Source organism: Pelophylax lessonae (assembly GCF_965119305.1).
Source record: "Pelophylax lessonae genome assembly, chromosome: 2".
NCBI lineage: Eukaryota > Metazoa > Chordata > Amphibia > Anura > Ranidae > Pelophylax > Pelophylax lessonae.
Genome location: NC_138769.1, coordinates 543,304,986 through 543,377,074, shown reverse-complemented (window position 1 = coordinate 543,377,074; position 72,089 = coordinate 543,304,986). Strand labels below are relative to the sequence as shown.

At 42.4% G+C, this 72,089-nt stretch overlaps 1 protein-coding gene across 1 annotated transcript; it reads right to left on the bottom strand.

The window, feature by feature from the left end:
* Window positions 1-16,369: 16,369 nt before the first annotated feature.
* Window positions 16,370-50,892, bottom strand: LACC1 (laccase domain containing 1). Its single transcript, XM_082248551.1, has 6 exons — window positions 50,768-50,892; window positions 34,036-34,634; window positions 27,129-27,310; window positions 26,102-26,267; window positions 21,374-21,599; window positions 16,370-16,648 (listed from the first exon to the last, which is right to left on the bottom strand). The coding sequence occupies exons 2-6, from the start codon at window positions 34,625-34,627 to the stop codon at window positions 16,474-16,476; spliced, it is 1,341 nt and encodes a 446-aa protein (XP_082104677.1). The 5' UTR covers window positions 34,628-34,634; window positions 50,768-50,892; the 3' UTR covers window positions 16,370-16,473.
* Between the last annotated feature and the right edge of the window lie 21,197 nt (window positions 50,893-72,089).

Below are 72,089 nucleotides of genomic sequence, written 5' to 3'. Positions count from 1 at the left end.
CTCCTTGCAACAGGAGCTCTACCAGCAGCACCACGACCCAGGCCACGGCCCTTATTTGACGGTCTCCTCATATTTCTGTAATTTAAGATCTTGCCCTAGAAAGGTTTTTATTGAATAGCGGAATAGGAAATATGATCCAAAAAAGTGTATGTATCTCGCACGTACAAAACCAGCATTGGGCCCCAATTACTATTGTTTCTACCCCTAAAAGGATGGATGAGGAGTAGGAGGAGTATGGAACAGACAGCACCCTCAAATCTTCAGAAGTATGAGATGAACCCCAAAAACTTGGAAAGGTGGATCTCACACGTACCGACACAGACTATCCCGCAATTCAATTGATCCTCAAAGGTTTTTATTGAATAGCGGAATAGGAAATATGATCAAAAAAAGTGTATGTATCTCGCACGTACACAACCACACTAGGCCCCAATTACTATTGTTTGTACCCCTAAAAGGATGGATGAGGAGTAGGAGGAGGAGTATGGAACAGGCAGCACCCTCAAATCTTCAGAAGTATGAGATGAACCCCAAAAACTTGGAAAGGTGGATCTCACACGTACCGACACAGACTATCCCGCAATTCAATTGATCGTCAAAGGTTTTTATTGAATAGCGGAATAGGAAATATGATCAAAAAAAGTGTATGTATCTCGCACGTACACAACCACACTAGGCCCCAATTACTATTGTTTGTACCCCTAAAAGGATGGATGAGGAGTAGGAGGAGGAGTATGGAACAGGCAGCACCCTCAAATCTTCAGAAGTATGAGATGAACCCCAAAAACTTGGAAAGGTGGATCTCACACGTACCGACACAGACTATCCCGCAATTCAATTGATCCTCAAAGGTTTTTATTGAATAGCGGAATAGGAAATATGATCAAAAAAAGTGTATGTATCTCGCACGTACACAACCACACTAGGCCCCAATTACTATTGTTTGTACCCCTAAAAGGATGGTTGAGCAGTAGGAGCAGGAGTATGGAACAGGCAGCACCCTCAAATCTTCAGAAGTATGAGATGAACCCCAACAACTTGGAAAGGTGGATCTCACACGTACCGACACAGACTATCTCGCAATTGAATTGATCCCCAAAGGTTTTAATTGAATAGCGGAATAGAAAATATGATCAAAAAGAAAGTGTATGTATCTCGCACGTACACCACCACACTAGGCCCCAACTACTATTGTTTGTACCCCTAAAAGGATGGTTGAGCAGTAGGAGGAGGAGTATGGAACAGGCAGCACCCTCAAATCTTCAGAAGTATGAGATGAACCCCAAAAACTTGGAAAGGTGGATCTCTCTCACACGTACCAACAAAGACTATCCCCCAATTTAACTGATCCCCAAAGGTTTTTGATTAAATAGCGGAATAGAAAATATGATCCAAAAAAAGTGTATGTATATCACACGTACACAACCACACTAGGCCCCAATTACTATTGTTTGTACCCCTAAAAGGCTAGATGAGGAGTAGGGGGGGTATGGAACAGGCAGCACCCTCAAATCTTCAGAAGTATGAGATGAACCCCAAAAACTTGGAAAGGTGGATCTCTCTCACACGTACCAACACAGACTATCCCCCAATTTAACTGATCCCCAAAGGTTTTTGATTAAATAGCGGAATAGAAAATATGATCCAAAAAAAGTGTATGTATATCACACGTACACAACCACACTAGGCCCCAATTACTATTGTTTGTACCCCTAAAAGGCTAGATGAGGAGTAGGGGGGGTATGGAACAGGCAGCACCCTCAAATCTTCAGAAGTATGAGATGAACCCCAAAAACTTGGAAAGGTGGATCTCTCTCACACGTACCAACACAGACTATCCCCCAATTTAACTGATCCCCAAAGGTTTTTGATTAAATAGCGGAATAGAAAATATGATCCAAAAAAAGTGTATGTATATCACAAGTACACAACCACACTAGGCCCCAATTACTATTGTTTGTACCCCTAAAAGGCTAGATGAGGAGTAGGGGGGGTATGGAACAGGCAGCACCCTCAAACCTTCAGAAGTATGAGATGAACCCCAACAACTTGGAAAGGTGGATCTCTCTCACACGTACCAACACAGACTATCCCCCAATTTAACTGATCCCCAAAGGTTTTTGATTAAATAGTGGAATAGAAAATATGATCCAAAAAAAGTGTATGTATATCACACGTACACAACCACACTGGGCCCCAATTACTATTGTTTGTACCCCTAAAAGGCTAGATGAGGAGTAGGGGGAGTATGGAACAGGCAGCACCCTCAAACCTTCAGAAGTATGAGATGAACCCCAACAACTTGGAAAGGTGGATCTCTCTCACACGTACCAACACAGACTATCCCCCAATTTAACTGATCCCCAAAGGTTTTTGATTAAATAGCGGAATAGAAAATATGATCCAAAAAAAGTGTATGTATATCACACGTACACAACCACACTAGGCCCCAATTACTATTGTTTGTACCCCTAAAAGGCTAGGAGTAGGGGGGGTATGGAACAGGCAGCACCCTCAAACCTTCAGAAGTATGAGATGAACCCCAACAACTTGGAAAGGTGGATCTCTCTCACACGTACCAACACAGACTATCCCCCAATTTAACTGATCCCCAAAGGTTTTTGATTAAATAGCGGAATAGAAAATATGATCCAAAAAAAGTGTATGTATATCACACGTACACAACCACACTAGGCCCCAATTACTATTGTTTGTACCCCTAAAAGGCTAGGAGTAGGGGGAGTATGGAACAGGCAGCACCCTCAAACCTTCAGAAGTATGAGATGAACCCCAACAACTTGGAAAGGTGGATCTCTCTCACACGTACCAACACAGACTATCCCCCAATTTAACTGATCCCCAAAGGTTTTTGATTAAATAGCGGAATAGAAAATATGATCCAAAAAAAGTGTATGTATATCACACGTACACAACCACACTGGGCCCCAATTACTATTGTTTGTACCCCTAAAAGGCTAGATGAGGAGTAGGGGGAGTATGGAACAGGCAGCACCCTCAAACCTTCAGAAGTATGAGATGAACCCCAACAACTTGGAAAGGTGGATCTCTCTCACACGTACCAACACAGACTATCCCCCAATTTAACTGATCCCCAAAGGTTTTTGATTAAATAGCGGAATAGAAAATATGATCCAAAAAAAGTGTATGTATATCACACGTACACAACCACACTAGGCCCCAATTACTATTGTTTGTACCCCTAAAAGGCTAGGAGTAGGGGGGGTATGGAACAGGCAGCACCCTCAAACCTTCAGAAGTATGAGATGAACCCCAACAACTTGGAAAGGTGGATCTCTCTCACACGTACCAACACAGACTATCCCCCAATTTAACTGATCCCCAAAGGTTTTTGATTAAATAGCGGAATAGAAAATATGATCCAAAAAAAGTGTATGTATATCACACGTACACAACCACACTAGGCCCCAATTACTATTGTTTGTACCCCTAAAAGGCTAGGAGTAGGGGGAGTATGGAACAGGCAGCACCCTCAAACCTTCAGAAGTATGAGATGAACCCCAACAACTTGGAAAGGTGGATCTCTCTCACACGTACCAACACAGACTATCCCCCAATTTAACTGATCCCCAAAGGTTTTTGATTAAATAGCGGAATAGAAAATATGATCCAAAAAAAGTGTATGTATATCACACGTACACAACCACACTAGGCCCCAATTACTATTGTTTGTACCCCTAAAAGGCTAGATGAGGAGTAGGGGGAGTATGGAACAGGCAGCACCCTCAAACCTTCAGAAGTATGAGATGAACCCCAACAACTTGGAAAGGTGGATCTCTCTCACACGTACCAACACAGACTATCCCCCAATTTAACTGATCCCCAAAGGTTTTTGATTAAATAGCGGAATAGAAAATATGATCCAAAAAAAGTGTATGTATATCACACGTACACAACCACACTAGGCCCCAATTACTATTGTTTGTACCCCTAAAAGGCTAGATGAGGAGTAGGGGGGGTATGGAACAGGCAGCACCCTCAAACCTTCAGAAGTATGAGATGAACCCCAACAACTTGGAAAGGTGGATCTCTCTCACACGTACCAACACAGACTATCCCCCAATTTAACTGATCCCCAAAGGTTTTTGATTAAATAGCGGAATAGAAAATATGATCCAAAAAAAGTGTATGTATATCACACGTACACAACCACACTGGGCCCCAATTACTATTGTTTGTACCCCTAAAAGGCTAGATGAGGAGTAGGGGGAGTATGGAACAGGCAGCACCCTCAAACCTTCAGAAGTATGAGATGAACCCCAACAACTTGGAAAGGTGGATCTCTCTCACACGTACCAACACAGACTATCCCCCAATTTAACTGATCCCCAAAGGTTTTTGATTAAATAGCGGAATAGAAAATATGATCCAAAAAAAGTGTATGTATATCACACGTACACAACCACACTAGGCCCCAATTACTATTGTTTGTACCCCTAAAAGGCTAGATGAGGAGTAGGGGGAGTATGGAACAGGCAGCACCCTCAAACCTTCAGAAGTATGAGATGAACCCCAACAACTTGGAAAGGTGGATCTCTCTCACACGTACCAACACAGACTATCCCCCAATTTAACTGATCCCCAAAGGTTTTTGATTAAATAGCGGAATAGAAAATATGATCCAAAAAAAGTGTATGTATATCACACGTACACAACCACACTAGGCCCCAATTACTATTGTTTGTACCCCTAAAAGGCTAGATGAGGAGTAGGGGGGGTATGGAACAGGCAGCACCCTCAAACCTTCAGAAGTATGAGATGAACCCCAACAACTTGGAAAGGTGGATCTCTCTCACACGTACCAACACAGACTATCCCCCAATTTAACTGATCCCCAAAGGTTTTTGATTAAATAGCGGAATAGAAAATATGATCCAAAAAAAGTGTATGTATATCACACGTACACAACCACACTGGGCCCCAATTACTATTGTTTGTACCCCTAAAAGGCTAGATGAGGAGTAGGGGGAGTATGGAACAGGCAGCACCCTCAAACCTTCAGAAGTATGAGATGAACCCCAACAACTTGGAAAGGTGGATCTCTCTCACACGTACCAACACAGACTATCCCCCAATTTAACTGATCCCCAAAGGTTTTTGATTAAATAGCGGAATAGAAAATATGATCCAAAAAAAGTGTATGTATATCACACGTACACAACCACACTAGGCCCCAATTACTATTGTTTGTACCCCTAAAAGGCTAGGAGTAGGGGGGGTATGGAACAGGCAGCACCCTCAAACCTTCAGAAGTATGAGATGAACCCCAACAACTTGGAAAGGTGGATCTCTCTCACACGTACCAACACAGACTATCCCCCAATTTAACTGATCCCCAAAGGTTTTTGATTAAATAGCGGAATAGAAAATATGATCCAAAAAAAGTGTATGTATATCACACGTACACAACCACACTAGGCCCCAATTACTATTGTTTGTACCCCTAAAAGGCTAGGAGTAGGGGGAGTATGGAACAGGCAGCACCCTCAAACCTTCAGAAGTATGAGATGAACCCCAACAACTTGGAAAGGTGGATCTCTCTCACACGTACCAACACAGACTATCCCCCAATTTAACTGATCCCCAAAGGTTTTTGATTAAATAGCGGAATAGAAAATATGATCCAAAAAAAGTGTATGTATATCACACGTACACAACCACACTAGGCCCCAATTACTATTGTTTGTACCCCTAAAAGGCTAGATGAGGAGTAGGGGGAGTATGGAACAGGCAGCACCCTCAAACCTTCAGAAGTATGAGATGAACCCCAACAACTTGGAAAGGTGGATCTCTCTCACACGTACCAACACAGACTATCCCCCAATTTAACTGATCCCCAAAGGTTTTTGATTAAATAGCGGAATAGAAAATATGATCCAAAAAAAGTGTATGTATATCACACGTACACAACCACACTAGGCCCCAATTACTATTGTTTGTACCCCTAAAAGGCTAGGAGTAGGGGGAGTATGGAACAGGCAGCACCCTCAAACCTTCAGAAGTATGAGATGAACCCCAACAACTTGGAAAGGTGGATCTCTCTCACACGTACCAACACAGACTATCCCCCAATTTAACTGATCCCCAAAGGTTTTTGATTAAATAGCGGAATAGAAAATATGATCCAAAAAAAGTGTATGTATATCACACGTACACAACCACACTAGGCCCCAATTACTATTGTTTGTACCCCTAAAAGGCTAGATGAGGAGTAGGGGGAGTATGGAACAGGCAGCACCCTCAAATCTTCAGAAGTATGAGATTGTGTTCACTGTACCCCACAAAGATTGAGTTCACTGCACCCCACAATGATTGTGTTCACTGCACCCCACAAAGATTGTGTTCACTGCACCTCACAAAGATTGTGTTCACTGTACCCCCCAAAGATTGTGTTCACTGCACCCCACAAAGATTCTGTTCACTGTACCCCACAAAGATTGTGTTCACTGCACCCTAAAAGGATGTTGTTCACTGCACCCCACAAAGATTGTGTTCACTGCACCCTAAAAGGATGTTGTTCACTGCACCCCAAAAAGATTGTGTTCACTGTACCCCCCCAAAGATTGTGTTCACTGCACCCCACAAAGATTGTGTTCACTGCACCCCAAAAAGATTGTGTTCACTGTACCCCCCAAAGATTGTGTTCACTGCACCCCAAAAAGATTGTGTTCACTGTACCCCCCAAAGATTGTGTTCACTGCACCCCACAAAGATTCTGTTCACTGTACCCCACAAAGATTGTGTTCACTGCACCCCAAAAAGATTGTGTTCACTGTACCCCCCCAAAGATTGTGTTCACTGCACCCCACAAAGATTCTGTTCACTGCACCCCACAAAGGATTTTGTTCACTGCACCCCAAAAAGATTGTGTTCACTGCACCCCAAAAAGGATTTTGATCACTGCACCCCAAAAAGGATGTTGTTCACTGCACCCCAAAAATGATTTTGTTCACTCCACCCCAAAAAGATTGTGTTCACTGCACCCCACAAAGATTGTGTTCACTGCACCCCAAAAAGATTGTGTTCACTGTACCCCCCAAAGATTGTGTTCACTGCACCCCACAAAGATTCTGTTCACTGTACCCCACAAAGATTGTGTTCACTGCACCCCAAAAAGATTGTGTTCACTGCACCCCAAAAAGGATGTTGTTCACTGCACCCCAAAAAGGATGTTGTTCACTCCACCCCAAAAAGATTGTGTTCACTGCACCCCACAAAGATTGTGTTCACTGCACCCCAAAAAGATTGTGTTCACTGCACCCCAAAAATGATTTTGTTCACTGCACCCCAAAAAGGATTTTGTTCACTGCACCCCAAAAAGGATGTTGTTCACTCCACCCCAAAAAGATTGTGTTCACTGCACCCCAAAAAGATTGTGTTCACTGCACCCCACAAAGGATTTTGTTCACTGCACCCCAAAAAGATTGTGTTCACTGCACCCCAAAAAGGATGTTGTTCACTGCACCCCAAAAAGGATTTTGTTCACTGCACCCCAAAAAGATTGTGTTCACTGCACCCCACAAAGGATTTTGTTCACTGCACCCCACAAAGATTGTGTTCACTGCACACCAAAAAGGATTGTGTTCACTGCACCCCAAAAAGATTTTGTTCACTGCACCCCAAAAAGATTGTGTTCACTGCAGCCCAAAAAGATTGTGTTCACTGCAGCCCAAAAAGATTGTGTTCACTGCAGCCCAAAAAGATTGTGTTCACTGCAGCTCACACACAGAAAAATGGATGTGGATCACTGACACCTGCCTATCTCCAATCCCACACCACACAGCAATATCGATTGTAGTTTGTAGAACACAGTTTCCCTAAAATTCAGCAGACTCTGTCCCTAACAGGATTGAGAAGAGATCGTAGATCAGGATTGAGTGCAGATTCACCCCACCCCCCACACAGCAATATCGATTGTAGTTTGTAGAAGACACTGACCCTATAATTCAGCAGACTCTATCCCTAAAATGCCTACAACTCGCCCTGCCTAAACACTCCGACCTGTCCCTCAATTCTATCCGGACACAAATGGTTTTTTCCTGCCTATCTTTCCCTAATCAGCAGCCAGCACGTTGATGTGTGCTCTGTCCCTGATATAAGCAGCATAATGACGCCGCTGCGGCTGCCTCGAACTTATAAAGACTTGGTCACATGCTTCAGACGGCCAATCACAGCTACTAAGACATTTGCAGGCATGGCTGGGATGGCTTAAGGCACACCAGTTAAACGATTGTTGATTGGCTGTTGAAAGCCCGCCATGAAAAGAGCGCCAAAGCATGCAAAACCCGGAAATAAAACGACCGAACACGGATTTTTACCCGAACATACAGTAAAGTGTCCGTGTCCGTGTTCGGGTACAAAAAATCCAATTATTCGGTACGAACACGAATAATACAGTCCGTGTTCGCTCAACACTAATTGTGACATAAGGTGAAGGATCGATGGGTTCGATGGGTTCAGGGTTAGAGGGGCTGGATTCATCTCTTTTTCATGGATAGTGTAGGACCCACTGATAATGGGGTACTTTGACACAGTAGTGGGCTTGAGCACGATATGGCCATATGGTGGGACCAAACCCCTATTTTTATTTATGGACTCTCTTCAGATTTGGTAGTAATTTCTTTTGCATTTGCGCGCTATTCTTTTTTAATATACATGTCTTTTGGTTCATAGCTGCAGCAGCTTTGGAAATACATGGGTATGCTCCCCCAAATTTTTTGCCTGTTTATTATGTATTTGGTCTGACCAGACTATCGAGGTTGAGCAGCCCTCCCCACCCCCCACACACACCTGTACTCAATCAGTGTCCACCATCAAGTGGATATAGGAGGTGTCCCCTGTAGTGCATTTGCACATCTCTCCCAGCAAGGAGTATTATCTCCAACGGTTAGAGGGGCTGGATTCATCTCTTTTTCATGGATAGTGTAGGACCCACTGATAATGGGGTACTTTGACGCAGTAGTGGGCTTGAGCACGATATGGCCATATGGTGGGACCAAACCCCCATTTTTATTTATGGACTCTCTTCAGATTTGGTAGTAATTTCTTTTGCATTTGCGCGCTATTCTTTTTTAATATACATGTCTTTTGGTTCATAGCTGCAGCAGCTTTGGAAATACATGGGTATGCTCCCCCAAATTTTTTGCCTGTTTATAAAGGATCGATGTAGACTTGGATGCTTCTTGTGGAGAACTATCTATTTTCCTGACTTTTAAATAGTGCTGTCCTCTTCCTCCCTATCCCCCAGCCTGCTGACTGGACAATAAAAGAGCAAAAACACACTGTTAAATAATTACACCTGCTCATACCACACTCTTCTTCCAGCAGCACATGTGAATGCAGCTGATTAGCTCCTTAGCGCTGCCTGAGGGATGACTGATTCAGATACTTAAGGTGGAACTTCACAACAACAGTAAAATGAGTCTGTATATGCAGTAAAGAATGCTTGTTATACTCACTGTGGAACCTAAGGGGTTAATCCTCTGCATTGTGTAAAAAGGCTGTTTGATTCTGTCTTCTCTGAAGCGCCCCTTCCTCCACTGTCCAGAACCCACCTTCTTATGGAACAGAGCCTTGTGGGCAAGCTGTACATGCTCAGTTTGGTGTATATTGCTAGAGTTTTTTTTTTGGGAGAGTGATCAGCACAGGGCCAATCAGCACTGTCCAGACAGAGGGTCAGGGGTCCTCGTAGGACAGTTATAGAATAATGAAAACTCCTCCTACAAACTTTACCCAGTGCTCTGCTGGACACTGATAGACTAGGGTGACCAGACGTCCCCAGTTTTCGGACTTGTTCCCGGATTGCAGAGGCAGCGCTAGGTGCAGGGCCGATCCTGGACGGGTGCTGAGGCAGAGGGTGGGGCCAGTGGCATACCAACAGGGGGGCGGTGGTCCACACATTAGGGAGGTGTCAGGCTGGCGTCGCCCTTTGTGTCAGCTTAATTTGAATCTCCGGGCGCCCACCATCACCCAAAGTCCCGCCTCCTGGTTTGGTTCCTTTGATAGAAAGCATACTTGTCCAATGCTGGGACATGTGCTGTCTATCATAGGTAGGAGCCGATCCAGGAGGCGGGACTTGTGTGATGGCGGGTGCCCGGGCTATTCAAATTAAAGCTGACACAGTGGGTGACGCAGGCCTGTGTGATGACCTAGCCAGCTCTCCTCTTCTCTCTGATCCTCTGCACTGGTGAGGTTGCATTGGATGGGCACTGGTCAGGCTGCATTTCTGGGCATTGGTCAGGTTACATTGGATGGGCACTGGTCAGGCTGCATTGCTGAGCACTGATGAGACTGCATTTCTAGGCACTAGTCAGGCTGCATTTCTGGGTACTGGTAAGGCTGCATTTCTGGACACTGGTCAGGCTGCATTTCTGGACACTGGTCAGGCTGCATTGCTGGGAACTGGTCAGGATGCATTGGATGGGCACTGGTCAGGCTGCATTGCTGGGCACTGGTCAGGCTGCATTTCTGGGCACTGGTTGGGCTGCATTGCTGGACACTGGTCAGGCAGCATTGGATAAGCACTGGTCAGGCTGCATTGCCGGGCACTGGTCAGGCTGCATTGGATGGGCACTGGTCAGGCTGCATTGCCAAGCACCGGTCAGGCTGCATTTCTGGGCACTGGTCAGGCTGAATTGCTGGGAACTGGTCAGGCTGCCTTTCTTGGCACTGGTCAGGCTGCATTTCTGGACACCAGTCAGACTGCATTGCTGGGCACTAGTAAGGCTGCATTGGATGGGCCCTGGTCAGGCAGCATTTCTGGGCACTGGTGAGGCTGCATTGGATGGGCACAGGTAAAGCTGCATTGCTAGGCACTGGTGAGGCTGCATTGGATGGGCACTGGTCAGGCTGCATTGCTGGGCAGTGATCAGGCTGCATAAATCGGCACTGGTCAGGCTGCATTGGATGTTGCTGGGCACTGGTCAGGCAGCATAAATGGGCACTGGTCAGGCTGCGTTGGATGGGCACAGGTCAGGCTGCATTGCTGGGCACTGGTCAGACTGCATTGCTGGGCACTGGTGAGGCTGCATTGCTGGCCACTGGTGGGGCTGCATTGCTGGCCACTGGTGAGGCTGCATAGATCAGCACTGGTGAGGCTGCAATGCTGGGCACTGGTCAGGCTGCATAGATGGGCACAGCTGAGACCTGCATTCTTTATGTAATGCACTGCTGAGCCCTGCATTCTTTATGTAACGCACTCCAGAACTCTGCACTCTGTTTTTTCTCTATCTTATCTTCATAACATTCGGTAGTCATATCTCAAATAATTCTAAGAAGTATCTTTTTTTTTATCTCATGGATGAAATGTGAGAAATAACGTATATATCATACAATCATTCCATAAAAACATACCACATACACTGCATATCTAATTTGAGGAAAATATGCTTATAAAATAGTTTATCATTTGCCAATAAAAAAAAAAATATGTCCCCAGATTTCATTTTTAAAATCTGGACACCTTATGATAGAAGTCACAAGACTGCTCTAACTGCTGATGAGAAAAGGTATTTAGCAGTTAATATTTACTAAAATAATTGCATTTCCATGTTCTGTGTACTGTGTGATGTCAGATATAGTGATTGCAGGCTCTTTAGTTTAGTAACACTTTAAAAGAGAAGTTGCTGCTGATCCTCCTGCTCCCCACTCCTCTTGCACTTTTGACATTTAATGTATTTTTTTTTTGTTAGAGAGTGGGTACCTAATTACCCCCTTCCTCCCAGCCCGCAAACTCCTGGGACACATTACAGTTCCAGGAGGCAGCAGGACTATTCACAGAGTGCAGCACTCTCGCATGCGCAGTTTAAAGCCGCAGGGAGTCAAAGCTGCCTTCCCACAGTAAACATGATGGCACCGGGGACCTTAAGACCAGCAAAGAACTGGCTCAGGTGAGTACAGCGCTGAATTCCTGGACTGGTAAGTGTCTCTTTATTAAAAGTCAGCAGCTACAGCATTTGTAGCTGCTGACTTAAATTTTTTAAAAACTGCTTTTCTTCCTCCTCACCTCCCTCCACCCCTCCCTTCAACTTTGGGCATTTTTTTGGGGGGAGCAGGTAACTGGTTTTGACAGGTACCCATTCCCACTTCTGTCTGCATCGTCTACTCTAGGCAATCCAAATATATGTTGCCCCCCATTCTCTCTGCCTGCAGCCTCTTGGGACATGCCACATACCCCAGGAGACGGGTGTGACCATTTACAGCCTCCCACAGTTAGCATGGCAGCACTAGGAATCCAAAAAGTGACGAAGAACAGGTCTGGGTGAGGATAGCGCTGAATACCTGGACAGGTAAGTGTCCTTTTATTAAACGTCAGCAGCTACAGTATTTTTCAGTTTTATAATTTGACTGAAATTAATCTTCAAATACACAATTCAATTTCTATCACTTGGCTGCTGAAATCAGTCCATTCCTCCATCCATGCTATACAGCATTGATGGCTGAATCTCCCCTGCCAACTATTATATTCTGACAGCTGGCAACCGCAGCTGTCAGAATACCTGAACAGTGACTGCAGCTGATTGGATGCCGTCAATGTTTACCCAACAATTTTCTGCCTGGCTGCTTCAACTTTTTAATCAAAGTTTGTTGATCTGAATGTTGTCAGCAAGGCCAGTCATAATTAGAATTTCAGCCTCAGTTCTAACAGTGTATAGTCAGCTTGTTGCATATAAATATGAATTCCGTTTATTTTAAAGGAATACAAAACTGGATTAAAGTATCCTTTGTTTTGTATAACTCCTGTATATCTCCTGATAGACATGTAGGACAGAATATACAGGTCCTTCTCAAAAAATTAGCATATTGTGATAAAGTTCATTATTTTCTGTAATGTACTGATAAACATTAGACTTTCATATATTTTAGATTCATTACACACAACTGAAGTAGTGCAAACCTTTTATTGTTTTAATATTGATGATTTTGGCATACAGCTCATGAAAACCCAAAATTCCTATCTCAAAAAATTTGCATATTTCATCCGACCAATAAAAGAAAAGTGTTTTTAATACAAAAAAAGTCAACCTTCAAATAATTATGTTCAGTTATACACTCAATACTTGGTTGGGAATCCTTTTGCAGAAATGACTGCTTCAATGCGGCGTGGCATGGAGGCAATCAGCCTGTGGCACTGCTGAGGTGTTATGGAGGCCCAGGATGCTTCGATAGCGCCTTGAGCTCATCCAGAGTGTTGGGTCTTGCGTCTCTCAACTTTCTCTTCACAACATCCCACAGATTCTCTATGGGGTTCAGGTCAGGAGAGTTGGCAGGCCAATTGAGCACAGTAATACCATGGTCAGTAAACCATTTACCAGTGGTTTTGGCACTGTGAGCAGGTGCCAGGTCGTGCTGAAAAATGAAATCTTCATCTCCATAAAGCTTTTCAGCAGATGGAAGCATGAAGTGCTCCAAAATCTCCTGATAGCTAGCTGCAATGACCCTGCCCTTGATAAAACACAGTGGACCAACACCAGCAGCTGACATGACACCCCAGACCATCACTGACTGTGGGTACTTGACACTGGATTTCAGGCATTTTGGCATTTCCCTCTCCCCAGTCTTCCTCCAGACTCTGGCACCTTGATTTCCGAATGACATGCAAAATTAGCTTTCATCTGAAAAAAGTACTTTGGACCACTGAGCAACAGTCCAGTGCTGCTTCTCTGTAGCCCAGGTCAGGCGCTTCTGCCGCTGTTTCTGGTTCAAAAGTGGCTTGACCTGGGGAATGCGGCACCTGTAGCCCATTTCCTGCACACGCCTGTACACGGTGGCTCTAGATGTTTCTACTCCAGACTCAGTCCACTGCTTCTGCAGGTCCCCCAAGGTCTGGAATCGGTCCTTCTCCACAATCTTCCTCAGGGTCCGGTCACCTCTTCTCGTTGTGCAGCGTTTTCTGCCACACTTTTTCCTTCCCACAGACTTCCCACTGAGGTGCCTTGATACAGCACTCTGGGAACAGCCTATTCGTTCAGAAATTTCTTTCTGTGTCTTACCCTCTTGCTTGAGGGTGTCAATGATGACCTTCTGGACAGCAGTCAGGTCGGCAGTCTTACCCATGATTGCGGTTTTGAGTAATGAACCAGGCTGGGAGTTTTTAAAAGCTTCAGGAATCTTTTGCAGGTGTTTAGAGTTAATTAGTTGATTCAGATGATTAGGTTAATAGCTCGTTTAGAGAACCTTTTCATGATATGCTAATTTTTTTAGATAGGAATTTTGGTTTTTCATGAGCTGTATGCCAAAATCATCAAATATTAAAACAATAAAAGGCTTGCACTACTTCAGTTGCGTGTAATGAATCTAAAATATATGAAAGTCTAATGTTTATCAGTACATTACAGAAAATAATGAACTTTATCACAATATGCTAATTTTTTGAGAAGGACCTGTATATATATATATATAAATATATATATATATATATATATATATATATACACATACACTATAGTGTCAAAAGTATTGGGACGCCTGCCTTTACACGCACATTGACTTTAATGGCATCCCAGTCTTAGTCCTTAGGGTTCAATATTGAGTTGGCCCACCCTTTGCAGCTATACCAGCTTCACATTTTCTAGGAAGGCTGTCTACAAGGTTTAGGAGTGTGTCTATGGGAATGTTTGACCATTCTTCCAGAAGCACATTTTTTAGGCCAGGCACTGATGTTGGACGAGAGGGCCTGGATCACAGTCTCTACTCTAATTCATCCCAAAGGTGTTCTATCGGGATGAGGTCAGGACTTTGTGCAGGCCAGTCAAGTTCCTCCATCCCAAACTCGCTCATCCGTGTCTTTATGGACCTTGCTTTGTGCACTAGTCCACATCATTTGGTGGAGGGGGGATTATGGTGTGGGGTTGTTTTTCAGTTGGGCTTGGCCCCTTCATTACAGTGAAGGGAACTCTTAAGGCATCAGCTTACCAAAACGCTTTAGACAATTTCATGCTCCCAACTTTGTGGGAACAGTTTTAGGATTGTCCCTTCCTGTTGCAACATGACTGCACACCAGTGCACAAAGCAAGGTCCATTAAGACATGGATGGGTGGGTTTGGAAGTGTATACTGTATATACACATACACACACACATATATATATATATATATATATATATATTTATATACATATACACATACATACACACACACACACACACACACTATATACCAGTGATGGCAAACCTATGGCACGCGTGCCACAGCTGGCATGCAGATCCCTCTCTGTGGGCACGCAAGCAGTCTGGTGATCGCAGGTAGAGGGAGATCCATGGACATTCCAGGCTCGTGGGGGTGGGAGCGCGGCAGCAAACAGTGGCGAGGGCGAGGTGTGGGAATCTATCTGCACAAGGCGGGTGAGTGGGCCTCCACAGGGTAGAGTCTTTCTCTCTCATCTCCCTCCTCACTCTCCTCTCTCAACCCCCCATCTCTCAGTCCCCTTCTCTCTGACACGTCTCCCTCCCTCAGTCCCCCCTCCCTCTCTTACACCCCTCTCTCTCTCAGCCCCCCCTCTCTCTCTTACAACCCCTGAGCAGTGCTGGGTATCACTGCTGCCCCTGGAGGATAGGGATTGCAAAGTGCACAGGTGAGAGGGGAGCGGGCGCTGCACCTGCTGAGGAAGGCGGGGACTCCTAGAGGGGCCATTACTGTAGCAAGCTATGTGTTATCTCCTCCCGGGGATCAGACATATGGTGGGGTGAGTGGATTTCTGTCCTCCCCCTCCTCTGGATGCAGTCACATGACCTCTGGCAGGCTGCTCTTGCACCTGTTGCACTCGGGCTCAAAAAGGTTTGCCATCACTGCTATATACAGACACATTCATATTTCAATCGTGTAGATATTAATCCTTAGTTATTCAAAGAAAATAAAGTATTTGATGTCAAGTCCATTTTCTGAGCTTGTAGACCTATTTATTAACTCTTAACTCTTGTTTCTTAGCATCATCGGTCAACCATGAAGATCTTTAATAATTAAAGCTCTTGCTGGTAAGGAAACAAAACAGAATCTTCCCCACTGGCAAGGGTTTCTGTTTTAGGACCTTTCACCAACACAGTTATGGACCAACAAGTCTATAAGTTCACCCGCACGGACAAAACTAGGTCTGGCATCTGCCATTGTCACTTGTATATGCACATTGTACATATGTACCTGTTGTTACTATTACCAGCAGCTCATGGCTGTTTAATATTACCTACCAGCGCTTCCTTATCAGTTTGAGCATATACCAAATATAGATTTCCGGTGAGATTATTTACATTGCTAAATTGCATTGAATGTCACATACAGTCATTTTGATGAGGTTTCTTAATAATCTGTCACAAAATTTACAAACACTATTAAAAAAAAAACAATACATTATCTCTTGCATTTTGGTGCAGTCATAATACATTAAATAGGGCACATATATGTTTCCGTCACATTCCTGAGTAGATCAATGAGTCCTTCTTGATTATCCTCTAATGGCTATGAAGCAGATTTGTGTTCCAAAATTTTCACCGTCTCGAACATGAGAGAAAAATTTCTCGGGATGACAGGAGGTGCAAGGTGTGACATTTTGGCTCTTGTCTGCAATGGTGTCATCTTGAATATTCTGAGGCAGAATGCCACCGCGTTCCAGGAGAACACTAGGATTAAAACATAGTCATAAGGACTTCTGTGAAGGCTTAACATGTTTCCATAAAAAAAAAAAAAAATTCTTAAAGTTTCTATTGCCATATGTTGATGGAAATTGGGGGGAAGATGAACCAGGGAAGACAAATTATAAGCAGAATAATTTTAGCTTTAAACATATTTGGGTACCTATATTATGTATTACACTTGACCAATTCTATCAGTTCTTTTAGCCCCAGCAAGCCAGAAGATGTTGTATGGAGAGGAGGAAGATCTCCATCAAGTACACAGAATTATGCTTGCTGTATACTATATAAATCTGATCATTAAAAAGTGAACAATCCACTACTAAGTACATATAGAGTGATCCCCTCTTTTTCATTGGGCAGAAATGAGGCGCACCAAATCATCAATATCAAATAAAAGATTCCAACCAAAAACTTGGAATAGTGGAAATAAGGAAGATTCTATTGATAGATAGATAGATAGATAGATAGATAGATAGATAGATAGATAGATAGATAGATAGATAGATAGATAGATAGATAGATAGATAGATAGATAGATAGATAGATAGATAGATAGATAGATAGATAGATAGATAGATAGTATATAGATAGATAGATAGATAGATAGATAGATAGATAGATAGATAGATAGATAGATAGATAGATAGATAGATAGATAGATTTTATCTATAGATAGATAGATACAGTGGGTACGGAAAGTATTCAGACCCCCTTAAATGTTTCACTCTTTGTTATATTGCAGCCATTTGCTAAAATCATTTAAGTTAATTCTTCTTCCTCATGAATGTACACATAGCACCCCATACTGACAGAAAAACACAGAATTGTTGACATTGTTGCAGATTTATTAAAAAAGAAAAACTGAAATATCACATGGTCCTAAGTATTCAGACCCTTTGCTCAGTATTTAGTAGAAGCCCCCTTTTGATCTAATACAGCCAGGAGTCTTTTTGGGAAAGATGCAACAAGTCTTTCACACCTGGATTTGGGGATCCTCTGCCATTCCTCCTTGCAGATCCTCTCCAGTTCTGTCAGGTTGGATGGTAAACGTTGGTGGACAGCCATTTTTAGGTCTCTCCAGAGATGCTCAATTGGGTTTAAGTCAGGGCTCTGGCTGGGCCATTCAAGAACAGTCACGGAGTTGTTGTGAAGCCACGCCTTCGTTATTTTAGCTGTGTGCTTAGGGTCATTGTCTTGTTGGAAGGTAAACCTTTGGCCCAGTCTGAGGTCCAGAGCACTCTGGAGAAGGTTTTTGTCCAGGATATCCCTGTACTTGGCCGCATTCATCTTTCCCTCGATTGCAACCAGTCCTCCTGTCCCTGCAGCTGAAAAACACCCCCACAGCATGATGCTGCCACCACCATGCTTCACTGTTGGGACTGTATTGGACAGGTGATGAGCAGTGCCTGGTTTTCTCCACACATACCGCTTAGAATTAAGGCCAAAAAGTTCTATTTTGGTCTCATCAGACCAGAGAATCTTATTTCTCACCATCTTGGAGTCCTTCAGGTGTTTTTTAGCAAACTCCATGCGGGCTTTCATGTGTCTTACACTGAGGAGAGGCTTTCGTCGGGCCACTCTGCCATAAAGCCCCGACTGGTGGAGGGCTGCAGTGATGGTTGACTTTCTACAACTTTCTCCCATCTCCTGACTGCATCTCTGGAGCTCAGCCACAGTGATCTTTGGGTTCTTCTTTACCTCTCTCACCAAGGCTCTTCTCCCCCGATAGCTCAGTTTGGCAGGACGGCCAGCTCTAGGAAGGGTTCTGGTCGTCCCAAACGTCTTCCATTTGAGGATTATGGAGGCCACTGTGCTCTTAGGAACCTTAAGTGCAGCAGAAATCTTTTTGTAACCTTGGCCAGATCTGTGCCTTGCCACAATTCTGTCTCTGAGCTCTTCAGGCAGTTCCTTTGACCTCATGATTCTCATTTGCTCTGACATGCATTGTGATCTGGAAGGTCTTATATAGACAGGTGTGTGGCTTTCCTAATCAAGTCCAATCAGTATAATCAAACACAGCTGGACTCAAATGAAGGTGTAGAACCATCTCAAGGATGATCAGAAGAAATGGAAAGCACCTGAGTTAAATATATGAGTGTCACAGCAAAGGGTCTGAATACTTAGGACCATGTGATATTTCAGTTTTTCTTTTTTAATAAATCTGCAACAATGTCAACAATTCTGTGTTTTTCTGTCAGTATGGGGTGCTATGTGTACATTCATGAGGAAGAAGAATGAACTTAAATGATTTTAGCAAATGGCTGCAATATAACAAAGAATGAAAAATGTAAGGGGGTCTGAATACTTTCCGTACCCACTGTAGATAGGATAAATAGATAGATATATTCTATCTATCTATCTATCTATCTATCTATCTATCTATCTATCTATCTATCTATCTATCTATCTATCTATCTATCTATCTATCTATCTATCTATCTATCTATCTATCTATCTATCTATCTATCTATCTATCTAATTTAGGGGACAGCACCGTGGAAAGAGTTTAAGTTAAACTCCTGGAAAAGTAAAAATGCTCTCTTGCAGGATTAAATATACTGCGGGTTCAAGGGCTAAATGTTAATTTATGTCAAGGGGCAGTAAAAAGCAATTTCACATACCCAACCCAATTTTTTGTGCCTCCTACAGACAGTGCTCCCCATGCTCCGACAGTATTAGCATCTTCACATCCAGCGCAAGGCCACAGGTCCTACATTGGTATTGTTGACATCAGAGGACCAAAGACCGCTGGAGTGTAGAGGAGAGGATGATGCTGGGATTGGTCTAGCAGTGGAGAGACATATGCTGGAGAGGAGGATCGGACAAGTAAAACTGCTTTTCAGAGTCCCTAGTCATAAACAAGCGTTTAAGTGTGTGTGTGTAAGAGGTGATTTTTATTTTGCTTGTCCAGAAAAGTCCAGCTTTAAAGAGAAATGATGAATTATATAAAACCAGAATTAATTACAGCTCTGTAAGCCAATTTAGCTCTACAGCAGATAGTGTTATAATTCTGATTTTAAAAGGGGTAGAATTACTGTTGTTGTGGACGGCTTTAGATAAATGGTTCTGTGTATAGAATTACACTCCTGTCTTACATTCACAGTGTTCCAATGCTTTATTTAATTTACAGGATTTAATATATTGTGCTACATCCATAATGTATTTGAATTTAAAAGATTAATACATTGCAAGTACAGTGGGCTGTACTGGATGTACTACTAGCTAAATAAAACATAGTACTCAAGGGAGCTCCTATTCATGAATATTTGACATAATAAGTAATGTAAGTTTGTTTAATTCCTCTACAGCCACAGTACACGACCCACTTACAGCATGTCCTCTCTAACCTTTCAAACATACTACTACTCTGCAGAGAGCCTTTATATATGGTTTAGAAATATATCATTCCCATTTATCCAAATAGTCTTACAGTCATTGAAGTGTTTTATTGTCGTGAAAATCATCTTCCTGAACCTCAAGTTCAAGACATTTTGCAAATTCTTAGGGCCCATTAAAATCGACAAATGTGCATAGAAGTTTTTTTTTTTTTTCTTGGTGTTAGGCAGATGTCTTGCATAATTTTTTTCTGTAGTCTGTGTTTTAATATGTGCTTTGATGCGTGTTTTCATTGTGTTTTTGAATTTAAAATTTGGAGTGGATAGGGTTAGCAACCATTAACCAAGGCTTGTTAATTTTGTGACTTTGATGGGCTTCCCAATGTACTAAAATGCAGAGAAAAAAAAATAAACAGACAAATACAGCCATGGCCAAAAGTTTTGAGAATTACATAAATATTAATTTTCACAAAATCTGCTGCCGTTTTTATGATAGCAAATATACTTCAGAATGATATAAAGAACGATTAGATGAATTGCAATTAATTGCAAAGTTCCTCTTTGCTATGAAAATGAACGTAATCCCTCAAAAAACATTTCCACTGCATTTGTGAAGAAGGCTTCAGCGTGCCCATGAAAGTTCAGCAAGCGCCAGGACCGTCTCCTACAGTTGATACATTTGCTGGATTGGGGCACCACCAGTGCAGAGCTTGCTCAGGAATGGCAGCAGGCAGGTGTGAGTGCATCTGTACGCACAGTGAGGCGAAGACTTTTGGAGGATGACCTGGTGTCAAGAAGAAACCAAAGAAGCCACCTCACCTCACCCTGGCCTGCTGTAAGGGGGGATCTATATGGGGGACCAGCCTATCATGACAGAGTGAGTGACACGACATTGCGGATCGGATGTGCCCCCCCAGATGTTGCGCCCGGTGCGGCCAGCCCCCACTGCACCCCCCACGCTACGCCACTGGTGAGAAGGAAAGCAAAGCCAAGAAATGACAGAACCCAAGAAATACTGTACTACATGCACAGAGAGCTAGATTATGGAAGGAGGATGGGGGTCAGCCTAGGAAGTGGGATTGATATAGGAACTGTCTCTGAATGTAAAAGCATTACTAGAACACAAGTGCCTTGTGTGCAGTAAAAATTACACGTTACTAGAACACAATTTTGCTTTCACCTTTAACATTCTGTTATTTTCTAAACTAATGTGCAAAAGATAATGTATAAATTCTACAGGTAAATAATCTACACAACTGCAAAAAAAAGAAAAGAAAATCCTTATCACTAGCATTTATTGTGCAGTAAACATTTGGTTTAATGTGTTTAGTAGGGAAAGCATTAGAGTGAACTGTTGAAAAAAAATCTGGCTTACCGAGTAGCTCTTCTGATATCAACATATGGTCTTGGGGACTCAATCTGTCGGACACATTGTGGGTCTATGTCATAAAAAGCTCTGGCTTGTTCCTGATATAGGGTAAAGCAGCATGGTCCCACTGATGGTCCCAGAACAACCAGTATATCCTTAACATCACACTGGTACTCAGATACCATGGCCTTTACTGTGGCCATTGAAACTCCTAGCAAAGTCCCTTTCCAGCCTGCCAAAAGACACCATTTTAGAAAAGTTTATGAAAATAGTTGTAAAGGTAAATTACATTTTGAGTACAATAGTTTAAATATCAATGTAGCCATACAAATGTTTTTGCACTAATGCAAAAGTGATATAATAAGACAATGGGAAGGAGCTGAGATATAGGAATTGAGTAATACACAATGTTCTTCCAGAAAATAATTGTGGTTCTTTTTGGACTGCTATGCTATTTTTAAATGATCATGAGAGTTATTTTTTTAAAATAGAGTACAGGTTTACTTTTAGACCGTCTTCTCATGTGCGTATTACCATAACACATGGTATTGTACCATACACGTTAGTGTGGGGTGGTGCCATTAATTCTGAATAGCACCCATCTGCATTAATTCAATGCATGTGTGTTACAGTGTACCACAACACGTGATAATGCAATACTGTGTGTTGTGGTGTGCTACATTGGGACAAAAGAAGCAGGTGCAGTTTTTTCAGTACCAGTATGCTAGCAGCCCATTCAGATGAATGGGCTGCCTTAACATAACGCACATTAATGTGCGACATAACACGTCATTGCAATGCGCACATGTGAATGGGGACTACTACAGAATGTTTTACTCCTGAAATTCTCGGGGTATTTTTGATTGTTTACCCAGTATTTTTACAACCCCATTCCCAAGAGTTAACTTACTAAGCCCTGGTTTTTCATTTTGAGATGTGAAGCATTCATAGACTGGCTTATGTAGGGGGAGGTAAGCCCCCATTAACACTTATTGCAAGCAAAACCAGGTGATTTAGAGGATTTTTTGTGGATTTTTAATGCTTTTGGGGGTATTGTGCAGGAGTAGAATCACACTTTTTTGACCCTGCAGAATTTTAAATAGGAACCCCTGAAAAACAAGCATAAACACACTTTTCTGGCACCTCCCTTAAAGTCTATGGGGCCAAAAACGTGCAATTCTGCCCCAAAGCAGCTCATGCATTTTTCCAAGCTTCATGTGACAGGGGACAAGCAACAGAATGCTCAGGTGTGAATGGATCCATTGAGAATAATGGGATTCCCCATCTTGAGTGTCTTCGCACTTCCAGAATCATGCAACAAAACACAGAGGTGTAAAGAGGTGCTAATCAATAGCAACAGTGTGTGTTTCTACTCAGCTTTATCAAGTAAAAAAGTTATTTTTTCCTTGTGCATAAAACTGACATACATAAGAGTAATTTAATCTGTGAGATGTTTGTATGGGTAACAGCAGACAGATTCCACAGAAAGCATTCACTTGTGACCTGCTGTCACTCTTGGTCGCAGCTAAGGCTTGCCTTCAGTAGATACGTCTACAGCTCCGTAAAAGCTTGCAGTGCCCTCTGTCGTCAAGTCAGGCCCTACACATTCTCAATTAGAAATGCCTTGTTTTTCACTCCACAAGAAGCCTTCTAATAAAACATGTTTGTGTTCTCATAATGGTCAAATTGGTTTAGCATCATTTTCAGCAGTAAAATGAAGATTACAGAAATGTCATTAGTAATAAGCAGAAGCGTGTTTTGTTGGAAACAAACAAAGGCTTCATTACCGCCCATGTATTACCAAAAAATATAATTACTTAAACTCTAGATGAGTCAGGACGTGTGTTATCCTGATAGGACTTTTCTGTTTTGTGGTCTTTGGTTATTACTCATAGGAGGTGAGATAGAGTGGTCATACACCCCACTGTTATTCGGGGGGGGGGGGGGGCAAATGTCTTTGTCAGGATATCTATTTTGCCAGCAATTGGATTCAAAGGAGCACTCTACTTTTAGACCTGTTTACTACACCCCCCCCCCCCCGTCCAATATCCATAATTATTTTCCTTCCAAATAAGGGTCCTTTGCACGTCCTCTTTATTTATCATGTCATAAGGCAAGGTTTCCCAATGTACATTGCTTCAATAATTGCCAGGACTGCTTCTGTTTATGAATATGACACACTGCAACAATGGAAGGATAGGTGGGGGGGGGGGGGGCAAGAGCTCACACTTCCTTTTTGATTTTGACAAAACAATCAGACTTGATGTATCCATACTTTATCATTAAAAGGAGGAGTTATGCTATAAGATCACAGTGCAGATTGGAATTTGGCTACTCATTGCTTTTTCTTGGAATATTGTAATTTTTTGGACTAAAAAAAATCTATCCCCATTACTAAGCTCCAGGGGGGAAGAGCAAAACGCATTAGTAGCGTGGCCTGATGGGTACCCAGGCTGAGGATGTCTTCCCTATTATCGTACTACTCCCATGGATGTGCGGCATCTGGGATCCCTTCCTTCCTCTCTCCAGTGGCCACAGGAGCTGGGACGAGCTACACTCCCTTGTCAGCACTACCACAGCAGCGAATGCATTCACCATCTACAATCAGTACACGAGTGGCACACTAATCCTTCAGGGGCCACAAACAAATCTAAGGCAGGGCTAAAACATGAGATTTAGGGCCTGTGCCAGTGGGTTTGCGTTAGTGTCAAACGGGATTTAGGTTTATGTAAATGAAAAACATGTTGTTGGTGGGGGGTTAGTCATCCAGTCTACTCTGTCTGGATGTTTGTGATTTGATTTGTTGGGATTGTTTCTTCGGTTTGGTATATGTCTTTAAAACTACACCTATAATCTAACTTAGTTATTTGTGTAAGCCCTGAATTTTATTTTTATAACAAACATATTAGTCTTACCTGCTTTGTGCAATGGTTTTGCACAGAGCAGCACAGATCCTCCTATTCAGGGGTCCCCCACTAGTGCTCCTAGCTCCTTCCACCTCCACTAAATGCCCACCATAGCAAGCCGCTTGCTTTGGGGGCATTTGTGCAGGCTTATTCCTGAGTTGGCTCTGTGTGTTCATAGACACACAGAGCATGGCTCAGCCTCGCCCCTAACTCCCTGCTCGCTGGCTGTAACTGACAACATCGGGAGCCAATAACAAAGGGGTGTAGATAGCGTGCTGTGTTCAAATGCAGCAAAACACTGCCTTTGGATGCATCGCAGTTGAGAATGGTAAACATTTTCTAAAAAAGTGGACCATGTTAGAAATGCATTTGAGTTCTCCTAAGGTCATGAGCGGCCATGATCTGTTTCAATGATGTAATCAGAGGTTTGTGTGTTATGTAATGTAAAATCATCTCATAGACAGGCATGCATGACAGGGCGTATATCACCAGTGTTGGTCATCTTACTTTAAAAAAGTAATTAGTTACAGTTACAAATTGCTTCTCCCAAAAAGTAATTGAGTTAGTGACTCAGTTACCACATTGAAAAAGTAATTAGTTACTCAGCAAAGTAACTGTGACTTTTTTTACTATTCTATAATGCAATTACGTTCTATAAGATTTTTAATAGAGGTGGCGGTGTGGCACACTGTGGGGGTCTGAGTCCTCCTGACTGTGAGTAACTGTATTTTGTTTTTTTGTTTTTTGGTACCTGCTGCCTGGAGTGGCTGGCTGCTGGTGGTGGTGGTGTGGCACACTGGTAGTGTGGCACACTGGTGGTGGCGGTGTGGCACACTGGTGGTGGTGGTGTAGTACACTGGTGGTGACGGTGTGGCACACTGGTGGTGGTGGTGGCGGTGTGGCACACTGGTGGTGGCAGTGTGGCACACTGGTGGTGGTGGTGGCAGCAGTGCGGCCCACTGGTGGTGGTGGTGGCGGTGTGGCACACTGGTGGTGGCGGTGTGGCACACTGGTGGTGGTATGGCACACTGGTGGTGGCAATGTGGCACACTGGTGGTGGTGGTGGCAGTGTGGCACACTGGTGGTTGCGGTGTGGCAGACTGGTGGCGATGTGGCACACTGGTGGTGGTGGCGGCAGTGTGGCCCACTGGTGGTGTGGCACACTGGTGGTGGTGGTGGCGGCGGTGTGGCACACTGGTGGTGGCGGTGTGGCACACTGTGGTGGTGGGGGTCCTGACTGTGACTGAGTCTGTGAGTAACCGTATTTTGTTTTTTGGTACCTGCTGTGCTGCTGCTGTCTGGCTTGCTGCTGGTGGTTGTGTGGCTGGCAAAGTGGCAATGGTGGTCGGCTGGTCGCATGCTCTGCCCTCCTGGGCCTGGTGCACTGTGCTCTGCCACTCGCCTCTCATCCTCAAGTCTCCTCCTCCTCTCTCTCTCCAGTACCGCGGGCAGCGCCAGCCGTGGTCATAGAGGAGAGGGGGAATTACAATTTCACTACTGCCATCTAGTGGCGGTAGATGTAATTGCGGTAACGCAGCCGAAGTAGCAGCACCGGCGTTACAGGGAGGGCACGAGTATTCAGTTAGATTACTCGTTACCCTCAAAAGTAACTGTGTTAAGTAACACCGTTTACTTAAACGCAGTTACTTCCATCACTGTATATCACAACTAAGAAAATGGATAATGATGATAGACATGATGGTTTTATCAAGCTGAAGAAAAACATTGATTTTTTTTCTATTCCTTGAAAGTAAAGCATATTTATTGATGACGGTAACATAAACGTCAATTTTTTTGCTTTGTAATTAAAAACTAGTAGCGTTGTTACCTGAGTGGGCCGCTCCACAAACTTTTTTTACTGGATCACAGAAAAGGATTGGAATACAGTCTGCACCAGGGGCAGCAATTGTCACTCCTTTCTGGTTGGTGACTATTCCATCATATCTTTCAGGTTCTGTTTTTCCAAGTATTTTCACAATCTCTGCATGGTCAACCTACAAGACAAAACAGACTTTAACTGTAGATTTTTCTTTATTGTCCTGGCCTTCCTACCTTGACTCTGAATCAGGCCGAGTTCACACATATGCAAGGCGAGTGTGATTGGCTTTCAGTGGAGCCGGCTCACACAGCTCCAAAGTCTGCATTTAAAAAGAGTCCTGTGCGTCATTGGTTCCAAACCAGGTGCGAATTCAGAGAAAAATGTTGGCCTAATTTGTACCCGAATCAGTGATTAGGGATGCACCGGACCCCTTGATGTGAACTGAGGTTAGTATAACATAAGTAAGGTCACAGGGAAATCCGCCATAAGGCTGTAAATTGCATAGAAACAATTAACCAAATTGTAACATAATTGTAGCGATACAGAGCTGTGAATTCGTACGATGGATGCAGAATAGAGAGGCATATGAAAGTAATATAAGCACTCGGGAACTGCCAGGTCTTTGAGAACGTAACAACAAAGTAAGGACTAACCGATTCCTGTCCTGGCTAGCATCCCATTTGAGTTTTCTTAGTTTGGGTGTTAAAGCGAGAGAAAACAGAAAGAAGAGAGGACAGTGAGGCACAGAGCGAAGAGAGAGGGTGACAAAAAAAGGGGGGGAAGGGGGGGAGGAAAAAGTAAAAAGTAGGGGTTCTTCAGTCCATAGATAAATGTGAATTTATGGGACCCCACTTGAGATGGATTTCCTTTATCTAGATAGAATTTTGAAAATATGATTTTTGCTTGTACATGATTGGTTGCTGGAAATTAGCAGAGCAGCTCTCCTACTCACTAGGTTAGGAAACAATTCTATTGCAAAGTGAGCTTCCTATTTGCCTTTAGCAAACGGACCCCCTATTGTGACAATGTAGCTTACCTTTATTGGAACATAAGTCTGAGGATCAAATCCTGCAGCTTTTCCCAGGCGACGAAAGTTCTCCTCAACAACTGCTTTTGGATCCTTCCTCTTGGGACTGCAGAAAAGATTTAATCCACTAAGAGTGGGAATAGGGGTGATACCGCCACATCTTGTCGTAAAGCCATGCAGAAAGGTCTCTTCTGTAAAGAAAACAGTTGCAAGCAGACAGCTCAAGTGATTATCAGACATATAAGGTAATCCACGGTAAAAAGATCTACAATTTAGACATAGGACAATGTTAATTTTTTTCCTAGCTATCATCAACAACATATAAATTTTTAACGGAAAATCAAATCTCAAAAACTAAAGCATGGGCTCAGAAGATCTAATTGGTAATCATGCTACCAAGGTCATTTTTAGGTAGCCCTTCCTAGAAGGTACAGTAGGTGACAAGAAACCACATAAGTCATTGCTTAGTGATCTTTGCTGTGTGTTCAAGTGATTTCAGATCACACAATTATTCACTATATTACCAAAAGTATTGGGACGCCTGCCATTACACGCACATGAACTATAATGGCATTCCAGTCTTAGTCCATAGGTTCAATATTGAGTTGGCCCACCCTTTGCAGCTATATGCTTCAACTCTTCTGGGAAGGCTGCCCACAAGGTTAAGGAGTGTTTGTATCGGAATGTTTGACCATTCTTCCAGACGCCCATTTGTGAGGTCAGGCACTGATGTTGGAGAGATGGCCTGGCTCGCAGTCTGTGCTCTAATTCATCCCAAAGGTGTTCTATTAGGTTGAGGTCAGGACCCTGTGCAGGCTGTTAAGTTCCTCCACCCCAAACTCACTCATTCATGTCTTTATGGACCTGGCTTTGTGCATTGGTGCGCAGTCATGTTGGAAAAGGAAGGGGCCATCCCCAAACTGTTCCCACATAGTTGAGAGCATATAATTGTCCAAAATGTCTTGGTATGCTGACGCCTTAAGAATTCCCTTCACTGGAACTAATGAGCCAAGCCCAACCCCAAAAAAAGAACCCCATATCATAATCCCCCCTCCACCAAATGATTTAGACCAGTGCACAAAGCAAAGTCCATACAGACATGGATGAGCGAGTTTGGGGTGGAGGAACTTGACTGGCCTGCGCAGAATCCTGACTTCAACCCCATAGAACACCTTTGGGGTGAATTAGAGTGCAGACTGCGAGCCAGGCCTTCTCATCCAACTTCAGTGCCTGACCTCACAAATGCACTTCTGGAAGAATGGTCAAACATTCCCATAAACACACTCCTAAACCTTGTGGACAGCCTTCCCAGAAGAGTTGGAGCTGTTATAGCTGCAAAGGGTGGGATAACTCAATATTGAACCCTACTGATTAAGACTGGGATGCCATTAAAGTTCATGTGTGTGTAAAGGCAGGCATCCCAATACTTTTGGTTATATAGTGTATGTCTCATTGGAAGGTTATCCTGGTTCAGTTTTGAAAATATTTGTTTTCAGATATCTGTCATTTCTGGAGTGAACATGTTTCTAATAAGCCTTTCATTACATATCTATATTAAAGCGGAGTTCTGGCCACAGAATCGTTTTTTTTTTTTAAATACTTCCCAAAACAGTTATCTGCCGCCCTTCATACATCCACTAATCCGGTTTTATACATTTAAATAATAGATTGACAATCATTAAATCTTACTTTATAAAATGTTTGCAGAGCACCGCAAACTTTTTGCTGGTCACCCGAAGCCGTTGTGTGAAAATATATGCCCTGCTTCCTCTTTCTAGATGGAGGGGGCTGATGAATGCAGCGCGAAATCTCACGCATGACTAGTACTATGCGATCGGCATAGTATAGGGACGCCTATCATCGCGTTATTTCCTGTTTGCAAATAACGCGATGAGAGGAGCGGCCGGCCGCCTTCACCACTGCCTATTGCATCCTGGGAGTGATGACTAATAGCTCCCAGGACGCATTGTGGAACAGGAAGTGACGGCGCGGGCCGCGGCTGAGGAGGGTGGAAGTTAAAGGAAAGGTGAGTATATTTTCTTCTGAAACAAGGTAAAAAAAAAAAAACGGGAATATCCAATTCTTTTACAGGTGACAATAAGGAAGCGGATGCCACAAAATTGAAAGTAATGATTTTGTGGCCGGAACTCCGCTTTAAGTATGAAAGAACGTAGCGCACATTTTTGGAGAAATGTATGTTGTGTATAAAAAAATGCTCCAAGCAGTATTGTTTTTTCCCTTCCCCCCGGCTCTTTGAGTCTTCTCGATACTAACCAACAGAAAAGATAGCAGCTTTTACAGGAGATAGAATTTATTGGGAGAAAGCTGCAGCTCCTATTACACCAGAGTTGGGAAACATAATTCATCATTTGAACCTGTTCAGCCTTTTCTGCTGAGGAAGCATTTACACTGCTGGTATTTGCACTCTAAAAGGTACTCAAGTGTTTAAATGTCATTTATAGCTGAACAGCACCATCTACAGGACAAATACAAAAATGCGCCTTTGAACTGCTCTGCAAAGCAACTGTACTGCATTACAAGTTTTCATTTCAGAGAAATAATATGAAAGTGATATAATTACCAAATAAAATAAATGCCAGGAATTAGAACAATCTGAAAAAGGAAGAAGGGTCAAAAGAAGACAGGAAATTAAATATCTGCTCGATTGATTAGTTTGCTGCCACTTTCAAATGAAAACAAAATACTTTTACCTAAACAAATTCCAGTAGGTAAACAGAGGCGCTAAAGTGAACATAATATTAATCCCTGGACCAAGTCGTCATGACGAAACTTGTCAGAATGTGGCTGTAAGGCAATCGGGAGTGGCAAAGTACGAGAAACCGGAAGGGACATCCTGGCAAGTGACTCCGGTGGTGTGAGACACTGGTAGCTGGCACTGTGTTTAACCATGGATACTTTATAGATATATTCTCTGATACATGCTTGTTTTTAGTTTGAGCCATGTAAGTGAAATGTGTAAATCATGTTTGAGACATACTGTACTGGTGGAGCTCTCCACTTTCTTCCCATACATGAGCTGCATGATCCATTCTTATTGAGGTGGAGATTGCTGTGGATAAGTTCAAATGCCAAACATGAGAATGTGAGGCAAATAGATCCGGTGAGTTTAAACCTGATGGTGATGTAGTGGCATGCACTCACATGGTGTGGTGTAAAGATTTGATATCTTTATCTGATTGGACGCTTATCAATTGCATTGCACCTCTGGCAAAGTTGGGCACTTTCATTTTTACATTAACTTTTATGTGGACTTTCTGTTTTTTTTTTTTTTTCCTGTCACTGGGTGTTTCTTATTTGGGTTATAGGTTTTTCAGTATAAGGATCAATTGCATGTACTGTTATTTTGCTTCCTATTATATGCACTTTACCTATTGGAATTTGTTTGTTTACCTATTGGAATTTGTTTGTTTACCTATTGGTATTTGTTTAGGTGAAAGTATTGGGTATCTGAGACAAGAATGTTACAGGCCAAAATGACAATAACCTAACAAGGTTTTCTGATTTACCATTAGACATAACTTCTAATCTACTAGCAAATAGTATATTAACGCCTCATTAATTACGATGCTAGCATTGTTTTAGATCAATATATGCTAAAACCATTAAATACAGGAAACCCACACAATATATTTATGGCCAACTCCTCCCACGAGCAGAACTTTTTTCTCATTGTTCAGACCTATTAGGGTATGATTTTCTGAACAGGATAAGTGGCCACATTCATAGACAGACCCAGATGTTCATCGGTGAGTAACCTTTGGCACCCAAAGTAATGATCCTCTTTAGAATCACTCTTGTACAGAGAACATTTCGTTTTATTGGTTTCTACACTGGCTTGGAATATTGTGACAATGACTAAATAGGCTCATGTGAGATGGCTGTGTTTCTACTGATGATAGGAAAATTGTGTGGTCAATATATGCATAAATATATTTTATACAAGAAAAACTATATTTACTTATATAGAGTACAGTATGCTGTACTGCATATACTATTTATATACTGGTAATATAGTACTCTATAAACTTACATAACCCTACAGTGCTTAAAAGGTAACTAATTCCAAAACTTTTTTTTCATTTTGAATAAAGTAAGGGAGGGTTAGGGCTCTTTCACACAGTCCGCCTCCGTAGGCGGATCCGTGCTGCTCAGCAGGGGATCGTAAACACAGATCCCCGCTGAGCAGGGAGGTGACACCTCCCCTCCACTCTGTGTGCGGAGAGTGAGGTGTCAGAGCCCCATGCATCTCTATGGGGGAATCGGACCCTTAGGCCCCTTTCACACATGCGGACCGTTCATTTCATCAGTTCAGTCACCTCCAAATAGATGAAGCATTCATCAGTTTTTCTTCCGTATTTTATCAGTGCTCATCAGTTTTTCATCTGTTTTTTTTTTTTACATCCACAATTTCGCCTGATCCATTTTTTTAACAGGAGAAAAAAAGATGTTTGATCAATTAAAAAAAAAAAAACGGATGTTAATGGATGTGGATGTAAACTGATGTAAATGGATGATCATCCCATTTACATCCGTTTTTCCATAGAGAGGCATTGGTGTCTGTTTTTCATCCATCAACAGGTTCCACTTTAAGAGGGATAAATCTTTCAATTCATAACTAAAAAGATACAAAAGCTGTAAGTTACCATTGTTTCCATTGTTCGTGGGTGATGCTTGAATAAACAAATCACTTTAATTTTTCCTACAAAGTCTTCAATGAAAATCTGACTCACACTATGTTTTATATACACCTACTTGCCATGCTTATAAATCGCTAATTATTGCCCAATAATGTGTTACAAAAATAGGAATGACTCTGAAGCCAAATTGTGGTTATGAAGTTATGCAACATAGGTTCGAATTCATTAAAGAAAACTTAGCACTGCCAATTCCCCTGCCTGTGATTCTGGGTATAATTACGGGGAAATGAAATCTTATGCAACCAGGTTATCCTATTTTTAATAACATTCCTGTAAGGTTCTTTATAGGAACCTGACATACGTGTATTTCCTTAATGTAAACAGCATGACACGCCATGACTTATCAGCCTGGGAGACGGTTTACTTCACCTTGTTAATTAATACATTTGGAACACCAATATTTACACAGCCTATTGCCAGGGACAGGGCACAGAACCAAATATACACCAGGTTGCTGCTTGAGCCTGTACACAGAGAACAAAGCTGCTAGTAGAATAGAATATTTTGCTCTTCTACTTAGTTCCAGGTGTACTGGGAAGCAGTGGAAAAGCCTTTTCATTCTCCCTATCCCTAGCCTTCGTGTGTCTTATGAAACTATGACATCTAATCCTGTTAGTTTGGTATTGAGGTTAAAGTCTATGTTTTTTTATATTTTTTTTTTGCCAAAAAGTTCAAATCTTCCTCCCCCAACCCCCACCACCCCTCTATCAGAGTTAATATAGCCAATGGACCTGTGACAGGCACTTAAATAAATCAAAAGTGATCTAGGAATGGCGGGAGAATGAAAGGTCCAACCACCTCCTCCATTCATAGATCATAGTTCATTCATGGAAGAGTCTATGAATGAAGGAAGTGGGCAGAAAAGGCAAGCATAGGGGTTTATTTACTTCAACTGGAGCATGCAGAGTCTTGTATAGTTGTGCATGGTAGCCAGTCCGCTTCTAACTTCAGTTTGTAAAATTAACCCCTTAGAGCCAGTGCCTGCCGGCCCATTATGGGATTTAGAATGCCGGGAGGCAGGACAGAGCTTATGGTCATCTGACTGTCGTGATTGGCTGTCACAAAATGGCAAGCAGCGAATAGGAGCTTACCATTAGCCGCCAGTACAGCTCTGTAGGCACTATTGCACGCAAATAAGCGGCTGCTCTGCGCCAAGGCCTGGCCGCTGAGAGGTCTGCATATTTGCGTGCCCTCAGCATGCAGAGATTAAGCTTTGACAAAAAAAACCTATAAGCTGATTGGTTTGTATGCAGAGCTGTACCAGATTTTGTACTCTCCAGTTTTAGTAAATCAACCCCATAGTCCGCACTCTTGATGAGGTCTGTTGGCTCTATTAAGCCCCATTGCACCAGAACATGATGGGGGAGGAGGAAGACCTACTAATACAGGAGCCAGGGACACATCAGGTTGATAGTGAGTAATGTCCTTTCTGTTTTTTTCTTACTAAACTTAAGCTGGCCACAGCGTTAGGAAGGATGACAAAGAAGTTCTTTGGTCTAGAGGGGATAGATGTATATACATGGCCCAGGAATTATGTCAACTCAGAGACCTTAAAGCGGAGTTCCGGGCAGAGAAACGTTTTTTTTTTTAACATACCCCCGGGACAGTCAGGGCTAGCACATTCCACAATGGCTAGCCTCTGATCTGTCCCGGTTCGCACTTACCTTTTAGAAGAAATACTTACTTAGAAGTTTTCTTCCACAGCGTTTCCATCTCTCTTGTGGGCAGCTGAAGCCGGCGCGGTCCTCTTCTCTGTCTTCTTCCGCGTCTTCGTGTCCCAGAATGCGCTGCACCGGCCCCTCTCGTCACTTCCGGTGCGGCGCCGCATTCCTAAACAGCTTCTGGGCATGCCCAGAAGCTGTTTAGCAGGGGAATGCGGCGTCGCCCGGAAATGACGAGCGGGGCCGGTGCGGCGCATTGATTCCTGGGAGCTATGACGTTCAGCTCCCAGGAATCATAACGAGACAGGAAGTGACGGGGTGAGCCGCGGCTCCGAGGGAGGAAGCTGTCATAGGTGAGTATTTACGATCGTCAATTACAAGGTGAGTTTTAAAAAAAAAAAAATCTAACTATCCAATTCCTTTTCAGGTTAGGCTGAACTAGCAGACGGGCACAAAAAAAAAATATCGTTTTTGTGCCCGGAACTCCGCTTTAATACTGTAAAGCTAGATCTCATTAAAAAATCAGATAATATTTACCTGGAATAAGCTGTGATTTAAGAATGACTAGATCCCCTTTCAGAGCAGGCAAGCTTTGAAAATATGTCTGCATGTTCTTCCTTGCAATCGCTTTATAGTCCTCATCAGAAATTCCATTGCTGATTTGTTCGGCATTACATGTGGGTGTAATGCTATCCATTTCACTGTGCATTTTATAACATTCTAACATGAAATTATAGACAGGAGTAAAGACATTTTCTACATAAATATCCATTTGTATCCTCTTTTCCTGGGGCAGAATAAGGAAAATCTTGTTTATGTCCAGTGCATCAATTTCTTGTTTAATGGAATAAAGTATTGCAGCCATGTTGGAGTCTTTTACCACCTTGTATCCATTTTTCAAGTAATCAAAATGTGCTTCTGTGGCCTCAGATAATAAACTGGGATTACTGTCCTCACAAGTAGGTTTCTGGTAGCACATAAAGAAAGTAAATGGAACATTTGTGCTATATCGTTTTTTGAGGATTGTCCATACTTGGTTCAAAGCTTTATGTTTGTCGAGGTCTATGTGGTAGCCTGAGTAAAAGAGATCTATCAGTACTACCTCTTCATTGCTGCTTTTTTCAACCATTATGGACCTGGAACACGACAGAGATAGCAATGTTAACTCTGGTAACAGAATGCAATAAATGTCAATACAGTTATGTTCTAGTTCAACCAAAGCTATAAATAAGGCAGTAGGAAAGGGAATATTTCAAGGATACTGTCAGCCATAGAACATATATAGCAGAGGCGTAACTAGAACCTTCAGGGCCCCGATGCAAGAAACCATGAAGGGCCCCCCAGACCCCTGGCCGGGGCCCTTCCCTTCAAGCCCGGGGCTCTTCCCACTAATCCTGGGGCTCTTTACTCTCATTGCATGGCCTTTTATTATGGTCCCGCATCAGGATCCTTTCACAAGTTCTGCAGTGGGCCCCCTTCCTGCAATCTTGGGGCCTCCCCACAGAAATGCCAGGGCCCGGTCGCAAGTGTGACCTTTGAGATCCTAGAGGTTCACCCACTGTTTTGCTACCGGGCCCCCTGGAGCATGGGGCCCGGTAGCGATTGCAACCCCTGCAACCCCTGTAGTTACGCCCCTGATATATAGGAACCTATCATAAAAAGTCATTTCACTGTATGAGAACATGTGAACAAAGGTGCATTCAATGTAGAGTAAAGAATAGCTCTTGCACATCATACATTCTGAAAAGGTTTGATCTCAACAGGAACTAACCAGGAAAGATTGGACATTAGCTATTCCTGTCATTTCTTTTTAGGACAGAGTCTAAAGGAACCTTGTGCTAAGAAAAATATGGATGCAGCCATTCCTTATCTTCTCAAAATGCAAACTGCCTCAATACCTCTGGCCTCAATAGTTTCAAAATCAGTTGTAAAAAAGCAAAATCAGAAAGATGTAAGCATAATGTTTCCTTGGTCAGTTAAAAAAATTTGGAAAATGCGCAGCCAATTAGCAGCAACTTTGGGCGCAGCAATAATTAGAAAATATGTGCCACATCCTGATAAATTGTCAAGAGAATTGGAGAGACATAAATGGACTTTATAGGCACAGATAGCAGCTTGGGATAAAAAACTGAGTTTTTTTATCCCAAGCTGCTATCTGTGCCTATAAAGTCCATTTATCTCTCTCCAATTCTCTTTCCTTGGTCAGTTTTTCAGAAAATAGGGGATTCATTGGATCAGTAAGGTAGCCAGAAATTTAGCATTTTCAGGTTAGCAATGGCCTACATCGTGCAGAAACTGTAACAAAGTAGAACTGGTACCTTTTCCAAAAACAAGCCATATTGTGCTGCATTGATGTGAATGGGCATCATAGAGAATTATGTGATTTTCATTGTTATATGGTTCTGTATGACACTCCAGCCTGTATCTTAGAATAACCAAAACGTATAGAGAGTATAAATTTTACCCCTCGAGAATTGGGGACTTTCAAGGAAGTGGCGTCATCATTGAGGTGAGCATATACACAGAAGATTTCTTTAAAAAAGAAACATTTTTATTTATATAAACATGATAAAAGTAGTCTTCAAATACACATAAAAACATATATGCAATTAAGGGGCAGCGTAGCTCAGACGGTAGTGCATTAACAGTGGTATCCATAGGTACATAAAGGTCCAACGCGTTTCACAGAACACTTCTTCTGCTTCCTTAGGGAACTTGACATCTGGTAGTATAACAGGGTCAGGTCTGAAGGCTTCAGCCTGATGCGATGCGGTAGCCTCTCATGTCACGCTGTCCCACAGTGATTGTACACAAGCTGTCCAGATATAATTGTGGCCTATTTTGAATGTGCTAGGTATGGTCCAGTGTCCTTCAGACCAGACCCTGGTATACTACCAGATGTCAGTTGGTCGTCATATGGCTGGGGTTACGTCACGCTTTCAGGAGACATAAACAATACAATGTGGTTATTTTTGATGCATAATCAAGTTCCCAGAAATAGTGATCTGCGAAAAACGTTGGACCTTTATGTACCTAGGGATATCACTGTTAATGCACTACAGTCTGAGCTGCACTGCCCCTTAGCTGCATATATTTTTTATGTCTATTTGAAGACAACTTTTATCATGTTTATATAAATACGTTTTTTTCTTTTTAAAGAAAACTTCTGTTTATGCTCACCTCAATGATGACGCCACTTCCTTGAAAGTCCCCTATTCTCTAGAGGTATAATTTATACTCTCTAAACCTTTTGGTTGTTTACAGTGTTTTGGGATGCGAAAGTGGCTAGTCGTCCCTGGAACTGGTATAATCCATGTAATGTTATGAGAAGACTTCATCAATCTACATGTAAAATCCCAACCCCATTGTGTTTACTGATTAGTGGGCATGGAGGAGTGGGCTTTCTTTTACCACTGTGTATACACCCACATGTGTGACTCTATAGTCACATGGGCTGCTCAGATGTGATAGGGAGGAAATAATGAGCATAGAAACTCACTGAAAACTGAGCATGTGCAGAGTTGCCACCACAGCTGCAAAATCCCCAGCTGAATTGGAGACAAGAACAGAAGGTGGAGATAGAGAGCAGCAGGATCAACCAGGTTTTTTGAAGAATACAGAAAATGAATCTCATAGTGACTGAGTAAGTATGAACAGCATGTAATACAGCATGTATTGATACTTTTTATGATGTAGGTAAAATAAAAAAAATAAAAGCCAAAACAAACTGCACACCACAAGTTTATTTTTTTCTATTATTAATATTTTGTACCAATTTTCCATTTATAATAAAAAATTAACATTTGCCACCAACTGAAACTCCATTTTGTCTTGTTGAAAATAAGGTACTTCAGTGTTCTTCATACAGAGGGGAAAAAAAAACAGACATTTATGAAAAAAAGAAAGGGAATAGGCTATTGAGCTGACTTGAACCCAACTGTCATTTAATAGGACACATAGGAGGGCCAGGAGAGTAGTAGGAAACACCAGGTAAAGTAGATCTTAAGATTTAGTAGGTCTTAAGATCCTAATGTAGATACAAAAAAACAAACTCCACTTCATCTAGGTGTAGCAATTTAATTAAAAAAGACATTAAAAATGTACCCACTAGTTAAAAGTGGATCAAGGCTTGAAAGGTCACTTAAAGCTATCAAAAAAAAAAAAGAAAACACACTATAGAGTCCCTAAATTTCCTCTGTAATCTGGTAGGCATGTTCCAATGCCGAAAACCCAAGTACCTAACGTGTCAATTTGTTCATCATAGGAAAAATTCCTCCAGGTGACTGTAAGAAGTCTTTTCCCCAATGTTGTTGCTATTCAGCTGAGTTTGTTGTTTATTGCTTAAAATTTCCATGCAGGTTATTGTATGTTGGAAGTACCATCAGAGAATTCAGAGCTAGGTTCAGCGAACACCAAGGAGCCACAGAACAAGGCTCTAACTACAGTAGTGGTCTTCAAACTGCGTCCCTAGGGTCAGATGCAGCCCTCTGATTGCTTTTATCTGGCCCTTGGGGCCATAATTCCCCCCCACTAATACCAATGATGGGACACAGTTTCTCCCAAAGACATGAACAATGGAGCCACATGACCCCCAATGATGGGGCACTGTTCCTCCCAATATGACCAACAATTGGGCCCAATGAAAACCAATGATGGGGCATTATTCCTCTCAATGAGACCAACAATGGGGCCCAATGGCACCTATTCCTCTCAATGAGATCAACAATGGGGCCCAATGACCCCCAATGACGGGGCACTATTCCTCCCAAAGAGACCAACAATGGGGCCCAATGACCCCCCAATGATGCGGCACTATTCCTCCCAATGAGACCAACAATGGGGCCAAATGAACACCAATAATGGGGCACTATTCCTCTCAATTCCTCCAACACTATCATATAGCTGTTTATTAATGCCAAGTTTTGCCATGTAAACGTGGATTAATTCATAAGCCCCATCATAGGACTGACCTATTTAGTATCTAATCATGATTAGAATATGTCTTTTACTTTTTATTATTTATTCAAATGTTATTTCTATTTTTTAAATATGGACAGTTTTGGTCACTCTAGGGTTAATTAACACTAGCCTTATGTATCCCTTTGTTCTTTTCTTCACATGCATTGTCTAGCACTACTTTAGTTAAACAAGAGTTAATAGTAGTGACTTCCTGCTCCTGCCCCCCTCCCACTTTTCACAGTATATAAAGACTTGTCCTTTGGTCAATCTCCTTCCTATGGTTTGATAAAGGGGCACTCCTGTCTGCCCTGAAACATGTAGCCAAACCCCCTCCACTTCCTGTCATCATCACCCAGCCGAGAGAGGTGCTGTTTGCAGTCGTAGCCATCTTGCTACTTCTGGAAGCTGCCGTTGCTTATGTTCCAGCCTGAAGCCTGAACTTGACTTCCATCAAGAACTCTGCTTCAACTAGCCACATGACTGCAGAGCTCTGCTGCCTCATGGTGATCCTATGGAGGTCTATATGGGTTTATGACAAGCCTTGATCCACTTTTATCTAGTGCGTGCATTTTTATGGTCTTTTATACTCTTTTAACCACATAAGCCCCGGAAGATTTTACCCCCTTCCTCACCAGGCCCTGCGTGATTTTAACGGACAATTGCGCGGTCGTGCGACGCTGTACCTAAACTAATTTGACATCCTTTTTTCCCACAAACAGAGCTTTCTTTTGGCGGTATTTGATCACCTGTGTGATTTTTTGATCATGTGCTATAAACAGAAAATAGCGTCAATTTTGCAAAAATAACAATATTTTTCAAAATTTTTTATATGAAATTCCCCCAAAAAAATGTAAAAATCTAAATTTTTCAACATTTTTGGCCAATTTGTTTTCTGCTACATATGTTTGGTAAAAAAAAAATCACAATAAGCGTATTCTGATTGGTTTGCGCAAAAGTTATTGCGTTTACTAACTAAGGGAAAGATTTTTGTCATTTTTGTTGTTTTTTTTTAACGAGTAATGGCGGCGATCTGCGATTTTTTTTGCGGGACTGCGACTTTGCGGTGGACGGATCGGACCCTTGACTGACATTTTTGACACTTTTGGGGGTACCAGTGACATTACTACAGTAATCAGTGCTAAAAATATGCACTGTTACTGTAAAAATGACACTGGCAGGGAAGGGGTTAACTTTATTGGGAAAGGAGGGGTTAAGTGTGTCCCTAGGGGCGTGTTTCTAACTGTGCAGGGATGTGGCTTTACATGTAACAGCAGAGATCTACGGTCCTACATAGCAGGACCGTATGATCTCTGCTGTTACACAGGGGAGAATGACAGGCGGCTTTGTTTACATTAGCCGCCTGCCTTTCTCCCTTCACAGCGGACGATCGCAAGTGACCGGCGGACATCGGGGAGGTGTCCGTGAACGAGCGGGGGTGGGAGCGCGCCTCCGGCGGCGCGCGCTCACCCCCTATTGGCTCACAGGCTAGTGACGTATCGGAATGCGGCGGCGGTCGGCAACCGGTTAAATAAACCACTACACCTAGATAGAGGCACCCTCTTCTGTTTGTACCTAGATGAAAAGGTAACATAACAATATTCATGTGCTCCTAAAAAAAAAAACACTAAAGTTGTTCCCGAAAACCATAATATCATGAGGAAGAACAAAGCTAACTTCTCATCTCTTTGGTTCCTCTATATATTATTGTGTCAAAAGAAACAAAGCATTTGAACAGAAAAAAGGGAAGTACACTACAGCTAGATACATGTGAAAAGAATAGTACAAGTTATAGTCTCAGACCCAAGAACCACAAAAGGGACTTCCAAAAATTCCATCTAGAGTGGCCTCAGAAGCACACTAAGAAACTCTATAAAGGAAAACCTAAATTATTTTCAGATGGTAAGTTCTAGGCTTGCCAAAAAAACAAGTAATTTACCCAGAAGTCCTGTCTACTTTTGGAAAAGCTTTTTGCAGAAGCAAGTGAATATTTACACGAAGCACATTTTCTATAAAAACTAAACATATAACATACCTGTGTTGTAAGGTTTTAAGGTGTTATAAGAGATTTTCCTTTCTTTTAGTCTCAAAACATAGGAAAAATGGGAATACTTCTGCTTTTCAGCACCTCACAACTGTGAACAGTTAGGCTAGGCAGAGATAACGTTGTATATATATATATATATATATATATAGGGCTTTTTTCAGTGGGAACGCAGTCAGGAAGCTGGTGTCTTCCTGATGGCATTGCCAAGTAGCATTGGTTCTAGAACTATGCAGCCACTATCTGATAGGAGGTCAATCAGCTGAAGCTCAAGTAGCTTCTAGCAACAGCTGGAGAAACCTAAGGGTTCTACAGAACCCTGGTTGACAGCCAGTGGTCTAATAGCATACTTTTGTGCACATTTTTGACAATGAAAAAAGCAATTATGCCTGATGACATGTACTTACATGAAAAGAAGATATATTTCTATAAATATTATTAATAAAAGTTATTGTCTTTAGTTTTATCTGACATTAAATATAATGTTACATGGAGTTAATAGGTTTAACAGTTATAATAATACAAGAAGGGCAGCATGCACTGTGTTCAAAAGATTCTACTGAGAGTGAAATGACCAGTGTAACTATAGGTGTGCGCTGCCTATTGCATTAGGGTGTGCACCCCAAAGCTCAAGCACACATGCCTTTCTCTGCAGCCTCAGCTGCACTGTACAGTGAGTGAATGGGAAGTGCTCTGTGCAAAGCGGCTTCCTGTTCATTCACAAACTGAAGCATAATAAACATAGTTTACTATACTTCAGCTATGAATGAACACATTGAGTGAGTGTGTTCACTGTGTTCATTAAATAAAGTAAGGTGCCAGTAAATAACATTTACTAGCCCCTTCCCCCACTCTCCATCCTGAAACATCCCCCACAGCAGCCGGGGAGAGGAGAAGTGGGAAGCCAGCAACACTGTGGGGTGGGGGGGCTAACATGGGGGAAGCCCAGGCAGTAGGGGTAATAGGCACCACACCCCCTGCGCACGCCTATGAGTGTAATGCTTACAGAGCAGCCATTAGAAAGAATGGGTCTCTATACAGCCTAGCTGACTAGGCCCTCTACCTGACAGGGAAAGGGCCTGACTCCAAATACCCCCCAAATACCCCCCCCCCCCCCCGTCTGCAGGCAGTGTTCATGTGTGAAAAAATTTTGGTGTGGCAAAATTTGATTAGCAGTGAGAGGGGTTTAAAACATACAAAGTGCAGCTATCAGGTGTATATGATGTACAGAGTGCAAGGGTCAGGAGTGGGTAATGTACATAGTTCAGGGTCAGGAGTGGGTAATGTACATAGTTCAGGGTCAGGAGTGGGTAATGTACATAGTTCAGGGTCAGGAGTAGGTAATGCATAGAGTGTAGGGGTCAAGACTATGTAACACACAGTGCAAGGATTAGGAGAGGGGTAACCCTTTAGGCAAAGGCTGCAAAGGCAGTGAATGGGCATGTACTCATGCTGTAGCTTAGATGCTTGGTATCCAGGCCTGGCAAAATCCCCTGGCATCCAAACGAGGCCCATTCCACTGAATAGGGCTGCCCCACAACCGCAATAAAAATTCATGCTGGTTTTTAGGAGTAAAATCAGGCAGCTTGGAAGCAATATAATTCTTCCTCCATTGAACGCTCTTTAGAGGGCAACACAAGTGGGCAGTAATACAAAGCTTCTAAACATTTCCGGCTCTTTCAGATGGGTGACAGTAAAAAGGGGCATCTGAGCAGAAGTTTTTCCACCCACAATACAGCCGGACAGGGCTGCACACAAGCCGTGGCAGTGGAATTTTTACTTTGGGGTGCACAGTTTAACAAGTGACACCACCTGCAAAAACTCATCCAATGAGTTAGATGGGGCAGCTCCTCAAACATGTGCAATACACGTGATTGCAGTGCAATAGTGCAGCATTACAGGGTTAAATAAGGTAGTGAGGAAGTGAAATAACGGCTCCTCACCTCCTGTCAAATGTCATCTGAAAAGCATTCCAAACACAGATTGTTCTTCAAAGGGCACTGCAAAGAGTCTGCAGCATTAAACAGAAAAAACTTCCCTGGGCCCCATATGTTTAGCAGGGGGACCGCTAGCAGAAAGGGGACTATTTAATGACTTTCAGGTGCATTATGGTGGGGGGTTGTTTTTCAGGGGTTGTGCTTGGCCCCTTAGATCCAGTGAAGGGAACTCTGAAGGCGTCAGCATACCAAGACATTTTGGACAATTTCCTGCTCCCAACTTTGTGGGAACAGTTTGGGGATGGCCCCCTCCTGTTCCAACATGACTGCGCACCAGTGCACAAAGCAAGGTCCATAAAGAAATGAATGAGTGAGTTTGGGGTGGAGGAACTTGACTGGCCTGTACAGAATCCTGACCTTTAGAGCAGAGACTGCGAGCCAGGCCTTCTCTCCAAAATCAGGACCTCACAAATGCGCTTCTGGAAGAATGGTCAAACATTCCCATAGACACACTCCTAAACCTTGTGGACAGCCTTCCCAGAAGAGTTGAAGCTGTGATAGCTGCAAAGGGTGGGCCAACCCAGTATTGAACCCTACGGACTAAGACTGGGATGCCATTAAAATTCATGTGTGTGTCACAATACTTTTGGTAATATAGTGTGTGCGTGTATATATATATATAGATATATATATATATATATATATATATCTATATATATATATATATATATATATATATATATATATATATATTTATATATATATATATATATATATATATATATATATATATATATATATATATATTACATCTACACACATATATACAATCATACATTGACTCACCCAAAATGCCTGTTCCCAGGGTTGAAGACACTCCATAGCTGAGCATTGTTTATAGTCTTTCCCAAAATGGTCACTGTAATCAATACATTTAACCCTCCTTGTGCCACAGGTAAGAGGCTAAGCTAAGGATAATAGGGAAATTCTCCAAGAGACACATACAATGAGTGATTAAGCATTGAAACAGGTATAAATGAACTATTATTTTGAAGGAACAAAAGTGATTAAATAGACTTAGCACCACTACTAAATTAGGATTTATCTTTTTTGGTTTTTCTATATAATAGCAAGTAACAATGCAAAGTAAACCGTTACACAATCTGCAGATTGATAATACAACTTTGAAGCAGTGTTACTTCCTGGTGATAATACGATGACATTTCTTTATTAACAACAGCAAATAATCATACTTTTATATGTATATTTATTTAGTTTTGCACTAGATAGCATGCATGGGAAATTACCTATCTGACTCACTAATAATCTTAAAGAAAACATGCAGCCTGCAAATCGTTAACCGCTCCCTCTCCCTTTCCCTGGCCCTCTGGTTTTAATACTTTGAGGTTATGTTACTAAAGGTAAATATACTGAGCAGCACGTTGCAAAATGGAGTTGCACTGGGCAAGAGCAATTGCTCCTGAGCTTAGTAAATGAACAGAAGCTCTTCTGACTTCCATCATCCAATCATGTGCAAAGTGAAGCTTTACCTAATTTACTAAGTCTCTTTGCCTTTAGTAAACTAACCCCTTTGAGTTACTGGGTTTGATTAAGACAAATAGACTGTGTACTTTGCTAATTTTACCCAGAGCTTAGTGAATGTGGTCAAGCTTCACTTTGTAAAGAATACTCAAATATGCACGAGGAGGGAAAATAAAACGATTTTGGTTGAACGTAAAAAGCCCTCTCTGCTCAATCTAAAACTAGTTAAAAAAAATTCTGACTTTAGGTCCCATCTCTGGGCAGTTTGACAGTGTGAGGCCCTGGTGCTATTTAAAAATATGCAAAAATGACACCGTGTTCTCACAAATGCAGAGTGAGGGGCTCCAGAGTGTCTGTACTGGGGTTGGTCTTACAGCTTTCTTCAGGTTTTGTAATTCCTGGATTGAGTTCTGGAGTTCAGAAGCTATAAAGAGTATTTGGGAGTGAAGCGCATTGTCATTGGAAAATATCTCCACTATTCCAGTTCTGAGGGCAACCCAAAATTTGGGTTACTTTCACTTTTTTTGATAATGGTAAACATGAAAATAGAGAGGGTGAATCTCCCTAAGGCCCCTTCCTACGGGACGAGCTCCGATAGAGTCTGCCTGCTCAACAGGGAATCTGTCCACTGATCCCCACTGAGCAGACGGATGGCTGGTCTGTGTGCACTTTGCTTATGCAGATTGGATACAGACACAGACTGCTCTCATCTATGGGCGATTGGATGCAAATGGACCGCTTGTCCGTTTACACCTAACTGCCATCAGATTCGCCAGATGGATGAGGAACAGATCCTTATCTGTCTGTTTTTAGCAGACAGGATTGGATCAGATGTCGGCGGGTGTCAACGGACACATGTCTGCCGCTCCATAGAGGAGAATGGAGGTTCAGAATGGGTCTGCCTGAAAAACTGACAGGCAGACCCAATTGGTCTGCCCATGTGAAAGGGTCCTAACAGGGGTACAGACAGCAATTAAAACCTGACCACGCTAACAAAAAAGAAAAAATAATTGCCTTTATTAATACTTTAAGGGTGAACCACATGTAAATAGCAAGACAAATCCACACCAGATCCATATTGGAGAAAAAAGCCCCCAAACAATACCAGGCCACATGCCCTCACATGGAGAGTGCCCATGTTGATAAGGACAAGGGCCCCTTCCACACAACCCTGGTCCACTGTTTGTGAGGGTCTGCAGGGGAGGGGCTTGGCAGAATCTGAAAGTCCCCTTTAACAAATAGGGGCACCCAGATACCGACTCCCACATTTGAATAAAGGCATGTCCTACGATGTACATACATTGTCAATCATGTCATCCAGTAATTCAGATCACAATAAATGACTGCTTGCCCATGAATGACAACTTCGACAGATGACAGCTGATATAAACAAAGGAGTGGGGTCTCCCAAATTATATCATTGACCAAATATGGACGTGACCATCAACATGGGCCCTCTGTGCTTTGCCAGTTGAGGACATTTAGCCTGGTAATGTTTGGGGGTGTTGCACGGTCGGCCCCTACCCTTTCCTGGCCTACCCAGCTGCACACATGGATAAGGGTCTAGTGTGGGTTTTTGGGGGAACTGTTCCAGCTGCTGTTTACATAAGGATTCCTGGACAGTAAATGAATGGGGCCCGGTGATGTTACTGGTTGCTGAGAACCAACCATTGGACCAATGGAAAACCATTGACAAAGTAAGGAAGAATTTGTCATATTTCTGTTGAGATTCCTGCTACTATCAATGATGTTGGCTTCTGCAGAGTGGGCTGAAAGTACACAAATGCCTAAACAAACTGGATGGTAATCCCTAGTGACTAACAAATTAAAGTCTATCCCCAGCTAACACTTTTTAGTTACAGCAAAACTTTTTTTTTCTATTTGGTTTTAAGGTTTACCATAGGAATAAAAGTTGACCATTGTGCACAGTCAGTGGTAAATGGCTTGTCTCCTATATGTACCCTATAACAGCCACTTTTGCTGGATAGCTTGTTCTGTTAAAGGGAGTTGAGATATAATACATTTACTGGCATAATCAACAGGAAATAAAATAATGTTACAGAGGGATTTTTTTGCACCTGACACCTGCAACCTGGCAAAGGTCACCAGATGCCCTGTCTACATTGTTGCAGGTGCGACACTGAGCTTCACCTCGTGGCCAAAAAAGTAGGGCACGTTATGTTCGGCAGGTGCTTCTTCCTGCCAATGCACTCTGTAAAAGTGAATGATGCTACACTGCAATCATATCCTCTGGATGCAGTTGCTGCATGATGAAGAGAGATTTCAGTGTCCAAACAAGCATGCAGGAGGCAGCATAGCACCTCCTTATAACCTGCTAACCACAGGCCAGCTGCTACTGACAAAGCTCCAGATCATGAGTCAGCAGCTATGACCATGTAAAAAAGGGCAATAAAGCAAAACTAAATTTGGCAAATACTCTCCTTATTACTAACGATCTGAAGTCCCTCCCCAGCACCAGCATCTTCTCCCCAGCTTCTTCGGGATGCCTGGTCTTCAGCTATCTTGATGGGCTTGTGCAGGATGATGTAACTCTGGTTCACAATGGTGCAATGCTGGAAAACCCTGGGATTCAGTGCCAGTTCCCGCAACGCACCAGAATCATGCACGGGTTCACACTGGTGCGATGCTGGAAAACCCTGTGATTCAGTGCCGGTTCCTGCATCGTACCAGAATCACGCACTGGTTCACACTGGTGCGATGCTGGAAAACCCTATGATTCAGTGCCGGTTCCCACATCGCACCAGAATCACGCACTGGTTCATACTGGTACGATGCTTGAAAACCCTGTGATTCAGTGCCGGTTCCCGCATCGCACCAGAATCGTGCACTGGTTCATACTGGTGCGATGCTGGAAAACCCTGTGATTCAGTGCATGCACTGGTTCACACTGGTGCTATGCTGGAAAACCCTGTGATTCAGTGCCGGTTCCCACATCGCACCAGAATCACGCACTGGTTCATACTGGTACGATGCTTGAAAACCCTGTGATTCAGTGCCGGTTCCCGCATCGCACAAGAATCGTGCACTGGTTCACACTGGTGCGATGCTGGAAAACCCTGTGATTCAGTGCATGCACTGGTTCACACTGGTGCTATGCTGGAAAACCCTGTGATTCAGTGCCGGTTCCCGCATCACACCAGAATCACGCACTGGTTCACACTGGTGCGATGCTGGAAAACCATATGATTCAGTGCCGGTTCCCACATCGCACCAGAATCACGCACTGGTTCACACTGGTGCGATGCTGGAAAACCCTGTGATTCAGTACCGGTTTCCACATCGCACTAGAATCACGCACTGGTTCACACTGGTGCGATGCTGGAAAACCCTGTGATTCAGTGCCGGTTCCTGCATCACACCAGAATCGTGCACTGGTTCACACTGGTGCGATGCTGCAAAACCCTGTGATTCACTACTAGAGTTGAGTGGACACCTGGATGTCCGTGTTCGGCGGGTTCGGCCGAACTTTAAAAAAAAGTCCGGGTCCGTGTCCCGGACTTTTGCCGAACTTTTCCCGGACACCGAACCCCATTGAAGTCAATGGGGACCCGAACTTTCAGGCACTAAAATGGCTCTAAAACACCAATGGAAAGAGCTAGAGTGCTGCAAATGGCAGCAAAACGTTGTTAAGAGCATGGCAAGTGCTCTGCAAACAAATGTGGATAGGGAAATAACTTAAAACAACAAAAAAAAAACAGAAAAATAAAACAATGTTCTTCATCTCTGAAGGACGAGGCCCATATGGAGTAGGAGGGAGGTTGAGGTGGTGGTGGATGTGGCGGTGTAGGTGGAAGCGGCGGTGGAGGAGGACCAGGGCCGGATTAAGAGCATCATGGGCTTGGTGCTGAGGATTTTGAAGGGCCTTAATGGCCGTGCCTTGGCATGCACCCAGAGGAGGAAGGGTGCAGCCATGCATGCCTAATTCAACATGGGATGCTGTCTCTGAAGCCCATAAACACATCCATGCATCGGCAACTGTCCCTCCTTGTCCGGCCTTCGTGCTGTGTGGGGAGGTTCTGAGGGAGCTGCCTGGGGAAGCGAGCATAGAAGCCAGACTTCTGTGTTTACAAGTGACAGAAGAGCGGTAACAGTGAATATGGCCAACCCGGGGCCTATATAAAGGTAGGGGCCTGGAGCTGTAGCTCCAATAGCCCCTACGTTAATCTGGCCCTGAGGAGGACGAGGTAGCCAACACTGCTTCTTTTCACAAATTGTAAATGAGGGTACACCCCAAAAGAGTGAGAAAGAGCAAACATAGAACAATGGCTGGGTAAGGTCGGTATCCATCGCTATTCTGCACAAGGTACGGAAAAGTCCCGTGGGATCCATGCCTGGTTCATTTTAATGAACGTGAGCTTGTCCACATTGTCTCTGGACAGGCGGCTGCGCTTGTCTGTGATAACGCCCCCAGCCGTGCTAAATACCCGTTCAGATAATACACTGGCTGCAGGGCACGCCAGCACCTCCAAGGCGTAAAGGGCAAGCTCAGGCCATGTGCCCAACTTGGAGACCCAGAAGTTGAAGGGGGCAGACCCCTCATTCAGTACGTCTAGGCGTGTGCACACATACTGCTCCACCATGTTGGTGAAATGCTGCCTCCTGCTAAGACGTTCCATATGAGCTGCTGGTGCTGCTGCTTGTTGTGGCGTGCTGACAAAGCTTTTCCACATTTCAGCCATGCTAACCCTGCATTCTGAGGTGCTGGCGGTGCCCTGGTTGCGTTGGCGACCTCTTCCTCCTCCTCCTCCTCCTCCTCCTCTGCCTTGTGCTTCCACTGTGGCCCCGCTGTCAGGTGGGAATGCCAGCAGCATTGCGTCTACCAGCGTGCGCTTGTACTCGCACATCTTGCGATCGCGCTCCAGTGAGTGAATTAAGGACGGTACGTAAGATTGTGTTCACTGCACCCCAAAAAGATTGTGTTCACAGCAGCCCACACACAGCAAAATGGATGTGGACCACTGACACCTGCCTATCTCCTATCCCACCCCACACAGCAATATCGATTGTAGTTTGTAGAACACACTGTCTGACCCTAAAAATCAGCAGACTCTCTCCCTAAAAGGATTGATAAGATGATGATCGTAGATCGGGTGACTGCAAACCCCACCCCACACAGCAATATCGATTGTAGTTTGTAGAACACTGACCCTAAAAATCAGCAGACTCTCTCCCTAAAAGGATTGATAAGATGATGATCGTAGATCGGGTGACTGCAAACCCCACCCCACACAGCAATATCGATTGTAGTTTGTAGAACACTGACCCTAAAAATCAGCAGACTCTCTCCCTAAAAGGATTGATAAGATGATGATCGTAGATCGGGTGACTGCAAACCCCACCCCACAGAGCAATATCGATTGTAGTTTGTAGAACACACTGACCCTAAAAATCAGCAGCAGCCTCGCCCTAAAATGCCTACAACTCGCCCTGCCTAACACACTCCGACCTGTCCCTCAATTCTATCCGGACACAAATGTTTTTTTTTTTCCTGTCTGTCCCTAATCAGCAGCCAGCACGTTGATGTGTGCTCTGTCCCTGAACTAAACAGCAGAATGACGCCGCAGCGGCGCTGCCTCGAACTTATAAAGACTTGGTCACATGCTTCAGACCGCCAATCACAGCTACTAATACATTTGTAGGCATGGCTGGGATGGCTTAGGCACACCAGTTAAACGCTTGTTGATTGGCTGTTGAAAGCCCGCCATGAAAAGTGCGCCAATGCATGCAAAACCCGGAAATAAAACGACCGAACACAGATTTTTACCCGAATATACAGTAAAGTTTTTGGATCCGTGTTTGGGTAACAAAAATCCAAATATTCGGTACGAACACGAATAATACAGTCCGTGTTCGCTCAACCCTATTCACTACCAGTTTCCGCATTGCACCAGAATCAAGCACTGGTTCACACTGGTGCGATGCTGGAAAACCCTGTAATTCAGTGCTGGTTCCCGCATCGCACCAGAATCGTGCACTGGTTCACACTGGTGTGATGCTGGAAAACCCTGTGATTCAGTGCCGGTTCCCGCATCGCACCAGAATCGTGCACTGGTTCACACTGGTGCGATGCTGGAAAACTCTGTGATTCAGTACCAGTTCCCGCATTGCACCAGAATCACGCAATGGCTCACACTGGTGCGATGCAGGAAAACCCTGTGATTCAGTGCCGATTCCCGCATCACGCCAGAATCACGCACTGGTTCCCACTGAGATCTGGCAAATGGCTGGGGGTGTCAATGTAAAGAAAATGACACCTCCAGATGGGTTTCGCAGTGTGAACTGTCAAATGGTGCAGGAATCGGATCGCATAGGTGTGAACACCCACGTGATCTGATACCAGTGCAAACCAAAAAAAGGGTCCTACATTCGCATCGCACAGACATCGCATGTGATGTGCACAGCAATGTGATGCGAATCAAATGCGATGTCTGTCATCATACAAGTGTAAACCCAGTCTTATGCTAGTGACAATAAGCATCATATAACATATGTCATTTTTTATTTTGCCCACAGTTACACTTTAAGCATTCACATGCTTATAAATAGCAAATTATTCTTGTAAAAAAATGATTTATGCAGTCTAGAAAAAGAATTTTAAAGTGTAATTTGGAACTATTATCAGTGTACAAGATCTCTGTTTCTAACAAGCATGGCTCACTTGTACTATTGCACTGCACACTGTTTTTCAGGATCTCAGCAGTATTATGAAGGAATTTAACAATTGCGCAACAAGTAAGCCCACGAATAAGCAATGAAATATGTTACTTACTGTTTCACATGCAGCTCCTGAGCTTGTCACAGTGACCTGTCAACAAATGCACATTTAACTTCCTTTATATACAGGCAATGTAAATGACACGCAGCGTACGTAGAACTCTCCACCTTCTTCTGTCCCACAATTCTACTGGCTGCCTGAGGTCTCGTTAGAATGGTGGAGAAGTGCTAGTTCAGGCTTTCCCATGGTTTTCTCTTCTGCAAAACACTGTCTAAAGGTTTTCTTTAATTTCTTCCTGTTACACAACAGGTAGTACTTAGTGTTGTAAGCCGCTATGGAAAATCCAAACGTATATGAATGACATTTGTGATTTACTGGTTAGTATACCCAAAGAAGGAAGTAATGCAGAAAGAAATTCTGAAAAAGTCTTAAACAAATAAGAGTCCATGCACTCTGGTCTTTAAAAAACAGCCGTTCTTTTGGCAGATAAAAACACTGATATAGAACATTTTTGTACAGGCATTTAGAAGCATTTCGTGTTTTTTCTGCCAGAAAACCACTCTCAAAAATGCAAACAAGAAGGGTTTATTTTTCTTCCCCTAAATGCTGGGCTTAAAATATGTCTCTAAAGGTCCTAATTTGCATGGACACTTGGACGCGATTTAACCAACAATCGCATGCTAAACTGCAGCCTATTGCTGCTGTTCTGCTGAAAACTCCAACTTGCCAAAATCTCCAACCACGTTATTTCCAGTGACTCTCCAGTAGCAATAATTGGAGATTTCCACGACTTGGTGATTTCACAGAACATGGCAGCATATATACCACCGTACATGAACAGTTGGTTGTTCTGACAGAACAACGGGTAAGGAGGAAAAGTAAAAGTTGTCACCACCTTGGAGGCAGCCATGTTGTAAGTTAGCAGCGGGCTGACTAAAAATGTCCACTTAGAATGTTACTGTAGTGTATATATACACTACGGTACACGAACAGCTGGCTGTATTGACAGAACAACGAGTAAGGACGAAAAGTAAAAGTTGTCGCCGCCTCGGAGGCGGCCATGTTGTTGGTTAGTAGCGGGCGGACTAAGAATGTCCACTTAGAATGTTACCGTAGTGTATATATACACTATGGTACACGAACAGTTGGCTGCCATGTTGTTGGTTAGTAGGCAGACTATAAATATCCACTCACTATATTGTTAACCCTAGTGCACACTCTGCCGGTGTTCTTTGAAAACACCAACTCATCGAAATCTGCAATTTTTACTACTGGAGAGTTACCGGAACTGACGTGGTTGGAGATTTTGGCGAGTTGGAGTTTTAGGCAAAACACCAGCAACGGCACTGTCCCAATCGGTGCGACGCCGACTTTGGAGCACTGCACTACTTTTGGCAACTTCAATATACATCTGTGCATGAACCTGCACAGATGTCTTTCAAATCACCCCCAAACTTGCACTGAAATGCGGGTTTATAATCGCGCGGGTTCAGCTGAACTCGCATGATTACAAACCCACTTTCAATGTGAACGAGGGCATATAGGATAATATGGAGCTTCTTCTACATGCAAAACTCAAAACTCCTGTAGAAGCAGTGTTCTTTAACCCGTTTGCTGCCAGAGCCGTTTTTGCATTTTTTTGCACACATGCTTAAAAAAATAATTTAAGGCCTGAAGATTACATAAAACCCCCAAAACATTATATATTTTCTGAAAACAGATACCCTAGAGAACAAAAGATGGCAGTTCCAATTTTTTATGTTACACAATATTACCCCATAGGTCTAGGAAACACAAGATTTCAGTCAAAAATTCACTAATGTTTTTTTTCAGGTCATACAAATGCAATAAATTACCCAAATCTTTTGGTAAAATATTAAAAAAAAGATTGCGCTGAGTAAATAGATACCCAACATGTCAAACCTTAAATTTCCATGTGCTGGTGAAATGGTGAAAACTTCAGTACAGTACCCTATATTTTCTATAGACTATGGTTTTAAAGCCCCCTATAGTTCATCAGTTTAGCATTACGGAGAAGGTCTGGAACTATAATAATTGCTCTCACTCTGGCGCGTGCAGCCATATGCAACATGTGTATCATATACTCTGTGTCAATTCCTGGTGATGACGCCTTTCTGGTGAAACTCTTTGAGGTCTTAGTAGTTGTAGCGGCCCCTTCGGCATTGAGTAAATAACAAGAGAAGAGCTTCTGATGGGTGCAGTACTTTTATTTTTTTGCATTAACGGTGTGCAGGAGGGCTGAACATCACCAACGTTAATCTCTTTAACAGCTTGAGCACTGTAAGCCATAAGCACCATGAGCACCGTGAGCAAGGTTAATTACAAATGTGGATATGGAGTTACAAGGTGGATTTCAGTTGTCTGCACACGTATTTAAATTACAATAAATATCTAAGGAAACATGACTACATGTACAATGATTTGGATTATCTATAGCAGATTTTTAACTAACAGCATGGACACAATCCATGCCTAAAATCATAAATATTTTTATATATAATGCACTTTTACTGCGTACCTCGCTCCACTTGCCAAGGGGTGCAACTTTAAACCTTAGAAAATCTCCATAGCAATCGCCTTCCCATGAGGTTCTGCTGACATGCTTTGCACATGAATTCTGAGTCACAGAAAGCCTTCCCTCTGAACTAGAGGAAGGAGGAGTGGTCTGCTGATTAAAACATTCCCCAGGAAAACGAGAGGAAGGCAGAAAGGTTCCATCTGGCAGTTAGTGCAGAACAAAGATTTAAAGTTATAAGCGGACAGTTAAACTCCCACCAAATTATGTTATGAAGAATATAACCTAAAGAGTCATACATAATTTACAGAACATACCCATGGCCGCTATAAACATGAATCGTACACAATCTAGCTTATAGGTACCTCTGTAACTGGCTACTGTATTGTGTGGTGGTGTGCTAGTGTATCACTAAAACTGATACTTATTTGCTTTCTATGAGAACTACTAGCTTTTGAATAGGACGTTCAATAATTGAAGGTTTTGACAGGGGCGTAACTACAGGGGTTGCAGGGGTTGCAATCGCTACCGGGCCCCATGCTCCAGGGGGCCCGGTAGCAAAACAGTGGGTGAACCTCTAGGATCTCAAAGGTCACACTTGCGACCGGGCCCTGGCATTTCACCACTGTGGGGAGGCCCCAAGATTGCAGGAAGGGGGCCCACTGCAGAACTTGTGAAAGGATCCTGATGCGGGACCATAATAAAAGGCCATGCAATGAGAGTAAAGAGCCCCAGGATTAGTGGGAAGAGCCCCGGGCTTGAAGGGAAGGGCCCCGGCCAGGGGTCTGGGGGGCCCTTCATGGTTTCTTGCATCGGGGCCCTGAAGGTTCTAGTTACGCCTCTGGGTTTTGATACATAGTCCTTCATATCTTGCAATCTTCTGTCACCTACTAACACCTTGACACGACGAACTAGACCATCCCTTTCTATTGTAGTTTCAATTACATGTCCTAGTTGCCACCGGCATCTGGGAGACATACCTTCTTTGATTATAACAATGTCATTTACTTTCTGGTTACATCGAGTTGTGTGCCATTTCTGTCTTTTGGAAACACTCATGAGGTATTCCCTTTTCCACCGACTACAGAACACCACAGTTTAGCTGCATATACATATTCCTTAACAAATTTCCCAGGTGGAGGTAATGCAACCTTGGATTTCATTAGGGTGATGTGGTTTGGAGTTAGAGGTTCTGGTGCCTTGGGGTCATTGATTCCATCAACAGTTAAAGGACGGCTGTTAACAATGACAATGGCTTCATAAAATAGTGTTCTAAGCATCGTCTAGTCTACTTGAACATTGGACTGTTGTAGCACTTAGCACATTATGAATGGTTCTAATTTGATGCTCCCAGACTCCATCTGCATGACTTGTGGAAGAAGCATTGAAGATACACTGACACTGTTTATCAGCTAGGAAAGTTTCTAGTGCCTTGGTGTCAGTGGAGTTGGCGAACGGCTCCTCTCAAACTGATGAAACACCTTAAGGCGTTGATGAAGGAATCTGTAGTCTCTCTAATGAGTTAAACACAATTGGCTACAAACACGTCAAACCTTCTTGCTTCATTATTAATGTAGGCCAAAACTACCTGGGAGTCTGTCCAGAAGAATTCTTTGTCAATTTCTATTTCAAGTTTTGCCTTAAACATGACACTTAACCTTGCTGCGGTGACTGCAGCTGAGAGTTCAAGCCTTAGGATGCTCACAATCTTCGTCGGCGCAACTCTTGCTTTAGCCATCACGAAACTGCAATGAACTTGACCTCGGTCATTCTTGTACCTAAGGTACGAACAGGCACCATATCCTACATCCTGGCATCGGAAAAGTGGTGTAGTTCCACCTTCACTGTTTTACCGAACTCTGGGGGATGGTAACATCTGGGAATCTTGATTTCCCTTAAGGCTTGCAGACTACTCTTCCAGGCCTCCCACCGTGGGCATAAGCTCTCAGGAACTGCTTCCTCCCAACTGATGCCCCTGCGGCAAAGCTCTTGGAGAATGCACTTGCCACTCAGTATGAAGGGAGCTATGAAGCCTAGAGGATCATAAAGAGAAGCTACGACTGACAGGATACCGCGACGAGTTGAGGGTTGATCCTTTATGTCGTTTTCAATTGACCACTGAATGATAAGCACTTGTCCTTCCGATGTTGAGTCTGGGTTAAGTTTGACAGGTACATTAGTTGTTGTTCTTTCTGACAGAGCAATACAGGACAGGACGTCCTTTTTATTAGAGTTGAACTTATGTAGTCATAGGCCAGCATTTTTACATAATTCTTGCGCTTTGAGGATTCGATTTGAAGCTTCACTGACTGTTGAAACACTGGTTAGGCCGTCGTCGACATAAAAGTTCTTCTCGATGAAGGCTGATGCTGAGGGATATTCTGCCTTGTATTGTCGTGCAAGATACTTCAGGCCGAAGTTGGCACATCCTGGAGAGGAACTGGCGCCAAAAAGGTGAACTGCCATTCTGAATTCTTTTGGTTCTGTTTCCAACTGACTGTTCTCCCACCAAAGGAATCTTAAGTAATTGCGCATTTCTGGGGGAATGTAGAACATCTTTTCAATGTCGCATATCACAGCAACTGCTTCCTTCCTGAAGCGACAGAGGACTCCCACTAGAGAATTTATCAGTTCAGGACCTGTCAATAAGGTATTATTTAGGGAGATGCCTTGGAACTTTGCTGAACAATCAAAGACAACTCTTAACTTGTCTGGCTTCTTAGGGTGATAAACCCTGTGATGTGGGATGTACGGTACCACACTGTATCTTCCTCTGATAATGAAGGGGCTTGTTCTACATCACCTTTTCTGATTGTTTCTTCCATGCACTCCGTGTAGTGTTCATGTTACTGTTTATTGGGCTTTAACCTCTTCTTTAGATGTGGAAGTCGAATAATGGCCAGCCTCTTATTGTTTGGTAGTGCCAGTTGACTGTTGTCTTTGAAGGGTAACGGTCTCTTTCCTGTGTCCATCTTTCCTTTTCATTATGGTTTCAGAGAGAAACTGCACAAAGCAAACGTCATCTTGAGACATGTACTTATCTTCATAATTTCTTTCAATGAAGTCCATTTCTAAATCCTTTAACATATCAGTGACTGGGGGCATTGGCATTTCTTTTACTGTGACTCTGTCTATGAAGCTCTGGCTACCCTGTCTATCAAGATGTGGATTTGCTGATCCTATAATGGTTTTTGAGCAAAGGGTTCATTTTCGGAGCCAGTAACGACCTTCAAGGGAGCCAGTGCTGATGGGCAGTCATAACCGATCAGCAGTCCTTCCTGCACTGTCTTGGAGTGGCTGTAACTTGTTTGCCAAGTGTTTGAGGTGTGACCACTGGAGTGCAGTCTCCTTAGTGGGGATGTGAGACTTATCTACTGGAATGAAATCTCTCGTATAGGCTTGATAGAGTTGGACTGGAGCTTTAGAGTTGAAGCCACGCACTCGCAGACCATGAGCAATTTGGCTTGATATAACTGTGTCAACAGCTGACATTGTGCCTAGCTTTAGCTGTAATGGCTTGGTGCTCACACTTAGCTAAGATACCAGGTCTGCCAGAATAAAGGTTGAATCACTCTGCGTGTCAAATCCTCATAAGTGAGGATTTCTCTCTGAGGCTCTGCCGCAGCTGACAACAGAACTGGAACAATGCAGGATGTGGCAGAAGTATGTCTTGTCAATGTATGGGACATACATTTGGGAACATTGTCGTTTACCTTATTTCCCATGGCTACTAGATCATCGTTTGATGTTTTGGCAGGCTCAGTGTTTCTCTGTATGTGCAAACAGGTTGGATGACGCCGACTGCATATGCTACACGTGTGTCTTCCTTTGCAGTTTTTTGTAGTGTGGTCCTTTCTTAAGCAACCAAAGCAGAGTTGGTTTTCATGAATGAAGGCCTTCTTTTCATCAATGATCTTTGCTGCAAAAGTCGGACATTTAACAACACCGTGTGTTTCGTCTTTGCAAACTAGGCAAGGTGGTTTTGGTCTTGAAGCTGAGATCTCTGGAACGCTGGAGGTGGAGGGTTTCGATTGAATTCTTGTGTTGAGCGCCTTGGCTCTCTTGGGAATTCTCTCATCCGTAGTCTTCGTACTGAGGAGGAAGGGGGAGGCAATGGGGTTGCATGCAATCTTGGCCTCCATTTGCAGGAACTCTGTGAAATGAGCAGGGTCTTTTGCTGATATCTTTGGCCATTTAGTCAACCTTTCTCTGAAAGCTCTTTGCACTATGAATGGACCTCCATACCTTTCCTGTAGGATTCCCCAAGCACCTAGATAAGCATCTTCTGAATTTCAATAGAAGAAACCTTCCACTGCCTTATGAGCTTCACCACCAAGATACCTCTTCAAGTACAGCATTTTTTTGCACACAGGGAGTAGTTTCTGATCAATCAGTGCCATGAAGGATATCTTCCAATCTATGAACTTCAAAGGATCACTTATAAATACAGTTGGTTCAGGTATAGGGAGACGGTTGGAGATGAGCAGACTTGCAAGTCCTGGGGCTAGACTAACTTCTTCTTGTGGTCTTGATACCTCAAGTGGTGTATTTGAAGGTTGAAATGGCACAGCTTTTGGATTCAATGAGGTTTGAGGTTCATTATTTTGGCAGAGGTATTGCACCTTGTGGTCTGTCTTCTGTTCCAAATTTTCAAGACTATCATTGGCGTTGTAGGCTTTCACTCTTGCTGCAGCTACCTTGCTTTAATTTTCTGCTTGTAAGTGCTGTAGCCTTGTCTTTTCATGCAACTTCAGTTTAATTTCTGCCTCCAGTCTGTTCAGCTTAGCTTGTTGCTCGTGCATCTGTTGCATCGCCTTTGCCTGTTCTATCTTGGCTGCAAGATCGGCTTCTGCGTCTGCGCGTCTGCACGTTTGCTAGATCTGGAAGTGGCTCTTGAGCTTGAGTTGGAGTCTGGTAATGACTCTGAGAGGACAGTTTCTGTTTCAGTGTTTCCAAAGACTGACTTGTGTTCTTCTTTATTAATTACCATCCTCACTCTTTCCTTCTTAAGTTGGTCATTAAAGATTCCGTCTACATTTCCTAGCCGTCTGCTAGTGAAGTTGCAGATTTCAGCTGTTAACGCGGTGCATGCATCCATTCTCTTAACAACGTATGGGGTAGTGGAATGATTGCGAAAAATGGACTCATACTGTTGGTGTACTAACGCTTCTTTGGCTTTAATCTTCAATCTTGTATCAAGATCTTCAGTTAAGCAGAAATCCTTGAACTTCGTCCTAAATTCTTTTGCTAGCTCCTTCCAAGAGATGTACGCCTTGTTGAATGCCTTTTCATTTTTCTTAACTGTTTCTTCATCCATTTCTTGGCCCTTTTCTGTTAAGCTTCGCTCTCTGGAGCTGGACCGCACTTGTTGTGACTCTGTGGGTTTGCCTGTTTCTTTAGCAAGTGACAACATTTTGTTCTAGTGTGCCTTTGCCTTTCAAGTGTGTGTGCCTGTAACCTAATTTGAATGAGTGTTGGCTCAAACTTGCTACTAAGGGCTATGACAGAAAACAGGCATTTACTCTTGTAACTTATAAAGATTAGCAAACAATGCATACAATACGACAATATTTTTTAAGCGAATATACTGCTGATACTTTCTAACCAGAAAATTTAACCTTTATGTAACTAACTGCAGTTAAGTGGATAAGGAACTTATAAGAGAGCGTTGCTTTAAGTTTGACACTAGGCCTCTAAACACTAGGCTCTCATATCACAAATATAATAACCTAATCACTGCCTAAGCAAAATATAAATTTTTTGGGCTCGCATACTAATTAAGGGCAGATTCTGGACCACGTATAAAGAGCCTGCTATATTTAAAAGTCCATGTGACTCGTTTACTTTTTCAGCCAAGTCTCTGCTGCCAAGATGGCGTCCGCACGTGTCCTGTGAGGCGTTGGGAAGCCTTTACTCACAGTTTGATGACAACGACGCAGCTGGTGATGGCAGAGATGCAGCGTCGAGTCTTTACTGCAGCGGTGAGTTTTCACTTCAGCGTCGAGTTTTCACTGTAGTGGCCCCTTTGGCATTGAGTAAATAACGAGAGGAGAGCCTCTGACGGGTGCAGTACTTTTATTCTTTTGCATCAAAGGTGTGCAGGAGGGCTGAACATCACCAATGTTAATTTCTTTAACATCTTGAGCACCGTAAACCATAAGCACCATAAGCACTGTGAAAACTGTAAAAATGACATACAATACACTTGTTTACAGTGATCACCAAAAAGGGGGTTACAAGGTTAATTACAAATGTGGAGTTACAAGGTGGATTTCAGTTGTCTGCACACATATCTAAATTACATTACATTAAATTACATTAACCACTTCAATACAGTGCACTTTCACCCCCTTCCTGCCCAGGCCAATTTTCAGCTTTCAGCGCTCTCACATTTTGAATGTGGGAACCATGAATGCCAAAATGTACTGTGACATACTGAAGCAGAGCATGATCCCCTCCTTCGGAGACTGGGCCGCAGGGCAGTATTCCAACATGATAATAACCCAAAACACACCTTCAAGACGACCACTGCCTTGCTAAAGAAGCTGAGGGTAAAGGTCATGGGCTGACCAAGCATGTCTCCAACCTAAACCCTATTGAGCATATGTGGGGCATCCTCAAATGGAAGGTGGAGCAGCACAAGGTCTCTAACATCCTTGTTTACATTCCTTGTAATACGAATAAAAGTAATAAAAAAAAAAAATGAAAGGGAAAGTGTAAAAAAAATAAAAAAAAAATAAAATAAACCAAAAAAAATAAATTTGCCGCCGTCCCCGCGAATACGAACGCATGCTTATGTTGCGGCCACATATGTAAACGGCATTCAATCCATACATGTAAGGTATCCCAGTGAACGTTAGTGTGAGAGCAACAATTCTAGCCCAAGACCTCCTCTGTAACCCTAAACTGGTAACCTGTAAAAAAATTTAAAGCGTTGCCTATGGAGATTTTTAAATACCGAAGTTTGGTGTCATTCCACGAGTGTGCGAAATTTTAACCTAGCCTATGAAGAAATATATAATCTTTATAAAAACAAAAACTGAAAAAAAAAAAAAACTTAAATAAAGTATACTGATGCACAACTTTTCTTTTGTAATTGTATTTTTTACAGAAGTGGGCTTTCCCCAAAACACTGAAGGAAAACTTCCCTAGTCTGGTGGCTACATATGGCTTTCATTTTGTAATTCTGTAAAACATAAACCTTTAAATGCTGTGTTTTGCAACCTGTAGTGGTCACATTTTTGTTAAGAGTTCAGGTTTCTAAGCAGGAGGTTAACGCTAGTCCTCTACTTCTGGCCTTATAACTTCTAGTCCCCAAAGTAAGGTCCTTACTGACCATAAATTAAACCTTGCTGCATCTTTGCAAAGTGCAAGAAAAAAATAAAAAGCCAAATTGTAAATACATTTTGTACAATCTAGCAATGCTAATTGATTGGCAATAGAAATGTTGTCAATGACAACATAAATCCCTCTAATAAAGGGCTAGCAATATATATAGAAGTAAAGGGTCTGCTTGGAGCTACTTTAATAGGCTAACCAAGGAGGATAATTTTCCAGAAAAAAAAAAGATTTTTACAAAATCCCCCCTTAGAAGTTAATAATGAAAATGCTTATTCTCCCTGGAGAACATACACATTTAATTTTCTAATCGTGTGTACGAGCCATTAGGGGGTGTAAGAAGACATGGGGCCACACAATGAGATTGGAAGAGAAGCAGTTTAACCTTAAGCTGCGTAGGGGGTTTTTCACTGTCAGGACAGTAAGGATGTGGAACTCTCTTCCACAATCAGTGGTGTCAGCAGGAAGTATTGATAGTTTTAAGAGAATCTTGGACTTGCATCTAAGTAAACACAAAATGCAGGAATGTGGGAAAAGATTGTCAACATGAACACACATACACCAAGTACACAGGTTGAACTGGATGGACTAGTGTCTTTATTCAACCTTACCTACTATGAAACTATGAAATATTTTGAATGTTGAAACATGGTGGTGAACACAGGTCGGTAGATGTAAAATATATATATGTGTGTGTATTATTATTATACAGGATTTATATAGCGCCAACAGTTTGTGCAGAGCTTTGCAATATGAGGGAAGACAGTACAGTTACAATACATTTCAGTACAGGAGGTATTAGAGGGCCCTGCTCGTTAGAGCTTACAATCTAGAAGATATGTGTATGTGTATGTATATATATATATGTTTACAAGGTAGGGGATTACATATACTTTAACCACTTCATTTATTGCACACACAAAAAAAAATCTGCCATTTTGCCATAAACTTACTAAGAACCCCCAGAACATTATATATTTTCTGAAAGCAGAGGCCTTGTAGAGTAGAAACATAGTAGTTGCAATTTTTTATGTTGCACGGTATTTGCATAAATGTTTATCAAATGCATATTTTCAGAAAAAACGTAATATAATGAATTTTAGTGCACACAAACATAATATGCCGTGTTTACTCTCATTAGGAGGACTCATCACACCTCAATATTATTGAGAGTGTTTTTCATTCACAACCACAAGATTTTTGTTTTGTTTTTTTGTGTCATTTATGTTGTTTTAATAAAGTCACTATATCTTTGGTAAATCATTAATTTATTTGTTCACTAGATCACACCCACATTATTTGGGTCTCACTTTGGAACGTGCATTATGCACTGCGTAATTTGCAGTCACATATTAGGTAGCGCCGATACCAATCGTCACTTATTATTTCTCACAAACACAATATGATACTTATTTTTGGGTAAAATATAAAAGATGGGGTTGCATCATGTAAATAGATACCAAACATCCAAGTCTTAAAATTGCGAGCACCAGTGATATTGTGAAAAACAATGCTACCCAAAAATCTCCTTTTTCAAAAACCTTTACAGCTCATCATTTTAGAGCTAACTGATTTCTGGTGCTAGAATTATTGCTCTCACTTCAATGTTTGTGGAGATATTCTGCATATTTTTCACAAAACAGACCATTACGACTTATGTCAGCCACTGGATGGTTTGCCGTTTGCTGATTGGGCTCTTGCTCATTGGAGATATTGTATGTCGGTTCGACGTTGAGGGTCAGGGCAGGGTTGTCGTCCTGCTCCGAGCCCCAGACCATTTATAAAGAGGGGCAGTGACGTGACTATTTGAGAATTTGGTGGGGGACTCCACGGCACCAGACCCCTCTCCACAAGGTTTCATGTCTCTCTCTCAGTATCAGAAAGATGTGATAGGTATGAGCATTTATGATTATGTGTGTCATCTTTCTTGTCTGTGCAGGTCTTTATAGTCCAGACCACTTCCATTTGACCTGTCTGTTGTTGGATCTATGAGGAGTTTTTTCCATGTTGATTTAAAAGCACAGACTTGTTTGGTGAGAATCTTTTTTATTTTTTTATTTTTATTTTTTTTTGTGAGGCCCTTCTTCTTCAATCATTGCACATCCTCACTCTTTCTTCTATGCCCAGTGAATGGTTAGTTATTTTCCCTTCTTTTTCTTTTTAGCCATATATCTTTGCTTGGGTTATTAAATCATGGTAGATGCTTCTGTTTAGGACATTGGACTAGGAATCTAGTGACTTATTCTTGTTTTGGTCTACATACTTTACTTAACTGCTGCTAAGTTTTCTCAAGTTTGGTAGGTGATGAAACTTTTTCAATGCTTTATTTTGGCTTCAGGAATATTTATTAATTAGTACATATCCATTTCCTCTTTAATATACTTATTTTCTATATGATAAAGTACAGAGTAAATGTGCATTTAGATGCATTGTTTCCTTCGTCTAAAAATTGGACATGCCTGGCACATTTGGGATATTGTCCCTGACCAACCTTTAGTGTAAGTGTACTGAACGGTTATATTTACACCATAACAAAGAAAATGGCCTCTACCCCCACCTATAACTGGCCTTCATAGCAAAGAACACATGGAAGGGCAACACACATGAGACAAACAAAAATAAAATTCCCAGTTCAATTTGCTAACCAGTTTGCTTACCAACCAAATTAACCTGTCTAACAGTTTGCGTCAAAACCCCTGACGCATAAGCAAAACATGTTGAGCTTTATGTGAAGGGATGGTGGAACCCTCTTCTGTTTGAGTTTTTGTTTCTCTATTCAAGGTTATATTATTACCAGACTTGTATAAAGTACTCGAAATTTCTACTTGAGTAAAAGTACAAGTGCTCGATCAAAAAGTGACTTGAGTAGAAGTGGAAGTGCTCGCAGAAAAAGTTACTTAAGTAAAAGTACTAAAGTATTCAACATTTTTTTTACTTAAGTATTGTAAGTAGTTTTTTCAAAAAATTTGCTACTTAACCACTTTAGCCCCAGCCCTATTTCGGACACTTTTTGTTCACAAGTTAAAACCAGTATTTTTTCCTAGAAAACTACTTAGAACCCCCAAACATTATATATATTTTTTTAGCAAAGACTCTGGAGAATAAAATGTCGGTCATTGCAAAATTTTTTGTCACGCGGTATTTGCGCAGCGGTCTTTAAAACGCCATTTTTTTGGAAAAAATTTGAAAAATCACATTTCACTGCATTTAAAAAATACTAAACAGTAAAGTTAGCCCATTTTTTTTGTATATTGTGAAAGATGATGTCACGCCGAGTAAATAGATACCAAACATGTTACGGTTTAAAATTGCGCCCCCCCGTGGGATGGCGACAAACTACGGTCAATAGAGATCTCAATCTGCGACGCTTTAAATTTATTTAACGGTTACCAGTTTAGAGTTAGAGTGTAGCTCTTTTTTTTTAATTATTGCCCACGCTCTGGCGATCGCGGCGATACCTCACATGTGTGGTTTGAACAGCGATTTCATTTGCGGCTCGACTTGCGTATACGTTTTTTTTTGTGCGCGAGCTAACGGTGACGGGGACGGCTAAATTTTTTTTTTTTTTTTTTTTCCTATTTATTTTTTCTTTTTTTTTAAACTTTATTACAGGTTTTTAAAAAAAAAAAAATCTGATCACTTTTATTGCTGTCACAAGCAATGTAAACATCCCTGGTGACAGCAATATGTCGTGACAGGTACTCTTTATGGAGGGATCGAGGGTCTAAAAGACCCTAGACCCCTCCACTACACTTCCCTGTATGCAAAACGCCGAAAACGGCATTTTTGCATACAGCCGTTTTTCAAATCTGCCGCCTTTTGCAGCACAGTAACCCGGACGTGACGTCATGGACGCCGCCTCCGGGTTACGTCATCGGAGACCCGATCGATGCCGTTTCCGGCATTCATCGGGACTCCATCCAGCCGGCGGACGTGCCGGCTGGGTGCTCGGGGCTCCCGGTGGGACGGTAGCCCCGAGCAAAGCCGCGGAAGGCGGCGGGAGGGGGGGGACGTCCCCTCCCGCCCCCCCGGGTAACGATCGAGCGGCTCCCGAGCCGCATCGATCGTTACCGACGGAAAGCCGACCGTCGGCTTCAAACAACGGTACCGGGATGATGCCTCTAGCTAGAGGCATCATCCCGGTATAACCCCGCAAAGTCTGATCACGTAGAGGTTACGTGACTGGTAGTAAAGTGGTTAAGTACTAAAAGTAAAAAGTACCAGTAGTTTTGAAAAAAAATTTCTACTCAAGTACTGAAAGTAGAAGTACAAGTACTGTGTTATGTAGTTCTTAAAGAAAGAAGTCAAAAGTTTGAACATCATATTGTTTTTTATTATTTCAAATGATTTATTCAAATGATTAACCTGTGTTTGTTAGTAGTTTCTTGATGCACTTTAAGCGCTGTAGCACCATTTATTTGTTTGTTTCATATTTTCTTTTTATTGGAAAGATTTGGTATAGCAGCTTTTATTATACACAGCCTTTATTTTCGTATGCGCTGATTTACAAATTACATTATACACATTTTTTTGAGCTTTATGCAACCTGCCATCTACTGTTCTGGCAGTGGTAATTTTTTTAAAAGTAACGAGTAACTATGCAGCACAAAAAAAAAATACTTGAGTAGAAGTATCGAAATCATCGAAAAAAATGTAGTGAAGTAAAAGTAGAAGTAGGAGAAAAAAATTCTACTCTAGGAAAGTACAGATACCGCATTTCGGTACTTAAGTACAGTACTTAAGTAGTTCTACTTCGTTACTATACATCTCTGATTATTACATACTTCTATCAATTTTGGACCACCTCCCCTTATCTAAATATTGCGCTCAATGCATACTATTTTTTTAAATGTAGCTGTGTTTTAATTTTGATTTTATATCATGTGGCAATAAAATTTTGTATTTTATCTATTTGTTGAAGCTGTGCCCATTAGGTCCATGAACTCTCTTGTCATCTAAATATTAGCTGATTCTGGGCCGTGGCACTGGTGTATCTGTAGGGTTAATAGGTGTCAATTATGCCTCCCAATGGTCCTTCATTCCGTTTTACCTCTAGTACATAATGGATTATCTCTAATACATAATAGACCATCCTGTGTTGTGCTTTTTTTTTTTTTTTCAAAAATGCAAGAAAACCACTTTCAACATGCTTTCTCAACCACACTGCATATCCACGCACAGAAAATATAAACATACGAAATAAAAGTTTTCTTCCTTATTGTCAGCCTCCCAGAACACATAATGCTGCTGGTGCTCCTCTTGTTGCTCCACAGGTAAAAAAAAAAAACAGTTTTTATTACTCTCAGTTCCATGTATTAGCAATCTCCCCAAGACCCTTGTATTTACTGTATGTGTTCTAGTAAAAATGAGTTTCAGAATGAACATAATCTCAGTAGGAAGGAGGTTTTTTTTTTATCTTTTTTTTTTTCAGTTGAAAACACATTTTAACTCTATAAAGTCCCTTACTGATAACATCTGTATTTGTAGCAGCAAGTTGTTCCTTGAATAATCCCAGACAATTCACAGAGGATCGGTTGGGTGGATTATCAGAGATCCAGATTTTTCACAAATTTCTTTTTAGGGTAAAGCCTTAATAGTAAAATAAAGGTAATGTCTATCTGCCTAAAATAATCTGAAAAATAGAGATATTTTTAAAGATAATCATGAAAGTATCATTAAAGGAGTAGTTGGGCCCTACTACTCCTGGGGATTCACATAATGACCTGTGTTCAGCCGACTGCAGGCTAATAACTGCTGTCAGCTGACATTACTCAGCCGGTCCAGACTCTGGAGAGATCCCGACTTTACAGTCTGGATCCACCCAGACGCCTGCAGCGGCAGCTGGCTTAGCCTCTCAGCGCGCCACTGAGAGCCTGAGCCAGCCGCTTCCACCCATTCCACAGCTCTGCACTCCAATGATTGCTGGAGGGGCAAAGCAGAGAGCCAGCGAGTGATAGTGAGCACTACGTGGCTCCGTGCTAGTGATCTGCTGTCTGCTTGACATATGCTGAGATGAGATGTCAGCCATTTAGAGAGTGCATTGTTTTCAGTGGGTCAGCTGACATAGACTGGTATCTGACTTCTTGTGAGAAGAGCCATTAATGCACAACCATTGCATAGCACTACAAAGCAGGAGCAAACCTCTATACACACAAACTACATAAAGAAAATGTTTTTCAGGAATAATATTGGTCAGATTATATATGCATCAAGCAACCAACACTAATAATATAATTGAAAACACTACACATTTCCTTTAAACCCTGATACCAAACACGCAGCCTCCTGTCTTTGTGTGTTTGGCCCTCCATTTTCTGGGCTAGGTCCGCCACTTGTTGGACACCTTTAAGTAAATTGCAGAGTGACAGTGTGTAGTGTTTGTGCTGGAACACTCCCTACCATTAATGGGGCAGGGAGTTAAATTATACTGCTACTGACCACCAATAGGGGGTGGGGGTTTTAATCACCTCCTGACTGCAATGTACTGCAGATGGGTGGCCTGTACAGGGAAAGCAATGAACCTGTACATCACTGGCCTCTTCCGGGTTCAGGGCATGCACATGCGTACCTCCCCCCGCCAACTCCCGCTGTGATTAGATACAGCAGGATTTTGTCAGCAGGTCCCAGCCAATGATTAATGGCCGTGACCTTCTGATGAGCTATGTCCCATCGCAACCCGGAGCCCTGTGTTGAGAAACAACCCAGGGCTCCGTACAGAGGGAACAATCTTCCTATTTACAGGGAAAACCCACCATCCAGCATCAGTTAGTGTCCGATTACCCGCTGCACTATCACAGTCCCACTATAAGTCACTGATCACCACCATTACATGTATTAAAAATATAAATTCCAGTATATATACCATAGTTTGTAGATGCTATACCTTTCTCAAAAAACAATCAATACACACTTATTGGGCATTTTTTTTTAACAAAGACATGTTGCAAAAAGAAATTATTTGGATACAGCATTGCATGACAATGCAATTACCCGTTAAAGTAGCGCAGTGCTAAATAGCAAACAATGGCCTGGTCATGAAGGGGTTAAACCTTCCAGAACCCTTCATAGAGAAGGGAGGTTATGTAAAACTGCCACTAAGCACCAATGCCGAAGATTTTAAACAGAGAAGGAAGGTTATGTAATACTGCCACTGACCACCAATGGAAGGGGTTAAAAAGCTCTGCCATTGCCACTGCCGCTGCCATTGACCACAAGTGCAACAAGTGATTAACAGCACTGCCATTGATCACAAATGTTTGGGCGGGGGGGGTGGGGTTAGTACTGCTGCCATTGATACCAATGCTGGGGGTTATTATTGCAGTTAACTGACACCAATTTTTTTTACTGCCACTCACACCAATGGCCGGGGTGGGGGGGGGGTTAAATATTGTATCCACTGACACCAGGGATGGAGGTTATTTTTGCATCCACTGGCTGACACCAATGCTAGGGGTTTTGAAGAGATATTGCTAGAGATGAAGTGAGAGGCACCACATCCCATAAATTGAGTAACTACAATAGAGGGGGGCAAGTGGGACTTTAACGGTGCTAAATGATGGAGAAAAATCTGAATTCTCAAAAATTGTACATTTTATTACACATAGAAAGTGAGGACAAGACAATACATCAATATAAAATGATAAAATCAAGAAAATGCACTCAAAATATCAACTCCTTATACTCATATATTTTTTTAGATATATATCACACATCTACTCTTGAAGAAGTGGCGTACATAGTCCACGAAACGCGTCGAGTCCCATGATGTCATGATTTGTATCATAATACTTCTTACCCTTTGGAATCTTTGCCTTGTTGATTGACATGTACCTGGATCTGGGGACCACTTACCAGCTCTCCTATCATTTTGTATTTTACATTATTATATATGTATGTATGTATCAATAAATGTATTTATTTTTGTCCAACCAGCCTTGCAATGTCTCTCATTCAAAGTCCCAACTTCTCCTTTTTTTCTTCTATTGAATAGGGATGGAGATACACGACAAAAAGCCCCCTCGTGCATCTCACTCAAAGTCCCACACCCCCCCCCCCCCCATCCTCCTTTTTTGCTACACAATAACAAGCACAGATATTATTTTGTTTATTCCATATATATACTGTGGCATAGACTCTATAGTTTCCAACAGACTAAATGATATACACTGATTCGGGTTATTTTCAACAAAGAATTGTAGCAGAATACATTTTGGCCTAAATTTATGAAGAAAGATAATTTATTTGCAAAATTGTATAACAGAAACAAAGAAAAACCTTTTCTTTTCAACATTTTTGGCCTTTTTTCTTTTATTTATCAAAAAATAAAAAATAAAACCCAGGAGTGAGTAATACCACCAAAAGGAAGCTAAATTTGTGTGAAATTCTTTTTAAATGGTTACAGTGTTGCATGACCGCATAGTTGTCATTTAAATTGTGACAGCGCTGAAGCAGAAAAATTGGCCAGGGGAGGAGGGGGGTAAAAGTGCGCAGTATTGAAGTGGCTAATACTGCCACTGACACTAAAGATGGGGCTTTTTTTATTCCCACTTTCTCTTTGTGTGCTGTGGTACGCTGCAAAAAGTGCAGCAGGACCAACATTTTCAGATATTAGGCAGCCCATAGACCAGTGTTTCTCAGTTTCTCAACCTTTTTTTTTAGTCGAGGCACCTTTTAAAATTATAGACAATCTCAAGGCACATTTTAAAAATATGGACAGTCTTCAGGCACCCCATTCTAAATGTAAATGACTATTCTAATAGTTTTACAGAATGCAGCAACATCAACATACAGTATGTACAGACCCAATGTTAGAGGTGATTTATTCTTTCAAAGAAAATACACTTTTGCACACTGGTACTGACTAGTATTCCAATGTTTCTTTTCTCCCTCAATTTCTATCCATCAGTCAGCTAATGTCACCCCAGTGATGAGGCAGAGGGGCACATGAGGGTCAAACAAGGATGGTGTGGAGGCAACAGACATCCTCCTTATTAACTGATGATAGCATTGGTGGTTAGGATGCCAGTGTCTAGAAAGTTGTAATGGTGCATAATGAAAACCTGGGGCTTTATGTAACTGAAAGGCAGGCTTGATCCACCAGCTGATTTGTATGCAAATTTTGATACATTTTTAGGCATTTTGCCAAGGCACCCCTGAAGAAACCTCAAGGCACCCCAGGCACCCGGGTTGAAAAAGGCTGCCATAGATGGTGCAAATCTCCTTCCTGCAACCACAATCCCCCCAGCAAAACAGACATTGCTGACCGGGGTATGCCTCCTGCCGATGACAGTGATTATTGCTAGCGGCTATAGCAGCCACTAGCGATAATCGCAAGTGAATCCGGCAGACTGGTTGCGCCCTAGTTGATCAATCAATTAACTTGGTACATTCAGCCTGCCCATACACAGTTCAAATCAAACCAGCTGGGGTTCGAACCATCTATGGCCGGCCTCAAGGCACGTTCCAGTCTATGCATTTTGTACTGGCTGCCTAACTCGACGCAATCTCAAGGTAAGAAAGTGTGCTGTCATTGTACGGCCCTCTGCATGTGTCAACGGTTTTACTCATGACCCTCCAAAGTTTTCAAGTTGACCACCACTGCTTTAAAAAAATCCAGGGTGACTGAAATGTTTCAGAAAGGCACGTGTTGACATTTATTATAGATAATCTGCTCAGTTGTGTTTTGTAAGTTTCTGTGTACATTCTTACTGGGGAAATTCCTAGGCGCTGTAAGAAATGTGAGTCACTCTCGTAGAGCCCTGTTCCTGAAAAACTTTACATGAGACTTTCTCTGCTGTGCTGCTTTCAAAAGCATGTAAAACAGTCGGAACATGCAAAAAGGAATTCCCAAGATAGAATTTACTGCATGGTTGATTTGTTGGAATCTGAAAACAATGACAAGTACATTGAAGTTCAACAATTTAGCTACATTGCTGAAAACAATGACAAGTACATTGAAGTTCAACAATTTAGCTACATTGCTTTTTACAGTAAATCTATCCCAGGATAAATTTGAAAGGTGAAAATGCAGACTTATTTTTGAAAATACAATTTTTCTGGCTGTCATGCAAATTCTCTGGTTTCAGTCATTGCTGAGTCACTGAAGTAGGCCTCAGAAAAAAAAGTCCTTATCTAGGCTAGGCTATTAAAAAAACATCTTAGGCACTTACATTGCCCATCAAAATCAACAGGAATGCATGAAAATGAACGTTGGCACAAATCTAAATATGTTTTCTAATGCATTTTGCATTGCATATCAAGGAGGCATGGCAGCGCTGGGATCTGTCACTGTGTAAAAAGAGGTAGAATGCACACAGGATTCTCATTAATGCAGATTTAGGGGCTCCAAAATAGCTGTTCCGAATGGAGAAAATTGCTGTTTTGGTTTTCTGGGTTTTTAAATTACAGATCAGGTTCTGGAGTTCGGAGGCTTTGAAGAGCTTTGAGAGGAAAGAAGCCTCTACCCAGTGTCTAGATTTTACCAGAGACCAGCAGGCTGTGTGTGTGCAGGTGTGTACAGCTTTTATAAGCAAGGGGCTGTCATTAGTTCAGGGCTTCACCCAGGAGACAGGAGGTCCCCTGCTCAAAGCAAGGACATGGGCAAGGGCAGCAGGGAGCTACAAGGGTGCAGAGAATGCAGAAAAAGCTGTGAGAGCTTCATTTGGAGAACAGTGCTTTGAGTTGGCCTGAGGAAACAGCTGAAAGGCCTAGGCTGGGGACCTTAGCAGTGGCCCTACAATACAGATCCAGGAGGCTTCAGGTACGTTTTTTTGTCTTGGAATTTATGGTGGAACACCCGGCAAAGGCAACCATTTGTTTTCTTGCACTTTTACTTTTTTTTCAAATTAAAGTGGGCCAACAACCCTTAATACAGAACAACCTGGCTTAAGTAAACTCATTGTGAAGTACTGCACTACAGTGAGAACTTCCATCAGGTTATGTCTATGCAGTTATGGGTTGATGTGTTTTTATGCATTTCTATTGATTTAAATGGAAAATGTGTGCTAAAATGGAAAGTTTGAATTCAGCTTTAAGACTGTTGACTTAGCAGAGTGAATGTCCGCTTAGTTTAATAAATAAAGCACTGTTGTGGTAATGCTGAATTCCCAGTCATGTGTAAGGGTAGTTAAAAAAAAAAAATACAATTTTAGTTTAATTTATTATTATTGTAAGATTGACATGAACATAACATTGTCTTATTTACTACACTGAGCATTCACTTTGGAAAAAAAACAGGATCTCCCCTCTGTGAAAAGAATGCATGGAGTTTTGTGAATAGATGAGCGGAGAAGAAAGAAGATCTTTTCACTGCAGCTCTTCATCCCCGCAGCACCAGAAGATCACTACTGTGTGATGTATCCTGCTTAATAACCAGCAGCCAGAAAAACAGAGAATACTTGTGCTGTATCCCAAAATGTTTATTTTTTTCACTGGAGTTCAGCTTTAAACATTTAAAATACCATAAATTCCCTTTAAGACCTGCATTTTTGCTTAATTTTTTTT

Bases quoted from the DNA above. Each gene is read 5' to 3' on its own strand.
- LACC1 (XM_082248551.1), bottom strand. From the start codon at position 34,627: ATGGTTGAAAAAAGCAGCAATGAAGAGGTAGTACTGATAGATCTCTTT. The intron at 26,268-27,128 runs GTAAGCTACATT...TTTGTCTTGTAG, and splicing joins AGACTTATGTTCCAATAAAG to GTTGACCATGCAGAGATTGT. The intron at 16,649-21,373 runs GTAAGCCAGATT...TTTTAATCCTAG, and splicing joins GATATCAGAAGAGCTACTCG to TGTTCTCCTGGAACGCGGTG.